Source organism: Nesoenas mayeri (assembly GCF_963082525.1).
Source record: "Nesoenas mayeri genome assembly, chromosome: 5".
NCBI lineage: Eukaryota > Metazoa > Chordata > Aves > Columbiformes > Columbidae > Nesoenas > Nesoenas mayeri.
In genome coordinates, this window is record NC_137548.1 from 3608089 (window position 1) to 3670831 (window position 62743).

The following is a 62743-nucleotide window of genomic DNA, read 5'->3' on the forward strand; positions in this document are numbered from 1 at the left end:
AGGATCCTCTGGGAAAAGATATTGTGTGATTGGGTAATTAAAAATAATCATAAGCCATAGGCAGTAGGAAGGCAAATTAAGCCTGCAAAGGGAGCATACGTTCTGAGAGCTCCTCAGCTACCGAGTGCTTAATATTGCACCATTAACACTCATTTTATTTGTAAGCTAGATTTGTAATCAGCCGGATTTTATCCAAGATACTGGTTTTCTGTGTATTACCAAGAAAAAGAAATTTTGGAGGGAAAACGGAAGAGCAGTTCACATAGAACAAAGTATTTGGGCCCTTTGGTGGCTCACTCACTGGCTAACCTTACATGTGCTTAATCAATGTGAAGTGGTTAATTAGTAATAGTCCCTCTCCCATTCGGGCCAGTGCAGGCCGTGCCTTCAGAGAAATGAAGCAGCCAAATTCCTACAAACCTCTAAAGAACATTCACACTGCTGTCACTTGGCCAAACACGGGTGGATTTCAAGAAGGGCGTGAAAAGCACTTTGTTCACGGGCAGCATTCAGCCAATTTCCTCTCTGCTCCCGAGTGTGATGATAAAAGCCGAGCAAATGGCTCTGAGAGGGTTTTTTAATTCCAAGAAATAGTCATTGTTTTCTGTGAAATGTCCATTGTTGGCAGCAGGAGCAAAACGAGTGTGAGGAAAACATCCAACCCACACAACTCCAAACCGCTGGGAGAAAAACAACATGAGTCTTCTAGCAGGACACGTTAAAAATGCCCTGCTATAGACTGAACTGACAGGTCTACCTACACTCAGAGTCATTCTGATTTAAAACATTTTTGTTTGCTAGGATTTATGGCCTTAACTATTTAATAACAACCATTCTGGGTCAGACAACTGACAGTCAGACCAACAACTTTGGATGCTATTCAGAACAAGAAGAGAATAAATATATGATTGTCCTTCCTGAGAATAACCCTCTGGCAACCTGTGACTATGGGGTTCATGGGCATTCTGGCCATGAATAAGTAGGATCTAAGGGGACTGACTCCTTTTGAGGAACAAATATGTTTAAAGCCTCCCTGGGAGATGCTGCACAGAACCTCTAATGAAAGGGGAATCCATGAGCCTTTGGGGCTGGCTCAGGGTTTCAAGACCTCCACGAGCAGCATTTCCTAATATCATCTCTAAGAAACTGCTGTTTAGGTGGGTGCAGATTGGCCACAAAATTCCCTTTTCGGTTTTGCCCTCAGTTTCCCAGGTGTCCCTGTCCTGGCTGGTCACCGGACCCCGATGCTGCAGGTGGGTGGTGCAGGTCTCCTCTCCATGGTGTGTGAGCCACGCTCCCCACCACCAGCCCGAAACTCCCCCCTCATTAAGGCTGGCCGGGAGGAACACAAAGCCCTCTGTTTTGCTTGACCCTCTCTTGTGAATAGGCGGAACGAATGATAAGCACAGAAAGCAAGAAAAAAAGTTATCCAAACGGGGCAGCGGTTTCCCTGAGGGAAAAGGTTTCCAAGCCCTCCCGTTCACCTCTGCCCTGCTCGGATGGGACTGAGCCTTCTGCTGAACAACTGGACATCAGCTTCCTCCATCCCTCCACTCATGTCAACTGTCTTTCTCCCTTCCATTACATTCCATCCCCTCTAACTCTGTAACACACTCAGGCTATGTCTGGCCATGAGTGAAGACAAGTGATTAGGATGAGAGGAAACGGCCTCGAGTTGCACCAGGGGAGATTCAGATTGGATATTGGGAAGAATTTCTTCCCAGAAAGGGCTGTTGGGCATTGGAACAGGCTGCCCAGGACAGTGGTGGAGTCACCACCCCTGGAAGTGTTTAAAAGTTGAGTAGAGGAGGTTCTTAGGGACATGATTTAGTGCCAGAGTTAGGTTATAGTTGGACTTGATGATCTTGAGGGTCTCTTCCAAACAAAATGATTCTATGACAAGGTGGCTGGTCTGGCTTCCGAAATTCCTCTCTTAGCAGAGCAGTGGCAAAAACATCCCTCGTAAGAAAAGGTTGTGGAGTCTCCTTCTCTGGAGACATTCAAAATCAACTTGGATGCCTTCCTGTGTAACCTCATCTGGGTGTTCCTGCTCTGGCAGGGGGATTGGACTGGATGAGCTTTCACGATCTCTTCCAATCTCTGACATTCTGTGAAAAGCACCAGCAGGACATCCTCAGGTTGTTTTCTGAGAGGTGCTTGTGAGGTGTGATGTCTTTTCTGTGCTACAAGCCACCCTTTCAAAAGAGCAGAGCAGGGAAGAAAAGGAGGGTTTGGGCAGTATCTGCCCCAGAGCTGCTGGCTGTGCTGGAGAAGTTCCAGTTGCAGGCTGGAGAGAGGAAAAGAATTCCGTTGCTGGAAATGAGGCAGCAAAATGGATCCCCTGAAGTGAAATGGCTTTGCTGTCCGTCCCTGGGGAACTGAATCACCTGGTGGTGCTGCTGGTTTTCAGTGACAGTTGGCTGCATTTGCTGTCAGTAACACATGCAAGATCAGTCCTAAGGATATGGAAGGCTTTGGGGTGCTAAGGGGTCCCTGCCATAGAGCAGAGCCAATGCGAGATGCAAAGCAGGGCAGAGGCAGCCTGATCCTGCAGTGGCTGTGAACAGTGTGTCCCTCAAACTGTGCGCTTGGGGTATGGAGCATCCTTTTTGTTCCCAAGAACGTACTTATTTGTTAATATGCAGGGGAAAAACATCTTTGTACGGGTTCTTGGAGGGGCTTTTACCATTTCAGAGATGCATTCAACACTGAGTTTTAATTGCAGACAAACAGCAGTGCCATTTCAAAGGTCAAATCTACTTTGTTCAAGTCTTCACTGTGCTGCAACTGCATCTACTTGAGCATCTGCTGGATTTACAGCTGTGTTGAGGACTGCTCAAACCCAACCCATGGGTACAGCTGAGTTCCCCCTGAGTCCTCCTCTTCAACAAACCAATTAAGAACCAAGCAGCATTTGGAAACTGAACACTTACACAATGCTCACTGGTCCGGAAGGTCTGCTCAAGTAGTAGTACTATCATATATGACTGAAGTGTCCAGCATTGATTGATGCATTATTTCTTCTACTGATGGCTGTGTGAACAACACCCTGATTATACACATATCTAAAGAACAGGGAAGCCAGCTCAGAAAGACATTTTTCAGGCTCAGGGCATATATGTGTCCATATATAGTACACTATAGGATATAAGCCTTTGGGAAAATCTGGAGCCTTTTGGAAGCAAAAGATCTGCAAGATACTACAAGAGTGTAGCTTAGGAGGAGCTGAGAAGCTAACAGGTATAGGAAGAAGGAATGAGTATTTTCCAACAAGCCTGCAGCAGAAAATGAGCATCAGGCAGGGGGGTATCTTTTGAGATATCAAATCCAAACTCCTGTGTGCAGTTACATCATATGGTCCTTTAATCAAACCAAGTGCTAAAATGACAGTTTGTATTACAGAAAGAATAGGCAGCCACTGGACTGGCTACTTCAAATTCAAAATCTGAGATGTTGGAAGTGCTAAAAAATGTCTTTTAGAAAGCATGTGTTGTTACATTAGAGACCGTAGTTCAAGGAAGGAGCTCAAACAAATGGTTGTCAGTTTTGTGTCTGTCAAGGGTAGGAAAGCAGCGCAGACCACTAAGAGGTCAAGACAGAACATTTGACTATACCAAAGTCATAGCTTTTCATCTCACTGTGTGACAACACATCCAGGACACACACTTCAGCCAGGGCACAGACACACTTCACACGTGTTTGCTAGAATACGCCAGAAGCCTGAAAAGTGGTGCAAATTGCAATGGTTGTCAAAACATGACAGCAGCTCTGGGACTTTCTGGGAAGGACTTCCAGCACCAAACAGGAAACTAAAACATCCTAAAACCCATTTGAGGACAAGAAGTGCCCCCTTTAATCACCAAGTCCTTCCCGTCACATTCTCCGGCAACCAAGTCATACAATCTCATTTCACAGGCTGAACAATCATCAACTTCAAATGAGCTGGAGCGTTTGCCCCAAGGCCATTCCCAAATCTCTGTTGTCTGAGAGTCTCAAACTCTCTTCTGACATCCAGCCTGAATATATTCTTCATCAGTCATGTCTCTCTGTATTTGCAGCATCACGGTCCATTAAGGCTGGGCAGCTTCACCCCTCTCACAATCAGTCTACACACAACCAGCAGCCACATCTCCTTCAGCTTGCTTCAAGCCAGAATAAATCATCCTTGGTGTGCCCATCTCCTCTCTTCATTCCTGCCCCAAGTTCAAAAGAGTCCCCTGCTTCTGTTCCCATCTGATGTCCCCAAACTCAAACCCAGACAGGGCACCAAAGGAACTCATGCAAGGATCTACCTCAAAAAGCAGAGTGCTGAAAAAGAACATTTTGTCTTTCACTGTAGAGATCATAGAATGATAGAATAGTGTGGGTTGGAAGGGACCTTCGCAGCTCCCCCAGTTCCCCCCCCGACATGAGCAGGGACATCTTCACCAGCTCAGGTTGCTCAGAGCCCTGTCCAGCCTGGCCTGGGATGTCTCCAGGGATGGTTCAGCCACCACTTCTCTGGCCAGCCTGGGCCAGGCTCTCACCACCCTCAGGGCAACAATTTCTTCCTCATGTCCAGCCTGAATCTCCCCTCTTTCAGTTTCAAACCATCATTCTTTGTCCTGTTGCACTGGGCCCTGCTAAAAAGTGGTGGGCAGATGTCTGCAAAGCCTCCAAACATAGGGACAGTTATACCAGCTGAATACAACTTCGAAAATGTTCATCCTTTGCAGAATGTTGCTGCTTCACACAGTGTAGGTAATTTTGGGAAACACTCTTAAGCTGGGCCAGGTGATTGGTGCTCTCACTGCAAGTGTTTTGGAAATGAGTTTCACAAGCAGTCTGCATCTGGGTTGCTCGCCTGGCAATTGGGGCACAGGGTTTTTTTCCACTTGATACAAAGCCCCAAATAAGCCAGCTGTGAGGGTCAGCAGGAACTAGCGTTTCTTCTTTTCTTCTCTCCTCCACTTTTGTTGTAGTATTGGAGGCACTGGTTAAAAATAACTACGTAAACCTACTGTAGGAAGTGAACGTGTCTCATTCAGCACTTCCAGGCAGGCCTCTAGCAGGTTCTATCCAAAAGTGTTCACTAAGGCTACACACACTTTGGGGTCAGCCTGCTGTCCTGGGTGCAGTTTAGTCTCCTTAGGTGGTTGCTAACCCAGGTGAACACCCTGAGCCCCCCAGATGAGTTCCCAAGGTTGGAGAGTATAGAAACCAAGGTGGGCTTTCCAGGACCTAGAAGGTCACCCAAAGTACCTTTTCCCTTCTGTGACAGATGTACCAATGGTCAATCAGCCAAACTACCCAGTGGGAGGAAGCTGGTCCTCAGGGCTTCACCCTTGGGACAACTCACGGAGGAGAAGAACAGGACCCCTAGAAATACAGGTCTTCAAATTAAGACGATGAGAAAGAATGACCAAATTCCTTCCTAGACATTGGCTTTATTTCACTGCTGCTTGAAGTAACTTTGGGTGGAATTTCAAACCCATTTCAGCATTAGTGTCTTTTTGATCACACTCAATACAATCAGTATTTGAATGGAGGTTGTTGTGAATGGTGATTAGGAAAGATCACATCTACAGGTTGTCATCTTGCTCATAGAAAAGTAAGTTTAAAAAATCTACTATCAGCATCAAGTGGATTGCTTTGGAAATTATTTTCATTCCAAAATCTAATCATCTATATTGGATACAACATTTATTTGTTAAAAAGAAAATAAAAATGGAGTTTTGGAGCTCTTCATGTCTATAAAAAGACTACTTTTCCTGGCATTTATAAATATTAATATGGAACACTAGTGAAGAACAATACATAACAATAATGAGAATCACCAAATCCCATCATTTTTGACATTGTCGTATGAACAGCTTAAGGATTAGCAGGTGAACTTTAAACATATTGCTTCCAAATAATAATAATAACAGTAATGATAATAACATCAGAATGAAAAAAAACCCTTTACTGCATTATATATTCTCGATGGCTTTCTTCTTCTAATAACGTTTACAGGATCATTGCTTTGAACATTTGGATGACATGCTTAAAAAATTAACCTGAAGAAGGGGGAGGTCTTCTTATCTCTTTCCATTCTTGCAAAGCTTCGTTTAGCCTCGTCTTTGTTTCCCACTCACCCCTGACATTGACAGAGTCAAAGGCCTATCAACTAATACCCTAATTTCAGAAGGATTTTATATATACATATATCTATGCGCGTCTGCAAATGTTTTTGTGCACGTGTGTACGTATATGCATAAAATGAAGCAGTGTTTTAAAAGATAAAGTTGCACCAGGTGTCAATTTTCACACCTCTTACTAAATACGCATGGTAAAAAACGATGCCACTATTTCATTGAAAATCCGAGCTACTGAGATCTAATCGCTGCTTAAGCTGTGGCTTTATTCAAATCTGGATCACCAATAGGGCTCGGGATGTAAATGAAGTGCAAAGAGAAATAAAGAAAAGGCATAAAAAATATCTATGATAGCCCTTTCCTTCAGCCATTTGATTCCCAAGTCCTTATCAGTCAATTAATGCATACTAAAACTTTAGTGGCAGCCTCAGTTTAACAGACCTAAGAGCTACAGCGAGTCCCAAGCATTAGCCAAACAAAACACACTTTCAGCAGCCTTAATATGAGACTGAAAAAAGGTCAAAATAGACAGGCTTTACAGAATAAATCCTGAAGATCCATTCTAATTTCCACTCAAGGATCTTTTAAGCAGTTCTTGGATGCTCTTTATGGTACTTTGATCCAAGCATAGTTTCATTAAAACTTTGTGGCTTGGTATTTTTAAACCTGATAGCTTCACTAAACTAGTTCTCAAAATGTTAGCTAAGCCGCTATGCATAAAACTACTTTACTGTCATGGTGTCTTCTAATATCACCTAAGTACAGGCTGTTGCAATTCTGAAAATGAACCTTTTCTACATTCACTAGATCTCAGCTTGGGAATTTTTGCTTTCGCACTTGAAGGCTGTCTCGCAGTATAAAGGGAAGGTGCTGCCTTACCCCCTTCCTCTCCCCCTCCTTGAAACCTAAAACTAAAATTAGCTGCTGTACCTTATTTGTTCTGGAAGCAAGTTACACAGTACTTTTATCCACTGTGGTTTCCAATTGCAGGATTAACACTGGATGCTAAAAAAAAAAAAACATCCTGGAAAAAATAACAAAACATTAAATGGTGGTTTAAAATCCAGTTTAATGACGGCAGGATAAATTCCCTAAAGACCCAGGAAAACAAATGTTACTTCCCACCTTCATAACGTGGCATGTTAATAAATCTGATTTAACTGCCACAGATAAAAACCCTCTGTCTCCAGAGATTGTCCTTTGCTCCCCTGAAAATGAGGATGGTTGAAAGGTTAGGCGACAATTTCCTTCCTTTCGCCTGGCGTTCACAAAAGCCTTGATTTCTTGAGGAGCTTTTGTGGCGAGTTTGCATTACAGTAGTTAAGAGAATTACAGAAAGGTGGCTTCAGAAGAGGCTGGGCAGAGTTTTGAAGAGAAAATAGAAGTGAAGGATTATTTTTAAAAAATAACAATAAAACCAAGGAGATCGGGTTTGCATAGGTACCCCCTCCGATCTGAGCCAGGGGCCAAACTCCCACCAACTTCCATGGGAGCAATTTGGCCAGTGTTGGCAAAATCAACAAGAAACGCCAGCAAAACTTGCAAGATAGACCAGAAAACTTATCTGGGCTGTCAAGTGAAAGACTACTTGCATGCATGGTGGGCTTTTAAGGCCAAGGTGGACATTTAAGGCCAAAACAGGAGCTTAATTGCATAAACAAACATGGAAGTGTAACTTCTGTTATCTGTCTGTCCCTTCGTGTCCCGCATGGGTACAAAACATCACACTGAAATGAATCTGATTCTGGTTTTAACCACAACCCGGTGGCTCTCTAGGGCTGCCCCATCCCTGGTTTGAGCCCAGAATCCCATCCTCCAACCTCACCTCTGGTCCCAACGCCACCAACAAAGGAGGCAGAAGTGAGCATGAAACCCTTTGGCTTCTGAAAACTCATGAGATATTCATGAATTTGGGAAAAAAAAATGCCCCATCAACCACTTCTTGCACAAGGGTTGCTTCGGACCATCTTATGGAATAGGCCACCAAATCTTTGCTCTTTAATCCCTCAGATGCTCTCTCAAAACCCCATGAATTTAGGAGCAGCTGCTCTTGGTGCGTTGGGATGAGAGTGTCCCACTCCTGTCTGGATCCCCATCACCTGGCAGAAACAGTTTGGTTGTTTTCACCGCTTCACACACCTTCGACAGGTCAGCAGAAAATGCTGTCAACTCAATGTCTGACAAAAGCATCCTGATGTCAGGTATAAAGAATGCCACCTACAGCTTAATGTCTGCAAAAAAACCCACCGACTTCGGGCAAACAATGAACGCTTTTGTCTTCTTAATGCCCGGTATGCAATCGAGTGGAAATGCTACTTCCATCCTTAATCTACAAATGAAATTAAAGTTGTTGAAAGACGCATGATAAACCAGGATCCTTTGTTTCTTGCAGAAGAAGGGAAAAAATTGAAACCACTAAATATTTTAGCAGATTTACTAAATTTCCAATTAAATCTGGAATTACGGCAGAGCCTGTATCTCCCTCTCACTCCACCACACACATTTTCTATTTGAATAAAGTAGGTTAGATGCAGCGCTCCCTCCCACCCACCCACCCGAGCAGGAATATTAATTAATGAAGCAGATCCATCGCCCGAGTGCTGGGCCAGCGGGGATGCTCGGGCATCCCTGGGCCTGAGCATGAGGGAAAAGCTGGTTTATAGGGGAACGGCCTCGGCTATCTGGAGGGAGAGGGATATGCTAGGCAAGAGCACCCTCTGCCCGCTGGCAGGAGGGTCTGGCTCTATTAACATGCCCCCCCATCCCTCCCCCTTCTTCCCTTTGCCGAGGAAAGGTCACAGGAAGCAGCTTACACAAGCCAGATGAGGTGGAAACCAAATCAGAACCAAGATTATATGCCAGGGACTTAAAGGCAGGAGTAGAAGAGCAGCGTGCAGCGCTAGGGTGTGTTTTCTGCCCATTTCCAGCCTTCACGCTCATCCTGCAGAGTGCTGGTCAAGTCAAAGTAAGGATAATGGGCATCTCCTTGTTCCAGGGTTTCCAGTGCATGTGGTCAAGTTGTGTCGGACTTGGCCAAAAAGGTTTGAAAGACATGGATGTGTATACAGCTCTTTCAATCTGGTCCAGTCCTATTTGAAATTGAAGGGGAAAGGGATGTGGTGGTTGGCCCTTGTGGGAGACACAACTTCACTGTCTCCTCATCTGCCTGGGGAAAGGTGAGGATTTCTCCCTGTGCCACGAATCAAACAAGGGACAGGTAAGACCCACAGTGAATTGCTGACCCTGAAGCCTAGACTAAAAAAAGGTAACACCAGCTGTAAGAACAGGGCCAGGTCTGTACTGGCTCAAGTGTTGAGTCCAGGAAGTGTGTTGTCCCACCTCCAACACCAGCCACACTTGGGAAATGAGGTGAAGCACTGAGCAGTCTTCCCCAGCTGTGTCCCTCAGCTTCCAGCAACTAGTGCTTTAGAGATGCATTGAGCTGGGCTTTTGTGTTTCAGACCATTCCCTCTATGTTTTGGATCCATGTAATTTCTGACATCTGTGGGGTGTCAACTCAGAGATGTACAAACACCAAAGAGGCCAAGGAGACTCTTACTATGAGCGCTGCCTGCAGCAAGTAAGACCAGCCACAGGAACGTGCTGTATGAGAAGCTGCATGAACAACGCGTGCGCCAGGATGTCCACCTGCATAAAGACAGACCTCCCAGTGTGGCTCTTGATGTGGTTTATCCTTGCAACCATTTTGTCACCCATGGGTGACACCATCTGCATGGGTACCATTCACATGCACAAAGCTCTGCTCCACCGCTGCATTCTTGGACGTCCCTTCTCAGCTGCAGGGGTAGCTGAGAAATTTCCTCCAGGCTAATGCTACAGAAACACATCTTAATGGAACACAACGTGTGATTTTGGAAAATGTTTCCTGCTACCTGGTGAAACCTCAGCTCCAGAGGAGACCAGAGGAGCACTTACACACCCACTCCTGAGTAGTGTCTACTCCCAAGTAACAAGCAATAGCATGAGAGAAAATGACCTCAAGTTGCGCCAGAGGAGGTTTAGATTGGATACTGGGAAAAATTTCTTCCCAGAAAGGGTTGTGGGGCATTGGAACAAGGTGTACATGGAAGTGGTGGAGTCACCATCCCTGGAGGGGTTTGAAAACACGTAGAAGAGGCTCCTAGGGACATGGTTTAGTGGTGGACTTGGCAGTGCTGGGTTAATGGTTGGACTTAATGATCTTGAGGGTCTCTTATGATTCAATGAGTTCCTCCTCTGTTTCTTGGCCACCAGGACGAACCAGGACACACCACTCACTTCTCCCAGATATTCACACCTGGTTTGCGTGGCTGCCTGCTCAACACACACCTTCACCATAACCCTGGGCAGCTCTCAGCACATCGAGCCTTCCTCAGAGGGACCGGGAGGCAGTTGTGTGGGAGACAAGGGACTCACAGAAATTGCTTTTGACTCACTGTTGACCAAATATCCCTTAGTGTTCTTATGCATTAGCCAATGCTTTCCCTCATCAGATCCTTTGTGCATCACTCCCTGCCACTCTGTCTCCACTCTGTATGCTTGTCACAGTGCTCAGGGCAGTCACGCTCTTCTTTTTCTACTCTTGGGCACCATCTTGTAGAGGACAAGGTAGTTTCTTGGTGCCACTAACACAAAAAAACCCAGGAGGATTTTGGTTTTGCCTTATGTAGCAGCCAAACCTATGCAAAGTTAGTACAAGGCTTTGCCATGGCACAGAGCAGCTGAGAATAAAGCAAAAGAAATCAGTAATTGTACTTATTTTCTCCTCTTAAAAACAGCTCAATTTGTCCATTGCAACTTATTCCTGCTGTCTCTATTCATATCTTTTCTTCTAGGCAGCTGCCAATTGATGCTGCACATTTGCTTTGAGTGGAATATAGCAGCAGGCCTGAGCTCCAAAATGTTGTTTCAGTCATATTTCAATATTTAGCTTATACACGTGTTGGTATAAGGCCTGATTTTTTACAACCTTGTATACCAAGAGAGCTAAACAGTGTTATTTGACTGTGGTTAGAAAATGCAAATTGCAGCTCTAGAAGGGTTTGCCACCTTGTGTGGGATTTCCTACACTGCAGATGCCCACGCCTGAGTTCTCCACCTGAACATGAGCAGAAACTTGTTTGCTGGGAGGTGCCAGAGCCTGGCCCAGGCTGCCCAGAGAGGTTGTGGAGTCTCCTTCTCTGAGACATTCAAACCCCCTGGACCCACCTGTGTGATCTGCTCTGTGACCCTGCGTGAGCAGGGGGGTTGGACTGGATGATCTCCTGAGGTCCCTTCAACCCAACCAGTCTGTCATTCTGTGATTCTGTGACTTGGCAACTGGGCTCCCTCCAGCGCTGACCAAGAGAAGGGGACCCCCGACCACGCGATATCCCCCTGATCTCCTGGGATCGTTGTGTTGGGATGGTATAAATCATCCCATGTTGTACCAGGCTGGGTTGCATCCTGGTTCCCTTCCAGGAGAGGCTTCCCTGGGCTGCAAGGAATAAAGGAAGCTGAGCTGCAAAGGGGCAAATTTGGGGAGGATTTGGAGAGGAGCAGGACAGTGATTTGGGAGAGTATTGGCCAGCAACGACAGCTCGGAGACAAGCTGTGTTAGCAAAATCCTCATGCTCTTCATCATCTCCCAGCATGATGCTCGTGACCCTGGAGAAGACCATGAGGCAAAAATGTCCAAAAAAATCGCAATGAAACATTAAATTATTGTGATTTTATATTTTCAGAATTTAGGTCTGAAAATTCAGGGGTTTTTTTGTTTGTTTGTTTTGGTTTTATTTTAAAGGTATGACTTCTTATTCTGAACACAGAAAGTTTCCATTTTCAAATGGACCTACAAGGAGGAAGGCTGTGAAACCAAAAGACTCAAACAATCCTCCCAATGAGGCAAATCATTCCACTGCTGACTGAACAGAGCATCACAAGGAAATGTCTCAACAACAGAAAAGAAAACCTATTCTAAGCTAAACTAACTGTCCCCCAAACCAAATAAGTTCCAGAATTCCCAGTGAGAATTCCTCCTTGTCATTCACATGTGAATGGCAGAAATATTATCAGCCTGACCTGGGTACCTCAGTGGGAGATGGACACCCCAGACACCAGGACATTGACCTTGGCTAATGCTGGAGGAAGAGCTACAGAGGGAAGGTCTCTGATGAACGATAATAGAATCATAGAACAGTTTGGGTTGAAGGGACCTTCCCAGCTCCCCCAGTGCCACCCCTGCCATGAGCAGGGACATCTTCACCAGCTCAGGTTGCTCAGAGCCCCGTCCAGCCTGGCCTGGGATGTATCCAGGGATGGGGCATCCACCACCTCTCTGGGCAACCTGGGTCAGTGTTTCACCACCCAATAATGGGTGGACGGGCTAATGAGAAATCTTTACTGGAGCAAGGGCCCTGGTGCTGCAGGCTGGTGGAGGGCAAACAGCATCTTCTCACCAAAGGAAGTGGGCACAAAATGTCCTTGGTATGGGTTCAGTCAATCCCCATGGCTTTTACTCCTTCTAAGGGGAAAAGGATCTACCTGTCAGCAGGTTTACAGGGGAGGGAGGCACTGTTGCAAATTTCCAACATATTGGGTGAAATCCCACCAAAGAGAAGGGCAAGAGCAGCCTTCCCTCCTTCTTGGACCTTGCACCTCCAGTTTTGGGGTTCTTAGGTCAGTCACAACAGAATAGCAGCACCCCATTGCTTTGCTGCCTCTCAAGCTTGGTAGAAGGCGTGGGACGCATTTCAGGTCCAAGGGACAACCTTGCCAACCCAACAACAGTTGCACTAGGGCTTGGGATTGCAAGAGTTCTTGGTTGCTTTCTCCTTGCAGAGATCTACAAGTAGATTTGGGACCCCCCCAGCCTGGATTGGGGGAGAGGCAACAGAGGTCTGGGACAACTTGCTCCTGCAGGTCTTGTATGCGCTACTGTGGGTTATGTGATTACACAGCAGCACTGACTTTGTAAAGCTGTCAATCCCATACCTTTCACCACCACAAAAAAAAAGTGCCATACCAGCCCTTAAAAGCTTTGGAGCTGCATTTCTCATGGCTGCAATAATACTTACAATATGGACTCTAGCTGCTTTTTATGTTATTGCTGCTCTTAATCAGCTCAGTATTAGCAGCTCTAACCTGCTCTTGCTTGATTTATTTTATTTTACTTCTAAAACAAACACAGATTTACAATCTCTCTGATTTCCCAGTTTTTATGCCGCTCCACTGAGGTGCTCTAAACATCTCATTTATCTCCCATACGTTGGGAAATTACCACCCCTTCCTCTCTAAAACGAACAAGCAAGTAAAAAACCTCCAGCTAAAATATACATGGTTGGAAAGTGTTGATTTGAACAATAAGTCTGAAACAAGATAGGGAGAGACTAGAACATGAAAACAGACCTTGCACAGATTGAGCTCTGAGGTTCTTTGTATCAAATGTTGACTCGTTCCAAGGCAGCATCTATTTATTTGGGGTGAAACTGGAAGGAAGCAGCATGAAATATATTTTTCAGTTGTTTGAGGAAGAATGCACTGTTGTGTTTGTTCTAGTACACGTTTTCATTCCCTCCCTGCCCACTTCATCTGTACTTCTGCAAGGAGGGTGGACATAGAGGGAATAATTTGAAGTATTGGGCTGTCTGAACAAGGTTGGGGTAGAAAGCACATGTTAACATTTTTTTTCTGATCTGTATCATTTCTGAAAATAATTGTTCCATAATAAGACCGATGATTTAAGGGTTATGCCTGTTCCTGGTTGATGTATTTGACAAATACAAAGGACTGTACTGAAGAAAAATATCTATCCATTTTGCACCAGCAAAAAGCAATGCTTTGAACCAATATCCTCTTCTGCTTTGCTAATTTCATAATTTATTCAATGAGAATAATGGTGGATTTTTAAAAAAAGCTTGTTGTTTCTTTTCCCCATCTTTCTCCTGCCTAATGCAATGCAATCATAGATTCTTTATGCTATAGCACTTCAAACTAAGGAGAAACTTTCTCGTCCCCGTTACTATTTTGTTATATGTAAATAACTCACATTTTTCCGTAAATAGAGACAATATTCCCATTCTTAGCATTATTTTCAATAGTCTCTTTTTTTCCCACTCTGTGATGACATTTGTATTTACCCACAGAAAGCTGCGTAAAGATACTGCTGGAAGAACACGATACTACAAGAAGCATCGCCTCCGTATTAGCAGTCAAGCTTTGAATTCTTAATTCAAGATATCATAGAAACACTGAACTAGTTGACTGTACTTTAACGAGCAAACCCAGCAATTTAACAAAACATAAAGCAGGAAAAACACTAAAGTCTCCTATGTATTGATGGGGGGGGGGGGAAGTTGGGGAGCAATAGTTATAAATCTAAACCCTCCATTCCAGACCACATCCCCAAATGTAAATAAGCACACAAGCATGTTGCTACATATTTTGACAGAAATAATTACAAACAGCCTTATCAGCGGCAGCGAATTCGGCAACGGGCGCATCATTCATCCGTTGTGCCCTCTGCTGGGTAGAGCACTCAAGGCAAGCAATATTATTTCCAATTAATCTTTGGCATCATCGCTTGGCATCTGCTTTAGGAATGCAAAGCGTGAAATTTGTAGTAGCAGGTTTAATATTTGATCCAGCCAAAAATATTTTTGCTACAAGGACTTACCTTTGGTAGCGTTCTCCTCCCCGCTCCCCCCTCCTCCGTTCCGTGTTGTTTCGTTGCCACCGAGCCTTGTTTATGGTCCAAACGAAAAGATCTGCCACCGAACGCCATACGTGGCAGGAATAATTTCATGCTGTGCAAAATTTGTTTCATTTCACATCCTGTAAGAATAATTACTTAGCATAATGCCACTTAAGCTGTATTTCTAGCTGCAAACATTAAGGAAATGGTAAAAAAAAAGCTAGATCCTGGTTGGGAGAAAAAAGGGTATTTAGGGGTCACTGGGGTTTCTTAAAACTAGTCGCTTTTAACACCAGGGACAATAAGTAGAATCAAATGTTATAAATGATGTTGCTGAATTTAAAAACACAATAAAACCCAATATTTTCAATGATACTTGAGGTGACCCATGTGCTGCAGCACCTTGATAGGACGCTGCCTTCAGAAATACAGGACAAAATCCCCGGCCCATGTTGCCCACAATTCTCCTGTTTCTGCTGTGCTCTGTAATCAAGTTTATTTGAAGGTGACAATTACCCAAACAGCCCTAAATAAAATAGCAACTGAAGAAGCTGCATCTTCTTTATGTCACGTCATAGACTCTGATTTTTACATGATGGATAATAGCACTCAGTAGGTTTGGAGAAGAGCTGAAGTGATGGATGAGCAGGGTGTATAGAACAAATCTTAGCACAAGTTGTGTAAAAAATAACTTAGCACATTGGGGCAGTGTGATACCCCAAGCCAGAGGGGTCCCCGACCTCCCTCCTGAGCCCCCACAAGAGAGAAAAATCCTCTTTCATATCTAGTCAGAATTATTCATGGGTCACTCTTACCTTCTAGCAAAACCAAACTGCAGTCTTTGATCAAATGCAAGACTGGCATCATCTAATTTAATTAGTTCAATCAAGTTTAAGGATCAAAATTATGATTGGGGATTTAAAAAAAAAATCCAGTTTTCTCTGTGCCAAATCACAGCTTTCAACCAAGTTGCAAATTCTTACTTTTTCTGTCCCAAATGTTGGCAGGAAATAATCGCTTATGGAGAACTTCTCTTGAGAAGCTGCTTATCCCCCTCATTTTTAACGAGCAATGCTCATGTACACCAAGGCTGACCTTCATCTTCCTCAAGGCCATTGTGTCTCTTCCTCACTCAGCAGAAAAACCCACTTTTCCCCTAGTTTGACCAATGAGCATCTACAAATGCGAATTCACTGATAACCAGTATGTTTGTGTTGGGTTTGTTCAACTCGACAAAAAGTAAAACCTCGGATTTGTTAGAAGCAGGCTGAGAAAGATCACTGGATGGATGGATGGATGGATGGATGGATGGATGGATGGATGGAGGCTGTCAATCACAGCGTAACATCTCCAAACAGCGCTCCGCCAGCACAAATTCCCCCAGCTCCACTCATCTGAATAAAGCTATTCCAATTTATACTCATTCTTTGTTTTCATTCCATTCGGAACAAGCCTTTATTGAAATGTCAAGTTTGAATGTAACAAGAGTGTCGAGAGGCGGCAAAGGAGAAATAATAAATTTTAGTTAAAAAATGGCAACAAATTGTGCTTGCAAGTACTTCTGGCCTGAAACAGATCTTCCCTCTGGAGGCTCTATGAGTAGCAGCATTCTTCACTTGCCATTATTTTAAGTGGCTTTGCTGCTAAATCAAAGGCCATGACATAAATGTCCCCCAAACCATCCAAAACCTTGCTCATCTTATGACTTTTTTCCTCAAAGTTCAGCAAGCTGCTGCTGTACCTGACCAGTTAGAACTCTTAAATACCCAAGAGGACCCAAATGGTCCCATGGAAAGGCCAACGCATGGAGGACACGGTGCCACCAGCTCCCTCCATCCTCACTGTGGGAGATGCCGACCTTAACGTGGGTAAGTTGTTTCATGAGTCAACCAAATACAGAGGCAGGGAACACATTAACGGGTTCTTGTGCTCTAAAGTCCCTGGAGAGATGTCTTCCAGGCTGAGGTGGCCCATGTCATCACTCATCATGTATTAGATGATTTCATAACCTAGCGAAAGCTTTATTCTTTATTGCAATAGGAGACATGGGAAAAGAGGGCAATAAGTACATTCAAATTAATGCAGCATTTACTAAAGTCAACATTAATAAACAATTCACGTGAGAACATCCAAGTGCCTCCAAGCTGAAATATTTCCCGCCCATAAATCCCATCACCAAATCCAGGGATGTCTCCAGGGCAGCCAGAATTTTCCCCAGGCATACGGAAATCTCAGCATCGCTCTGCTCGACCCTTAGGCAGTTGCAAACTGTCAAGAACGATGGTGCCACCTTAGAGATCATCTCCCACGCTGCTCTTGGGAAGCCTGGTTTTGCTAACGCATGTGCACACATGTGGATTTCAACCACGTTTCAGGATGGATCACCCCGTGCCACATCTGGCTCCATACCTCTCTTTTACAAACCAAACACAAGTTGCCAACATCCTCAGGAAGGACAAGCCCAACAATTCAGCCGTCACCTCTATTTTTTCTTTTTTTCCCCTAATTTTTTTTTAAACACTGCACTGAATCCCAACGGGATTTTGGGGTTTTGTTTTAATGGCGAGGCAAGAATTTGCTGATCCTCCCCGTGGCGAAGTTACTTTCAAGTCAGTGAAAGTTCTTGGCCCGCGATGAAAAGTCTTTGCCAATTAGCGCTCAACAACTCCAATTCATTCCTCCTGGTTCAAGATGAGTAGGAACCTAATAAGGCTGCGATAAAAGGGCAAAAGGCACTGAGTACCCCAAAGGGGATTAATGGGCTCTTCCATTTATTTGTCTTCCTAACAGCTGAACTGTTACAAGTATTGACGGTCTTCAAACGGCCGGGCGCCGGGGTCTCCAATGACCATCTCCAGCGAGGGCTTCCCCCTGGGCGATGCCAAAACCAACAAAGCCCCGGGGATCAGGTAATGAAACTTCAGCTTTTCGCCCCCCCCCTCTGCTCCCCACCTCCCTTCTCTTTGAGATTTATTTACTGGCAGCTGACAAGGGGCAAATTCAGCTGGAATTGTGTAGTCAAGGCCCTGTCAAGCCTTCAGAGGCACCCTTATGTCGAACCACCTTCCTGACTGGCATGTCGCTGAAAAGCCCTCGGCGCTGGTCCTTAACAGCTCCCGACAGCACAAAGGACACTCCAGACAGATGCCTACATGGCATCCTGCAGCATTTTAAAAGAGAATTAGTGGTTTTAATTATGGTCGTCGTATGAAAGGAAACCATGCAAGCTCGGCAGGAGACCTTTGATCAAACCCTTTTGCTAGCACAATGCCGCGGAACTGTGACTATTCCTAGCAAGGGGCCTTTTCTCGCTGAATGACTCACCAGTGATCTTTGAATGCAGACAAGTTCCTCGCCCTCCCTCTTCATTAGCGAGCATTTCTATACAGGCCCCTATATAGTGCGTGGAGTCTCGGAGCTATACAATGGGGGGGAAAAAAGAATCCCTACAGATTCTGGCCCCTACTTAGGAAGTGCTGAAGGACTCTGAGTGACTTTATTCATTAAAACAGGTTGCTATTAATTAACTGTCATAATAAAATAAAGAACTATTATTTGCATTTCTTAGTGCACTGCCTTTAGTAATATGTATAAAAGATGCTTGTAACAAAAATGAATTTATAAGGGAGAAAAAACCCTCAGAAGTCTTTTTTTCCTCTCCCCCCCACCCCCCTTTTTTTTTAAGGTCTAGGCAGCAGGAGTCTGACTAATTATTAGGACCAGTTTTGCAAGAGAACAAATAGAGGTAAAACACAAATATGAAAGTAATTAGGAAAATGCAAAATCCTGTTTACTTGGCAACCGATTCATGCAACTGAGACTAACGAAGAGCAAATCAGCTTTGCTTGTTTGATAAACTTAAGGGTGCCACCTAAGAGGAGCTGATAAAAATTAAACTTCTGCCAGCATCCCTCAGCGCTGCCTTTTAGCAAACAGGCTCAGGAACATCCACACAACCGCTTCATCTACAAGCACCGGCAAATCTCATTTAAACGGATTCAGGGGGAGGAATTTTGTATCTCCCATCGTTGTTTGATATTTTCCCCTTTGCGATGTGCCATCGGGGATATCTTGGGGCTGAACACCCAGCACAGACACCCGTATCCCAGACACACCACATGTGAATGACACAGTTGCAACCAATTCTGCTTTGCTCACTAAAAAAGCATCACGTTTCCAGTGCTCTTCACACCTGGGAAAGCTTTGAAAACGGGAAAGTTTTCCTGGTAGTTTGCATCGCTGCTTATTACAATATATGACGATATGTTACTCGACGCAGGCTGCAGGCTGGGACACCTTTGTCCAGCTCCTCTTTTCTCCCAAGTAGATAGTGGGATCCACTAAAGCTTCCAATTATTTCAAGACTAGGCAGCTAAGGAGGGGCATCTAATCAAGATAAAGAAAACCCTCAGCTCACTATATTTGCTTGAATGGATTTTCAATAATGCAGGTAACAAAAGCATTCAAAAACTGGATTCTTAATGCTTTTCTGGTAAGCTGAAGGACTGATTTTGAGACGGCAGAAGAAAGCCAGCCCTGAGAAAGCTGCAAGGAGGAATGTATGATATTCCCCTGCTCTGTACAAACACTTCTGTGGGGACTGAGGAAAGAAAAAGAGAGATTTAAGTGAGACACGGTTGACCTGAAATGTAGTCAATTACAACACAAAGAGTTAAAATGACACCTCTGAACTGCTCCTCTTCCTTCTCTCCCCTCTGCTTCCTGGCTTTGCAACTCAGAAGCCTTAGTTTTCTTTCTTTATACTGCTCATTTCTCATCTGCTGTTTATCCAGGAATCATTTATAGAAGCAACAGGGAGAATTGCTATGGAAATCACACTATGAAAATAAATCAGAATAAGAGGGAGAAAAATAAAGGATGTTACTTTGCAACTGGAGTAAAACATTCCTAGACGGCAGAAGTAGTCTAGTTTTAAAAGGTCTATTAGGATTAATAGCCACACAAGCATAGATCTGCACCTACATGTGCCTCAGCTTACAGACAAGCAGCATCCATGTGCAACAGCCCTCACTCCTGCACACATCCTGATCTGCTCCTACAAGCCCCTGAGAAGCTTCCAGAGGTGCCACTTGATAACATTATCCTTATAGAATTACTTCTTTCCTCTCGCAAAATTTTACTGGTTGCAGATGAAATCCCAGCAGCAATTTGTCTCCTCTAAAACACTGGGTTGGGACCCCACAGAACCAAGTATGAAAATTCAGGTGAACACAACTTTCCAGTAATGGTACCATAGTTTTGGTTCTGTTTTAAGCACTTGAAGTACATGTTGATTGACAATATTTTGAAAAACATGCTATTTTAAGTATTTTTTTTTTTCTTGAAAACAAGTAGCTGAGCTTTTGTTAACCAGGTTCCTTGGCTTTTGGGGTAGATTGAAAACCAGGATGGATTCACATCCTATTCTTTTGGCTGAAGATCTTGACATCCCTAAAATCACAGTTCTGGCACCCCCAGTACCTGCAAGGACGTGACAGAGTGGACAAGCGTTACGGGCTCGCACAGAAAAAGGCCACGGATGGCAGAAGCCATGGGGAGGACAGGGTCCCGGGGGAGCTGCTCTTGTGTCCTCATGCAAGGTCTCAGCACCACAGTCCCTCCAGTCCAGACAGAGTGGGAGGTGCCACACTGCTGCTTCCACTCATAGAATCACAAAATCATAAAATCCTTTTGGTTGGAACAGACATTTAAGATCATCGAGTTCCACACTGACCTAACACTGTCAACTCCACCAATAACCCATGTCCCTAAGAATCTCATCTCCACATCTGTCCAACCCCTCCAGGGATGGTGACTCCAGCACTGCCCTGGGCAGCCTGTTCCAATGCCCGACAGCACTTTGGGGAAGAAATTGTTCCCCAGATCCAACCTCAACCTTCCCTGGTGCAACTTGGGGCCATTTCCTCTCATCCTATGGCTTGTTACTTGGGAGAAGAGATCAAGACCCTCTTCTCTACAATGTCCTTTCAGGGAGTTCAGAGATCAGAAGGTCTCCCCTCAGCTCCTGTTCTCCAGCTGAACCCCCCAGGTCCCTCAGCCGCTCCATCACACTTGTGCTCCAGCCCCTCACCAGCTCTGTTCCCTCCTCTCAACTCACTCCAGCACCTCAAGGCCTTTCCTGCTGTGAGGGACCCAGACATAGAATAGAACCATAGAATCATGGTTGGTTGGAAGAGACGCTCACAATCACAAAGTTCAACTCTGGAGGGGAAAATACACAGGTTCCTTGCTCACTCTTGAAGAACTAGAGCAATAAACTCTATCCCAGCATAAAATCACAGTGTAATGAAAGTAACTATCCTTGCAAAGCAAGGGAGGCAAAAAGAGCTGGGTTGGTCCCATCATCCCACACCAGGAGAACATCATGTCTGCAGCACCCCAGGGCAGGGGCACAGCCAAGCAGCAGCAAACAACCAGGCTCCTGCAAAGGGCACCATCCCACATGTTTGTCCTGATGGAAACCCACCCAACCCCGCTGCCTCCTGACCATAAAAATCACACAGACACACCACAGCTAAAGAAAAATGGCTGTAGAAAAGCTCTTGGCTCAGTAACAGAAAAAATATTTAAAGGCTAAACACATTTTTTGCATCTATAGAAGATGCTGCATTCATTAAAAAAAATTTCTATGATCTTCACAGTGCAACAAAAACACAGGGTTCTTTTAAAGGAAAACTCTCCTTTTCGAAACCCAGTATTTTATTTAGTGATGAGTTTCTTTTTTCCCCACACAAACCAGCACAAACAGTTCATTTGGCAACAGCCAGGACCCAACAACAGTAGATTCCTGCAGAGACAATCTCACTGGATTTCCTCTCCGCTGCCACTTCTGTTGCCTTTTTGAACTATGCTCACATTGTCAAGGACTAATTCAGATTTTAAGTCCCGACTTCAACATTTCAGCACTTCAGCAAGCAAGTGGACAACCAAGTGCTACCCAGCTCCCTGTCTTGGACCTTCTTTCATTCTCCTCAGCCCCTGCAGCTCTTTCTTCAGGTGCTTCACAGCCTGCAGAATATCCTTACGTTGGGGATCGTCCTCTGCTTTCTGGGCGTACAGAAGGAAATGTTTCACCGTTTCGGAGAGCAACACTTCGGGATCCACATCCACCCGCTGGAGACGCAACATCCTCTCGCAGGCGATGGCGTAGTTTTTGTGCCAGTTCACCGGGTGATTTGGATACGAGTTGACAATTTCTTTGTACGACTGTTGAAGGGACAAGACAAAAAAAAAGAGACAAGTTAATTGAACGAAGGGACAAACAGCCCTTAACAGTGCTTCAAAACCACCCGTAAAGGAACAGACGCTATTTAGATGTCCAAGCCCAGACTTGGAGCATTTCTGTAACTCATTGCGTGTTTGCCGTGTGATGCGCAATAGGGGGATCAGAAATCCAAGGAGGGGGGTGAAAAGTTTCCCTTCCTACAGCAGCTGTTTGCTTAGAAACGTTACAGATGCTGGTGATAACCCCACTGCACATTATGTGCTTCCCCAGGAACGGTGTTACACCACACTGGGGAAAAATATATATATATACATATATATATTTAACTGCTGCACCTGGGAAGACTTTTACTCAATATTTCACAGAACCACAGAATCCCAGAATGTCAGGAGTTGGAAGGGCCCTGGAAAGCTCATCCAGTGCAATCCCCCCATGGAGCAGGAACACCCAGATGAGGTTACACAGGAAGGTGTCCAGGCAGGTTGGAATGTCTGCACAGAAGGAGACTCCACAACCTCCCTGGGCAGCCTGGGCCAGGCTCTGACACCCTCACTTGGAACAAGTTTCCTCTCATATTTAAGTGGAACCTCTTGTGTTCCAGTTTGAACCCATTACCTCTTGTCCTACCATTGGTTGTCACCGAGAAGAGCCTGGCTCCATCCTCCTGACACTCACCCTTTCCATATTGATCACCATTAACAACGTCACCCCTCAGTGTCCTCCAGCTCCAGAGCCCCAGCTCCCTCAGCCTTTCCTCATACGGGAGATGCTCCACTCCCTGCAGCATCTTGGTGGCTGCGCTGGACTCTCTGCAGCAGTTCCCTGTCCTGCTGGAACTGAGGGGCCACAACTGGACACAATATTCCAGGTGTGGTCTCCCCAGGGCAGAGCAGAGGGGCAGGAGAACCTCTCTGACCTACTGACCACCCCCTTCTAACCCACCCCAGGTACCATTGGCTTCCTGGCCACAAGGGCCCAGTGCTGGCTCATGGTCACCCTGCTGTCCCCAGGACCCCCAGGTCTCTTTCCCCTACACTGCTCTCAGGAGATCAGGATGTATTCCATAGGACCTAAACAGTCTGTTGACTTGAGTGGGAATATTTATAAGCTCAATAGCAGGCAGGCACCTGAGAACTCTGTAGAACAGCAAAAATCACAGCAAAATGGGCAAGAGTTGCAAGGAAACTATTTGTTTACTCTTTGTTGCAATATAAAACTCTCTGCTGACACACACTGATTGTTCTGTATGTCTCTCGGCATCTCGGGCCATCCAGTATTTCCAGAGATACCCACAGCAGCTTACGGGTGTTATTCTTCACAGTGAAATGCTGCAGAATTAATTTGCAGTGAGAAGACTGTCGGATTTTAGACTTGCTGGCTCAGATGCACGATTGTGCCATGAAAGAGGGGACAAGGGCATAGAGGGGACTTCAGGACAAGCAATCTCTTGGCATGGGTTTGGAGCCCAGTACAGACAACATAATTATAGAAAAGCAGGGAGTCGACTGGTTGGCTTTTTGCATCCTCTGTGACTGCGAGGGCAAGTAGGAATGGATAAAATCCCTGAATTAATCTCTTTGAATCTGCTATGCTCCCAATTTGGATGAACGAAGGAGAATGCAGATTACAGGATTGCCAACCTATATGGGAACAACATATTTCTACTGAATCAAGAAATTTAGAAAAAAAAAAAAAAGATAAAAAGGATGGACACTGCAGGGAGGAATCATTCATAACCAAAATATACGACTTACGGTATATGCAAAGGTGTAAAGTTGTGATTTAATTTCTGCAGTCACACTGGCAGTTTCTGCAAGTTCAAATATAAAGAAAGCTGTTTTCATCCTAGAAAACAAGGAAAACTTCCATATAATAACTGCTTAACGTAACCAGCTCACATCACGTGGTTATACACATCTTCAACATGCCCATACAGCTTTTTAACTGTATAAGACAGTACACCAGTGATAAAAATGTCTCTCCTAGATCTGTTTTCTCACCCTATGTCCAAACTACCCTCTGCTCCTTGAGGATACTTTGAGCTGAACTTTTTGTTGAACAAAGCCACCACTTTCCTGAAGGATTTGCAGGAGGCCGTGCACCCTTCATCTCATTCTGCCAAGCTTTTCCTTCCAAAGCGTGGCACATTTAGATCCAGTAAGGCCGTGCACCATCAAGCTGCCCGCTTTGGTGTGTATTTCCAGGCCAGTGAGTTGGCTTTGCCCACCAGCTGTTGGAAGGGAGCAAAGGAGCATCACCTGGCTTGCCACATCTCCTCATTGGCAACGGCTTCCCACGACGAGGGCTTGAAACTAAATGGGAATGAGAGTAAAATTCAGCCATCAGATTCATGTCACTGTGTTTCACCCATCATGCAATCAACCCTTCTAACCCCAGCAGGTACAGACCTCCCAGGCAGGAGAAAACCCATCATGAAGCCTATAGCTCTGACAGCAGGAATTCAGCTGATCCTCAGTCATTCCTAAAACTCCTCTCTCTCCATAGAAGGAGCCTCTGGTGTTTCAGGTGTTTCACAGTACTCTGGCTATCCTCAGAGCTGCTTCTTACCATTCATCACAGTTCAATCTACGGCATTTAAAGCTTTGGATGCCCCAAGTCCTCAGTGTTTTTTGGCTCCTGACCAAGTTTTAAGATCAGAATTGGACCTGATATTTGACTAGAAACATTCTCTCTATTTTTAACACTAATAAAAATACCACATTTGGATTTATTATACAGGGTGTTTCAAAAAGATGGACCCAATTGGCCAAGATACTGCTTTGAAGTTGGGTCCACCTTTTTGAAACACCCTGTATGTTCCAGAACACATAACATCATGATTACGGCTCACATTTAATTTCTCTAACACCACAATGGATGTAGTTACGCTGCTGGCAGAGGAATGATGAGCAGGATGGAGCCGAGTTGCCTCTGTCTCGTACCTGCCATAATCTTCAGTCCAGTTATAGAGATTTCTTGTCAGACGAATCCACTCTCCTGGGTCAAATACAATGTCGGAGGAAACCAACTTTTCACATGTACCCCACGGCCAGAGCGAATAGCTCCTTCTCCAGGTCGAGTCCCCTTCGTGAAGACCTATGCAGACAAACACTTCCTTACTGCCAAAAAGCAAACACAAAGAGCAATGGTGAAGCCACGGCAGAGACCCTGGGTCACCTAGCGAGCCTGAGTAAACCACCCACACCACACCAGTGCAGCGGACAGGTCTTCAACAGCACATTTTCTGTGGCACAGACACCTGTTTGGAGCATTTCACATCGGAAAGGGCCTGTCCCCACGTCAGTTTGCAAAGTGTCTCTCCCGTTGCAAGCAAATACCCCACCTGGCATTGCACATCTGGCGCAGCCTGCACAGGAGAGACGTCCTCTCCACACCTGGAAAATTGAGTCCAGCTCTGGGTCCTCAGCACAGGACACACAAGGACCTGCTGGAGAGGAGCCAGAGGAGCCACAGAAATGATCCGAGGCTGGAACAGCTCTGCTGGGAGGACAGGCTGAGAGAGATGGGGTGTTCAGCTGGAGAACAGAAGCTCCAGGGAGACCTTATTATGGCATCTCCATACTTAAAAGGGGCCAATAAGAAAGATGGGGACAGACTTTTTAGCAAGGCCTGTTGTGATAGGACAAGGGGTGATGGTTTAAACTAAAGGAGGGAGATTCAGGAAGAAATTGTTGCCCTGAGGGTGGTGAGAGCCTGGCCCAGGCTGGGCAGAGAGGTGGTGGCTGAACCATCCCTGGAGACATCCCAGGCCAGGCTGGACGGGGCTCTGAGCAACCTGAGCAGGTCAAGATGTCCCTACTCATGGCAGGAGGGGCACTGGGGGAGCTGGGAAGGTCCCTTCAACCCAAACTGTTCTGTGATTCTATGTTGGACCTTGCAAAGGTCCCAGAAGCTACAGGAGAAGCACATTTCCTCCTGACAGCGCCTGGCCATGCTCTTCTGCCTCCCCATGCTCACAAGCCTCACCCTGGCTGATCTAGAAGCAGACGCTATTCTTATTCATATATCTAATCCTTTCTCCACTCTTACTAAGCTATTTTTATATGATGATTATTCCTGGAATACATTCATTCTATGCTAATCAGTTAGCCACAATGTTCACGAAGGAGATACAGCAGCAATTTGCTCTCCTACCATCGTCATTCTGAGTACATGAGAATGTTCCTTTTTTTTGTGATGAATTGTATCAACAACAACAAAAATAATCAGTTAATACCCTCTGCTGATCACCTTCTTATTTTTCCTTCCTAAAAACCAAACCAAACCTCAAAACAACAAGCAACATTATATCCAGATGGAATTACTTCTGCACAGATATTTGCTTTAATTGCAAAAATAATCTCACCACCAGGGAGGAAGTCAGTGGAGGAAATTGGTCTTTTGGATGCAGTACCAAGCTGTTCCATAAACAATTTCAAGAGAAAAAGGTCGAAGATTTTAGGAAAGCTGTTACATATGAAAGAAATGCTTACTGTTTATTTACTTGGAGGAAACGATGGAGATTAAAAGCAAGTGTCCCATCGGGTAATACTCCTTCCACGGGATTCCACCGGTTCCCAGGAAAATAAACACCAGGTAAATGCTTTGCCAGCTTGGGTAAATACCATTCATAAGTCATCATCTATCAACAAAAATATTAGCATAATTAAAACAAGAACGAAAGACTTCATCCATTTTACATACAGAAGAAATGGTTTCTGCAGGAGGAATGACTCCATCTGCTCGGTGAAGTCAAAACTCTGAGAAAACACAGTATCACAGTATCACAGTATGTTTGGGATTGGAAGGGACCTCAACAGATCATCCAGTCCAATCCCCCTGCTGGAGCAGGAACGCCCAGGTGAGGTCGCACAGGAACATGTCCAGGTGGGTTTTGAATGTCTCCAGAGAAGGAGATTCCACAACCCCCCTGGGCAGCCTGGGCCAGGCTCCATCACCCTCACTGAGAAGTTTCTTCTCAAAAAACACAAAATAGCTACAGCTAGTAAGAAACACAAGAGGGCTTTGTTCTGGTTAAATATGAGGCATTGGGTTTTGGGTTTCCCAACAAGTCACAAAAGCCTGTTGCAAAGCCAAGTGCAAGGACTGATGTGGCAGCAGAAGTGCAGGTGGCCCATTCTGTAAACAATTTTTCTTCTGTTTCTCAGGAAAGAAATGAAGGAGTGTAACCACCACTCGCGGACACACAGCACCTCTGTTTTATTGTAAAAAATAGAGGCAGAAGTCTGCAAAGCCACCTTTGGAGGACCAAGGTAAGAGAAGGGATGCAAGGAATGAGCCTCAGCAAGGTAAAACCCTTGGGAGAAACCCCAAAGCTGCATCACCCCTGGGGCAGCTGCTGACCTGCTGCCCTCCAGGAGGCTCCTAGGAGCCTTCTGCTGCCCCAACATCTGTATTTTGAGGCAACTGCAGAGAACAGCAGGGACAAAGCTTCATTAGCAAGGCAAACATCAGCCCTGAGCCACATCTGGATATTTGCCATGATGAAGGACTTGGGCTTCCCCTTCTCTCCACCAACCACTCCAGGAGAGAAAGGAACAACTGAACTTTTGCTTCCTATTTCTAAATCTGCCTATTGCTTCTTCTAACACTACTTTTTGAGCTTACCTCCTGGTCCACTAAGGTGATATCTGGCCTCATCCCTTCGCAATAATGGAGGTAACGAAGAGCATTCCCAGGTAAGTCTCCTCTTAGCAAGATCACTGCACCCATGGGCACAGAGGACAGCAGGTTCCTTGCAAACTTATCAACAACATAGTTGTTGCTCTGGTCACAAGTACTTAAGAGAACAGATAAAAAACAGTGTCTTAAAATGGATATTTGCATGGCTTTGCGTATCTTCGGAAGAGGTTTATGCATTAGGCATCCACAAGTGAAGTGCATCCTGGTCAGATCTTGCATCATGTCCATTTGCAGATAAACTGAGATACAGAAATGAAGCATTTAGACTACAGCCTCCCAGAAACCAGCACCAGAGACATGAGCCACTGCAGCATTCCCAAAACACACACTCATTGCAAGCCTTCACTTAAATTCTGATGTTTGCTTGGGCTAAAGCTAAAGAGTTACTAGTTGGAGCTCAAGTACCTGTATGATGTTTCCGTAAAGTATGTGAAACCCTTCCCATCTTTTTAGTGCTTTTAATTAAGTATTAAAAAGCCAAGTTTTTGTAGCATCAGGCAGAAGTAGATTTACATTTCCTGAGACTAGATCCTTTTTGTTACAGAGTTGTGTGAGCACACACTCCAGGTATGGACACTCCATGACACGGCTCAGGACGTGAGCTATGACTGGCTTCACCTATGGACCAGCCTTTGGGAAAAGATGTGTGTGAAGAAAGGATTCCTGGGTATGAAATGACTCTTCATTGGTCAACCTCCACCAGAGCATCCCTACTATTACACTGATTCCTGCTCAAGCCACTGCGGACTCTTTGCTGTGGTTTTGGGATAAGGAAGCCCTACACTACAGATCTAACTCTTCAAAACTCGTGTCCAGGTCTGGGGTCCCCAGTCTAAGAAGGACAAGGAATTACTGGAGAGAGTCCATGGGAGGGACACAAAGATGCTGAGGGGTCTGGAGCATCTTTGTGATGAGGAGACACTGAGAGAGCTGGGGCTGTTGAGCTGGAGAAGAGAAGCTGAGAGGGATCTGATCAATGGGATCAATATCTCAGGGTGGGTGTCAGAGGATGGACCAGACTCTGTTCAGTGGTGCCCAAGGACAGGGTGAGGGGCAACGGGCACAGACTGAAACACAGGAGGGTCCATCTGAACATGAGGAGAAACTTGTTTGCTGGGAGGTGCCAGAGCCTGGCCCAGGCTGCCCAGAGCGGGTGTGGAGCCTCCTTCTCTGAGACATCCAAACCCGCCTGGACATGACCCTGTGCAATCATTAGAAGTTTACACATGTACAGAGTTTTCTTCCTCCAACCTACATAACACCCCATTTACAGCCTGGAGTTGGTGTTTGATTTTTAGGGAGATGAAACAAGGCAGTCCCGCAGGCAGCAGCCACACAAGCTTAAGTGGGATGTGAAAAGTGCCCTTCCCACTTCAGCACAAGGACAAGAAACCCCAGGAGCAGCGTGGGGGGTTTACAGCAGCACCCCAACCTCACAGCACCCCGCAGCCCTGCGACATTGCACCAACACACATTCTCCGGTGTTTGTTTTTACCTGTAATTTGCCCAAACTTGAGAAACGACGAGAGCGAGAGCAGGAATCCATTCCAACCACGGCAGTGCCCGGCTGCCCTCCAGCACGGCGCTTCCCAATGAGACCAGTGCGGCCAGTCCCAGCCCCGCCAGCACGGCCACCACGGCGCTGCTCTGCAGCCAGAACCGCTCCACCTGCGAAAAACACCCCAGAGACCTTGTTTCTATTTCCCCAGCTATAAGGGAATACAATAAGTAGCTGTACTTTTGAATCTTACGCAGCTTCAAGGCAACCACCTGCTCCTGATGAGGTGGTTTTAAGGTTTGTCCCAAAAATTAATGCCTCAGAACAATTTTTGGAGTGCAACTTACCACGCCCAGAAACAGAGGCTTTGTGATATCCAAATTTGCTCTCCAAGCAAAGAAAAGGGAATAAAGACAGAGCATTCCAGTGAAGAGCCAGATCACAGGTGATTTCTGCTGCTTTGTCCTATTAATGAAAAAAAAAGTATGACTGTAGTGGCATAATGAAAAAGGAGATAAGTTATACGTGCTTGACAACCACTGCCTCTCTGAATACCTGAATGCATTTAATACAAGGAGCCGATGAGCCTTTCTTTACCTTTGCCATTTATGCAACTTCTGTTTTCAGAGCACAAAACCATCAGGATTTCTAGATTTTTAAGCTTGCCATCTACAAAGCCACAGCGTTACCAGAAGCAGGGATATTTTGCTCTTAATTAATAAATGAGCACAGCCAATTGCTGAACTTCTTTGCAGCAGCAAGCAGAAGGCAAAGCAAGTTGCCCATGCAGCCAGTAGGAGAAGTGCATGTTGGAGCAAATATTAGAGAGTCCCAGAATGTCAGGGGTTGGAAGGGACCTGGAAAGCTCATCCAGTGCAATCCCCCCATGGAGCAGGAACACCCAGATGAGGTTACACAGGAAGGTGTCCAGGCGGGTTGGAATGTCTGCACAGAAGGAGACTCCACAACGTCCCTGGGCAGCCTGGGCCAGGCTCTGACACCCTCACTTGGAACAAGTTTCTTCTCATATTTCAGTGGAACCTCTTGTGTCCCAGTTTGAACCCATTGCCCCTTGTCCTACCATTGGCTGTCACCGAGAAGAGCCTGGCTCCATCCTCCTGACACTCCCTCTTTCCATATTGATCCCCAGGAATGAGTCCCCCCTCAGTCTCCTCTTGTCCAGCTCCAGAGCCCCAGCTCCCTCAGCCTTTCCTCACACGGGAGATGCTCCACTCCCTCCAGCATCTTGGTGGCTGCGCTGGACTCTCTCCAGCAGTTCCCTGTCCTGCTGGAACTGAGGGGCCACAACTGGACACAAGATTCCAGGTGTAGTCTCAACTTGAGACCTTTTTGAACTTACGGCAGCGCTGTGCTCACACAGGCCACGAGTGCCAGGACGAGGACGGGAAGGGAGAGCTCCGACTTCATCTGCGCCAGCTGAAAACTGTGGAGAAATTAGTGTGTCATCCCCAAATCACCGCCTGCACTCAATTAAAGTGTCAAGAGAAGCAGGGAATAAGCACAACATAACATATTCCCATTTTGCTGGGAGGAAGGCTACTGGAAATGGGAACAAGCTCGGTTTACATGTCAGAATTTTGAATGAAAAATCACTGGGGAGGGGAATCCAGCATTTTTCTTTCAATGGGGGAGACAGACAGACAAACATCCACGCTGTCCCTGTGCTGGGCACACATGACCCCAGTTCTGGGCCAAGGCAGGACACGAGCCACTTTGGCCAAAATGAGAACAGCAGAAACATGTCTCTCTCCACTAAAAAGCACAGTCAGGATCTTACTCACACCAGCATCTCTCGCATACTGGATCCTGTCTCAGACTTGGCCTAGATTAAAAAGAAAGAAAAGCCATGTGAAACCCACACGCTGGTCACGGTATCACTGGGGCAAGGAAAAGTATTTTGTTTTCTGTTCACAGTATCACAGTATGTTTGAGATTGGAAGGGACCTCAAAAGCTCATCCAGTCCAATCCCCCTGCTGGAGCAGGAACACCCAGGTGAGGTCGCACAGGAACATGTCCAGGTGGGTTTTGAATGTCTCCAGAGTAGGAGACTCCACAACCTCCCTGGGCAGCCTGTTCCAGGCTCTGTCAACCTCACTGAGAAGTTTTTTCTCAAATTTAAGTGGAACCTCTTGTGTTCCAGCTTGATCCCATTACCTCTTGTCCTATCATTGTTTGCCACTGAGAAGAGCCTGGCTCTGTCCTCATGGCACTCACCTTTATATATTTATAAACATTAATAAGGTCACCCCTCAGTCTCTTCTCCAAACTAAAGAGCCCCAGCTCCCTCAGCCTTTCTTCATAAGGGAGATGCTCCACTCCCTTCATCATCTTTGTTGCCCTATGCTGGACCCTCTCCAGCAGTTCCCTGTCCTTCTTAAACCAAGGGGCCCAGAACAGGACACAATATTCCAGATGTGGTCTCACCAGGGCGGAGTAGAGGGGAAGGAGGACCTCTCTCGATCTACTAACCATCCCCCTTGTAATACACCTGAGGATGCCATTGGCCTTCCTGGCCACAAGGGCCCAGTGCTGGCTCATGGTCATCCTGTTGTCCACCAGGACCCCCAGGTCCCTTTCCCCTACACTGCTCTCTAATATGTAATTTCCCAACCTATACTGGAACATGGGGCTGTTTGCAGGGCCCTGAGCACATGAGGCTCCTCAAAACCCCAAAAGTCCCGTGGCCGCAGGGAACAGGAATTGCTTAAACAACAAAAAGACAGCAAACTCTACTCAAACCTTCATTGCAAGATTTTTTCCATATTATTCCTTTACATTATGCCAGTCTTTACCACCTGGATAAGTATTTTTTCAAGGTGATACCAACCTATCACCCCACGACTTGAGCACATCGTATGATTTAGCTATGATCTCTGCTATATTCGCTTGGTGCAATTATTTTCTGGGACATTTTCCCCCCCAGTCCTACTGATTCCCATTCTGTCTACCCTGATGGGGCAGAGCTGTATAGATATATGAAATGTTTTATTGCAGAGACTTGCAAACCAAGTCTGGGAAACAAGACATGGTCAGTGGAGGTGCAGAATTACCTTCATGGGTCAAAAGGTGGCGGCTACCAGATAAAAGATAAAGGGATCCAGGAATATTTAATCTCCATAAAAATGGAATAGTTAATTGCATTCAAGATTTAATCAAAAAATGAAAGTGTTAGAGGATGGAGAGTATGTCCAACCAGGCAAGGCTCTGGCATTAACTCAACTGGCATAGGCACAAAACGCTTACATTTTTGCTGCATTTATTGCTCCTGCTTCAGACAAGTTCATCGTAAATGTGATTTGTGGTTCAGGATTACACACAGTCCATCCTTAAGCCTCCTGAACATCTACTTGAATTCATCACATTTGATGGAGAAAGGAGTTAAGGGATTTGCATGCCTTGGTATTGCTCTGCCCAACCGAGTCTCATTCTCAGGAGACAGCTGGGAACAGGACAACAGGGGATATCTCAGAAGTCCTTCAGAGGGTGGATCTTGTCTCTGTAGAAGTTTTGGAAAGATTAAGCAGCAGCAGCAGGAATTATCAAGTCTTCTGCCTCACATCCCACAGCGAGCCAGCTCTAATGGAATGACAATGGTGCTTGCTGCATCATGTTGGCTGGATGTGGGGGCTTAATTTCATAGAATCGTTTAGGCTGGAAAGGACCTTTAAGATCATTGAGTTCAACCATTAACCTAACACTGCCAAATCCACCACTACCCCATGTCCCTGAGAACCTCATGTCCGTCTGTCCAACCCTCCAGGGATGGTGACTCCAGCACTGCCCTGGGCAGCCTGTTCCAATGCCCCACAGCCCTTTGGGGAAGAAATTGTTCCCAAGATCCAACCTCAACCTCCCCTGGTGCAACTTGAGGCCATTTCCTCTCATCCTATCACTTGCTACTTGGGAGAAGAGACCAAGGCCCCCTTCTCTACAATGTCCTTTCAGGCAGTTCAGAGATCAGAAGGTCTCCCCTCAGCTCCTGTTCTCCAGCTGAACCCCCCAGGTCCCTCAGCCGCTCCCATCACACTTGTGCTCCAGCCCCTCACCAGCTCCGTTCCCTTCTCTCCACTCGCTCCAGCACCTCAAGAGCTTTCTTGGTGTGAGGGGCCCAAAACTGACCCCAGGATTGGAGGTTTGACCTCCCCAGTGCCCAGCACATGGGGATAATCACTGCCCTCAGCTTCAAGACCCCAAGGAGTGACCCAATACATAAACCACACTTTTTTCTCTTCCCCCCCGCACAGTGGTGTGATTTCTCTGCACTGAAATCTCCGGAGCAGGAGGACAGAGGGGTGCTGGACACTTGCTTTCCTTGGGTGGCCAGAGCCAAACGCCAAAGTCAGGGCTGGAAGAAGCAGATGCAAACTGTGCTCTCTGAAAGCATCCGTGCGACACCCCTGTCCCTTGGCAAGGGCACAGACCTGGCAACAGCTCAAACCAGAGGGTTCTGGGACCCCTCAAACTCACCGTTCATTTAAATTCAATATTAGTAATTCTTAGGGGAATCTTTTTTAAAGGTACAGCAATGAAAACTGCTTGCGAGCTCTTTAAACAGCTGAGTTTACAATTAAAAAATTAAGACAATTATTTGCCTTAAGACAAGAAAACCACAAAATTGACGTGATAATCTCCCTCTAGCACAGTTTGCTCTTTGGGCTCTTACATACATGGGACACCTGTACAGCTTCCAGTGAATAATATGGCTCACCACATAAAGGCAAAGCAAATTATTTCTTTGCTTTCCCAGCCTTGTGATCCATTCTCAGAAAACCTGACAGATCAGAATGTCAAAATCAGAAATACATTTTTAAGAAAGAAAACATTTTCAATTTCTTCCCCTGCAAGACATTAATCATCACAAATAGAGAGGTTCTGCTATTGCGTAAGTTAAAAGTAAGTCATTTAGAAAAGGACCCTTATTTACCAGATTGAATGTCCCATATTCTTCCCTGAGAAAGTGGGTCAAAAATCCTTGAAAAGTCGTCTGGTCTCCCCATGTCCAACGGGCTCGATTGAGGTAGGATGAAGCCGGGAGATAGAGATAAGGCAGCAAACCAGCCAAGAAGCATAAACCCAACTTCAGCAAATGGCCTAGGGACAATTCCTGCACCAAAATATGTCATATTGCATAACAATGTTTATTTTAGTTTAATCACGCTGGAACTTCAAGAACAGATAAAGAAAAAACATCAAATATATTTACACAGAGCTGATCTCTCAATTTATAGTAAGTCCCTACAAAATGTTATGTTAAACCTTACGATTTTGTGGATTACTAGGAAACTGCATCAAACTGATCTCCTTTGCATGGCAGGGTGAAATTTAAGTGAAGCAAATAATATTAGCTAGGACTCACGAGTATCATACTCATTGCATCTTTCACATTTAAATCATGGCATGACATGCATAGATGGCTGAAGCACTGCAAGGCTGAGATAACCCACTTTGCAGCGATTAAGAGTTGGCTGGTATTCCATCTGGCAAAAAAGAAATAAATAAAAATTAGGCTGCTCTAGTACAACTATGCACATCATCACCATCATCAGGAGTCAGTTTTGCCATTTACTTTATCGTGATTCCACTGGCTAAATTGGATAGGCCAACTTTTTGGGGTGGGATTTTCAAGAACTGCCTAAGGGGTCAGGAAGACAAGACTTTCAAAGGGACTTGTGTGCCTAACTCCTTTAAGTGCTTTGGAAAATCCCACCCTAGAATATTGCACGCTTGCTTTATCATGAGCCACTGTCAATCAAAGCACTTCTTCAGCAGTTGGGGTTATGGGGAAGGGGCACCATTCGGAGCCATGATCTATGGGAGCAGAAAAAGTAGCTTGGTGACAGTGGTGGCCACACTTCCTTCAGGAGACAGCTTTTTGACTTAAAAATGTGTCTTTTTCCCATCAAATATCCCTCTTATGAGTTGGTTTTCTGCAGCAGACACTACAGGAATACTAGTCAGAAATATTATAGTGGAACTGGATTGTCCTCACTGGAAATCAGAGATTGAAAGAAAAAAAAAACTCTGTTTGAAGAACACAAATACGTTGCAGAAGTGCGTCTTCATTGTGTTAATGGCAATATAATATATTGCAGAAGTGTGTCTTCATTGTGTTAATGGAAATATATTGCAGAAGTGCATCTTCATTGTGTTAATGGCAATATAATATATTGCAGAAGTGCGTCTTCATTGTGTTAACAGAAATATATTGCAGAAGTGCATCTTCATTGTGTTAATGGCAATAGAATATATTGCAGAAGTGTGTCTTCATTGTGTTAATGGAAATATATTGCAGAAGAGCATCTTCATTGTGTTAATGGAAATATATTGCAGAAGTGCATCTTCATTGTGTTAATGGAAATATATAGTCAGAAAGGGGTTTGCTGGAGATGCTGAAGAGATTTTGGATCAAGCTTGTCCGAGCTGCATCTTATCTCTTGCAGCTCATGCTTTTGCTCTCAGCTTAGTTATACCCTGTGCCATTACTTGGAACCACATTGATTTATCAAGTTGAGGGTGGAAAAATACAGGCAGGACAGGCCCAGCAGAAACCTGCCCAACTGTCACCTGCATGGGGGCAAGAGAGAGTTGGGGAGTAGACGAAGGTTTCTCAGGGCCACTTGCAAAGTTATCAGAGCACCTGCATCATTGAGATGTGCAGCTGTTTTCAGGGCAAAGCAGACTTTCTACAACACGTCTACATCCAGACCGATGCATTGACTCCCAGATCACCTACAGAAGACAGGAGCATTGCAGAGAGCCTGAACATCACTCAGGAGCCTCATCCACATGGATGTGTGTCACCTTCACAAGCCAGGCATGCAGCAAGGTGTTTTCACCTTCTTACACAATGAGCAAGTTTAATAAAGAGGTGTAGAAGACGAGACATCTTGAGAATGAGATCTCTTGTAAGAGATGAAAGGGATATATTTGACCAGAACTGGGGCTTGCAGTTTCACCAGAAGACAGCCTTAGAATCAAAGAATCACAGAATAGTTTGGGTTGAAGGGACCTTCCCAGATCCCCCAGTGCCCCCCCTGCCATGAGCAGGGACATCTTCACCAGCTCAGGTTGCTCAGAGCCCCGTCCAGCCTGGCCTGGGATGTCTCCAGGGATGGTTCAGCCACCACCTCTCTGGCCAACCTGGGCCAGGCTCTCACCAGCCTCAGGGACAACAATTTCTTCCTCACGTCCAGCCTGAATCTCCCTCCTTTAGTTTAAAACCATCACTCCTTGTCCTATCACAACAGGCCCTGCTCAAAAGTCTGTCCTCATCTTTCTTATTGGCCCCTTTTAAGTCTGGAAAGGCCACAATAAGGTCTCCCTGGAGCCTCTCTTCTCCAACTGAACTCTCTCAGCCTGTCCCCAGCAGAGCTGTTCCAGCCTCAGATCATTTCTGTGGCTCCTCTGGCCTCTCTCCAGCAGGTCCATGTGTGTCCTGTGCTGAGAGCTCCAAAGCTGGATGCAGTTCTCCTTCCTTTAGTCTTCTCCAGCTGGCATGAGCCAGGTGGTCTTCACCTCAGAGCTGATCTCTTGTAGGATTCACAAGTCCTGGCTGCACCAGAGCTGGAGGCCGCCGAGCCTGGCACATCCCAAGGAGATGCTGAAGAGGACTTCCTTCTAGAGAGAAGCCTCTGCATCCTTCTACTTATCCCAGCTGCACCTTCAACTATCAACAGCAGTCACAAGATGCTCTGCAATGAGCAGACACAGCTTTTGTTCACTACCACCAGGGAATCAATATACAAGAATCCATCTCCAGATGAGCGGATGGCATGAGAAAGTCAGTGCCACCAGCCAGGAGAAGCAGTGCCCAGACTGTACGTGCCGGTGACTTCTCATCAACAGAGATTTAGCTGCTTTCCTGGTTGGTAGGTCATTGAACATGCTCTTATTTCCTACACGCTGAGCAGTTTTTAGCTCTGAGCATTGGTCTCATGGTTGTGTACAGAGTATTTGCTGGGGCAGGTCACAGATTCCTGGTGTGAAAGCCTCTACATCATCATCAGTGGCTCTGGTGTCACACTGATGGGCCATAACTTCAACAGGTTATGACCGACTAGTTTAGACAAACCACCAACTGTCTCTGTCTGCACATCAACATAAAAATGGCCCAATAACTTGGGAAGAAGAATGACTCACAAAAGCAGAGGTCAGCAAAATACGTACCGTCTTTCTGAAAAGCCGGCAGAGAACCCAAGGCACGATACAAGCGATATAAAGCACTATGGTGTGTTGATTGCACAGACTGAGCCCGCAGCAAAAGGCACCAAGTTTAGAGATCTGTAAGAGGAAATATAAAACAAAACAAAAAAAGCACATTAGCAATTAACTCTTTACAATTTGCAAAAACATCCAGAGACTAAAAGAGCTTCAGTGTGGCCCACGGCATGCAGGAGAAAGGCAATTACATTGGTGAGCACCACTCAAATGTAACACAGGTAACAGGCTATTTTTGATTATTTACAGCCAGATTTCACTTGTTTAACAGAAAATGTTATTTAAGAAGCATCCAGTGCAACAGCTATGTCTCCATGCATACAAAGACCATCTGCAGCACCATCATGTCATCACGATGCGACAGGGTCCAAATCCTGACCCCCTGCAGCACAGGAGAGACTGTTGAGCAGTTAAACCCAAATGACGTGAAGTTTTCTGAAGCCATACCCTAAAATAATGCCATTGTGTACAGAGACCTCATTTTATATAACAAGAATGATTTTTTTTCCTCTTCGCCGGGCACAGAGGGCTAAAGTCAGGGCTACACAAACTTCCTAAGCAAGGGAATTAAATGCAATATCCCTCGTTAGTCTAAAAGCTCATTTTCAAGCATCTTTGAAAGAGTTTTCTGATAAAGGTAATGTATGTAGACTATGCAGCCCAGTGCAGGGTATTTCTGGTACTCACTGAGGATTATTCACAGGTTTGTTATTGGTACCGTGGCCATCCCTGGCTGATGCTAAGGAAAACCTCTCGTTATCTCACCCTCCTCTGTCCCAACACCACCAGACCAGTGACGAGTCCTTTTCGTTCACTGGGGCAGGACGAGGCTAAAAGAGCAACTACATATTTCAACTTCTCAATTTGCCTCCTCTTCCTCCATCACTGGCCACTTACTCTAAGTTAGACCCTGAAGTCAAGCCCCGTGGCAGCTCCTCAGTGGGCAAAAAGCCACCTGAGTCCCACAGACATTGTTGGGACAGGAGACGACAACCCATTGTCACCTTCATGGTCAGCTCCAAGGAGGAGAGCACATCCAGAGATCATCAGAGCATAGTCCCCTGCTTATTTCAGTCCTCGGTGAGGATGGCATGTGAGATGCAAACACTTGCCTTGGCATGGTGATGGGATCACCTGGTAATTTTTGACTGTCCAGGATTCCAAGTTCATAGAATCATAGAATGGTTTGGGTTGGAAGTGACCTTCAAAGGCCATCTAGTTCAACCCCAACCCCTTGTCACGGAAACACCTGCCACAACATCAGAAAAACATCTGTGGGCTTCAGAGCAGGACTCAGAACAACCTCTGAGTCTGCAGGACTCAGAACAACCTCAGTAATTTTTCGAGTGTATTGATGAACTCCAAACACAGCCCTGAAGATGTTTGCATGACCATCTGATTTATGAAAAGAGCTGTGAGCCTGCTGTTGGCAGCCTCGTTGCTTCAAGGCATGGGATGCCAGACACCCAAAAACCACCGAAACAAGCTCCTTAACTGCTGCTGAAAATCTCATCTGAAAATCCCATAGGACACTGGGTATGTGGAACATGGGAGCAGGTTGGAAAATGCCCAGCTCCACCTTCATGCAGTTCAGGTTGTAGGGATCTTGGGACAGGACTCATCGGAGAAGCAAAAAAAAGTCCAATGGTGAAACAAGGTCTCTGTAACCACTGATAAAACATATTATTTGAGAACTTATGAAGCTGAGTAAACTACCACTGCAGACTCCTGAAATTCTAGCCTAGCCTGACAAAAATCCTTTTATTCACACAATTTACAGGAGTCACAGCAGGCAAGTCTGTGACAGGAGAAGAGATCAGATGTTCAGGCAAATAGAAGTACAAAGGACAAGACTGCCAAGTAAAAATATCATTTGGCTGCCTAGTCTGTTTATAAAGTAGACAATATAGCATGAAATTTAAAGTCTCTGTATTTAAAAATGCCATTATTTTAGGGGCACGTTTAATTTCAAAAGAAGAATTGATTGCAAATTTGGTTGTTTCTGTTTTTCAGCAGAAATCTGGGTTTCTGACTCCATGTTTTCTGTAAAATTTATCTATTTACCCCAAGGAAAAATATCAGTTCCAAAACCAAAAGCTTGAACACCCACAGCCTAGTTTGAGTCTTTGATGCAAGAAACCGAACTTTGCACTGGAACATTTAAATAGAAATGCTTTTGCTTTTCCTGTTTCCACCCTGCGCGTATGAAACAACCAAACCTCAAACCCATCCAACAGGTCCCAACTCAATCCTCCAGCAAAGCGGACAAGTTTGCCAATGTTTGGCACTTCAGAACATCCAGGCAGGTCAGGGATGGACACCACCCAGCACAGGTGCTGAAACAAGTCCCAAAATTTGGTCTTCTGCATTTAAACAAAACTAAAGCAGCACTAAATGAATAGGAAATTAAACAGAAGTGATAACTAATTTAAAAAAAACCCAACAAACTAATGAACTATTCACTTTGCTTGAGATGTTTTACCTTTGATCTCTCTTTTGCAGTGGATGCCTCCTCAAAATGCGCGGTGAGAGCCATCAGCAGCCCCACAAACAGATTGTTTAAGCTGAAAACCTCCGCCGCGATGGACCACTGCCATGTTAGACGAGAAAATGAAAACACCCCCGCAGCAAGGATTCCTCCAGCATATGAGCCAGAAAGCCTGCAAACACAGATAACATGAAATCTTCTTTTCCAACAAAAAAAGCCTACTTTATTGTCCTTCTTATTTTTTTTTTAAACATACTGTAGCAGCAGAAATGATGACTGCCACCCAGCACCCTGCCAAAACATTATATGGTTAATATCTTCCTAATAATTTCTTGGCGCTGAATTGCAATTAGGAAGAGCAGGCATTAGCCAGCCCGTCTATTTGCCAGCCACCCAACACCAAAGCGTCGGCTTCTTCTTGTGAGCGCCATGAAAGCTTCCAGGATTGAATTTCGGTCCAGAAACCCTCGGCGAGTGATGGCCCAGTGGGTCGCGGTACCCAAGCCAGGGAGTCACGGCTCTAATAGGATGCTCTCCCTCGGAGGAGATGCCAGCAAGGGTGCAGCCTTGAATTCATTGAGGTGCTGAATAAAAAGTGGATTAGAGCTATTCGTGATGGACAGCATTAGCAGAGCTTTCCCAGAGGGGAGGTTGGAGAGTCTCAGGGGTGGGTGAGGGTTGTGGTGCCCATCGTCCCAGCAGGGAGAGGCAAATGAGTGTCAGCTCCGGTGCGAGGAGAGATTTAGCCCAAGAAACCTCTTTTTCTGCAATAGCAGCTCTTCCCACCCAGTTATAGAATCATAGAAAGTCCTGAGTTGGAAGGGACCCACAAGGAACATTGAGTCCAACTCCTGTTGCATCGGGGGAAGCTCTGGCTCTGCCTGTTTGGAAGGTCTCCCCTTTGGGAAGTCACCCTGAAAAGATGCCGTGTAGGGCACCAAAACTTGCTCGATCACACCTTATCCAAAGAGAGAAATAGCTGCGACTATGGTCAAAACTCCTCTCCAGAAATTTACCATCTACCTGTGAAAATAAGCCAGGCTCTAAGACAAATGAGGTATTTTTCTTGTCCCATAGCAGGTACATGCACTTCCAGTTTCTTAGCTTAACGTTTCCAACTTCTAAAGAAACAACTTCGTAAATCCCTTTAAAATTCTAGCAGGTAAATAAGGTAAAAAAAAGATAATAAACTAGCCAACTTCTTCATCAAGCTACTCATGTAATTTGCTCCTAAATATCGGCCATATCCTCTAGCACAGCCAAAGTCCCCAGGTGGATTGTTCTGCCCATCAGGGAACAGAGAGTGGACAACCACATAGGACTTGCTTATTGGATTCCTCATGTAATTCTGAGATAAATAGAGACCAAAGAAACAAAACCTACAGCCCCTAGGAACAGAGATGAGGGAGCTGCTGGCACAGCGCTCTCTGACAAGGGCTCCTCTCTTTGGTTGGACTTTCTTTCTACCTTCCCAAAATGACTTCAAGTACACTGAAAGGCCAGCCTGTTCCTGTAGATGTCAAAGGAGGAATTGTGCAGTCAGAACGGGGCTTTTTAATCCATTAAAAATCGGAAGCAGGGCTCATGGGGAGGAAAGGAGTGGGATGAGCACTGGAATCAGAGCCTGGCCCAGGCTGCCCAGAGCGGGTGTGGAGTCTCCTTCTCTGACTCATTCAAACCCGCCTGGACACAACCCTGTGTGATCTGCTCTGTGACCCTGCATGAGCAGGTGGGTTGGACTGGGTGATCTCCAGAGGTCCCTTCAACCCAACCATTCTGTAGTTCTTTGAGGGCTTGGGAAGATCAGGTCTCTACTCCTGCTCCTACCACTGACATCGTGGGTGGACTGGGGCAAGCCAGTTCTCTGCTGCTGCCCCAGGTATCTGCAAAACAGGATTAATGATTTTTATCTCCTCTGTAAAGCATTTTGAGATCTGCAGCAGGTAGCTGGAGGACAAGAAGTAAGGCAGTTTAGTTAACATTAGGGAAAAAGAAACTGACTCTCAGATGTCCGAGGCCAAAGCGAGACAAGCTCAGGGTAACAGAGCTTCAGCATCGAGATCGTAGGAAGGAGTCTTGAAAAATCAACAAAAGGGGGGAAAAAACTTCTGAAAATTCCCAACTGATAGAAGGCTGGACTGTTTCAGGCTAAACCTGTGTCTGTAAAGCGCTCTATAAGCTTTTGAAGAAAGGTGGAACTGCAGGAAATCAGGCAAAGTACCAGTATCTCCTTCCCCATGAGGGTGTTGAGGCACTGGGACAGCACAAACTTTTAAAGAAACAACTTTGTGAATCCCTTCAAAAGTCTAGCAGGTAAATAAGGTAAAACAAGTTAAAACAACCTGCCAAAACCTTCATATGAAAAGCAGCATTTTAGGCAAATGTCCCAATCATTTACCAATTTTCCTTGTCTTTCCCAGAAAAGACTCAAGTGTATCATTACAGTTCAAATGAGATGAAAGAAATGCCGTCTTCTTGATAAACACTCTCAAACCTGCAATTCAGGTTTTATGAAATAAGGCTTAAGCAAAAGCTACTCAACCCAAAGCTTAAAGACTTACGCCAGCTGTGTGGGGTACGGGACACCTCCGCAAACCATCCAGCACAAGGTCAAGATCCAGCGCTGAGCATGGTCCACATGTTGGTTTGTCACAGAGCCAGAGTCATCTTTAGTTTCCCATGAAACTCATGAGAAAGCCAGGCTGCTACACTGACTTTGTGAAAGCAGGTTGCACGCATGGAGCACTAAGCTCCTACAAGTGGTTGGATGGAGCTCTAAGCAACCTGAGCTGGTGAAGATGTCCCTGCTCATGGTAGGGGTTGGACTGGATGAGCTTGGAAGGTCCCTTCAACCCAAACTGTTCTGCGATTTTAAATATCCTAGATGCTAAAAAGAAGTCTCACATTCTTGAAGAACATCAAGACAATCACCTTGGGTAATACAAGCTGGAGACTGCAAGTTTTTCCAGATTCTGTTACCAGCAATGGAAAAATGGTGGATTTATGAGCTTGCTGATTCAGAAGGGAACACTCTGGGAAGTGCAAGGAATGAGGCCAGGTATCTCCAGATGAGGATGAAGACCACCCAGCAGAATAAAAAACACGTCCAGCAAGTCTACTCAATGCAACAGTTCATGGTGCAAAGTAGCATCAACCAGCAGGACATGCAGAAATGAATCCCATGCAACTATGTCAGCGTGATGCTGGGATCAAATTAAATCAACCCTGCCTCATGCCTGGGCTAAAACAGTTATTCTGCTCATTTTGAAGGATGTCCATGCACCACTGCACACTGCCATCTGGCAGCCTCTTGGACTTCTCCAGCATGGTGTGACACTGTGTTGAGTCTCTCTTGCCTTAGAACCAAGATGGCCCCCAAGCCCACATACTGTCCAAGGAGGTGACAAAGCAGCTCAGGCACAGACACCACAGGTCAGCCAGCTACAGCACTTTGGACCAAAGAATAATTTCAAGGTGGGAAAGACACTGGTGGGTGTTTAGTCAGGTAGGGCAGAAAGAGATTGAAGAATGGAACAGGCACAAAAATTTGACTAAAATAGACTGAATAAAATAAAACTGAAAGAGTAAAGGGATGGGACAGAGCTCTGGACTCAAGGTCAAGAAGCTTGAAGACAAGAAAGAGGATGAAGATTTCCAAAGGAGGACAGTGCAATCTACAGCTGAAGATGCTGTTGGTGACAATACATTGCAGGTGGAAGCAGGACATTAGGAAGTCAGAAGATAACGGCTGCTTTTACTACAGGCACAGACAGCATTTTTGTGGTTAAGATAGAGTATGTTGTAGAAGGTTAATGCAAGGGCTAAAGGAGACTTCCCATAACCGCAGCAAAAGCTCAACGACTCAAGTATCAATATCAAGATGGAGAGGGAACAAAGCCAAGAAGCCATTTTTTTGTGTGGAAGGTAAGAAGGGGTTTTCTCAGGGTACACAGACACATGTCTCCCCAAAATCAAACACCAGGTCTGCAAATGATTCCTGCAGTGAAGTCTTGCTGGACAAGAAGCAAGTACACAGCTTCCAGTCCCTGCCACCCAGGATGGAGATGTACACTCTTCCATCTACATTGGTTGGAGGCTTGCAGGTGCACTATGGTCAGGAGAAGGAAACAGCTGGGGTTTTTTTCTGAAAACATCTTTTAGTTTCTTAACATGGTCTCTCCTTTTGACAACACATCAGGGCTCCAGAGCAGAGAGCGGCAGAGATTTACCCTCACTTGACTTAGACTCACGCTTCTGTCTTCAAACACATTTTTCAAATACAGTTGAGGTGCTACAAAAAACATGGCAATGACCCATGACAGCTGAATCCTTTACTGGCCTCACGTAAAAGCAACACCTAGGAGGGCTTTCTCCCGTTGCTTCCAAATCCAGCACGTTTCCCCCAGTCTTTGGAACCAGTATGAAAAAGAACAGATGACTGGAACAAGAGGATCAATGGGTTGCCAACAATGAAGCTACAGCAATGGTAATAACCATCCAGTGTCCATCTGTGAAAATGGTGCAGGTATCAAGCTACCTTGCAGTGACTCCCTCAAGAAGAGAAGCTTTACGAAGAGCAAAAGGTGCACAAAACCCCGCTATAATGTTCTGTACCATGGAGGGGTGATCCTGGGCTTGGGCTATGTAGGGACCATCTCTTGGAGAAGAAGGCTGGGTCACCTAGAAGGAAGCATTCATAGTAGGAACACCCCGTCCTCAGAGCAGCCTTGGCACACAGAAATCAGCTCATGAAAGAAGATTTCCAGTCAATGCAACAGTGGGAAAGTCTTCATAGATTTTCCCAGTAGTATCACAGCTCTACCACCATCCAGCCCACTTCAAGAAGGACTGAAGAAGAGATTCTAATAAAAGCTACTTTCTAGCTTACATGGAGGAACAGTTTGTATTTTTGATTTTGCAAAATAACCCATTTGGGGCAAGACCTGCCCAAAGCACATGGAGCACTTTATAAAAACCAAACAAGTGGGAAGAAGGCCCCTTCCTATCGCTCAACCAACTGCAACCTTCTGAACACGGGCAGAAATTCCCGTCATCGGAAAATGCACTTGGAAGGGACGGAAACAGTCAGCAAAGGAGAGGTCACACAGTCCTTTGTGAGAAATATTTTCCCATGGCATCCCTAAACATAAAAGACTTAAAAATAAATAGTTATTACTTTGTTATCCTTTTCAGGCATCCGAGTGAAAGAATGTGTGGTCGGCCCTCAGCTCCAGAGATGCAGGCAATAGAAACTTGCTTTAATAAGGAATATTTTAGCTGTAGGTTTTTACCAAGAGTTTGCAGGAACAATGAGGAAAACTGGACTTAGGTATTTTAGTCTGTTTTTGCAATTATAGTTTTTAGCTTCCCATTTGCTGACAATCACTAAAATGTCAGCTTGCTATTTAAAATTTAGCCTCTCCTCTAATTTTGGCAAAACTGTTGGCCAAGAGCACAGGTTACATCTACACGCATTTAACAAAGGACTGGATTGGCATTTTACTTTTTATTTAGAAAATAATGGCAGGCATTTTATATTTAATAATCCGCAAAAACTTTGAAATGACTGTTTTAAAGCTATATGTGGAGGGGAATTGGAATTTATTAAATTGTTTCAATCTTCAGCGCACTGGATTCATAAAGAAGAAAAGTAAGATAATCAGAGCGTTTTATATTTGAAGCTGATGTATTAAACACTGGAAATACCTATCTGCACCTACTGAAATAAGCTGATTATTTTTGCCTCCTGTTCCCTCCAAAACTTTATAGGTAACAGATCTCAGCCTCACATCTTCTTCTTATTTTTTTGGCTCAGTGGAATAAGATAAAACTCTCACACTTTTTAAACTCTCCACTAATAAACTGGTTGTTATTATTATTATTATTATTGTTATTATTATTATTTTAATGCCAGTCTCTCCCTGCACCTGCAGATGATGACCCTGATGTCAGCAGCACATCACCAGCATCTTCTGGCTCTGCACTTCTGCGACTTTGCAGTAGCAAAGATACATCCCTTCAATGTATTTTTATTTTGCAGTATAACAGACCAGTACATGAAATATTAAACATCTCACATTTAAATTAAGAGGTTGCACTTGTTTAAGTTCTAAAAAACCACACTTTATTTTGATGTAGGCTTAAAAAGAAGGAAGACTGAACAACCAGGCTTTCCACAGATATATTCTAAGCATGCAGGTGGAGTGGTGCAGAAATAGAAGAACTATTTAAAAAGAAAACAAAAATAAAAATCCAAACATGAGTTTAGGACCTAAGTAACAATAATTATCCCCAAACCCCCCAGTCCCTGTGGGTTTGCCTGCCTCTTACTCACAAACACTCCATGGACAAAAGGCGGTTTCTCTTGCTCTCAGCGCTGAAGAGCCGGCGCAGGTACTACAGGGAATAGCAAACCAGATTTTATTCTTCCTCAAGGACCTGGAGCTGAATAAGCCACTTAAGCCCTGCCTAAAGCTTCTGCTCCCGGTGCTGGAGGAGGAGGTAGGAAAGCACGGCTTGGCTTCCCCATCCAGGCTGAGTGTCTTCATGGCCGCAAGGAGAGGATAGAAATTATGCAAACAGGCAGGACCACCATAAAAAGATCTCTCCAAAAAACAAAGAGGGCACTTTGGTTATAAGTGACTGCCATTATTTGCATCAAATGGGGCTTCAGAATCAGGCAACTTCGTGTTCCCGTGATGTCTTGGGGTTGGGGTGAGCAGGCAGCATCTTCGCCACCCACCACGTGCACGGACTGCCACTTCTTCTCGATAAGATCCTCACACCCAGCTAGGGGCTGCCACTACTTATTTACCCTTTTAAAAAATTCTTGTATTGAAACACCGTAAGCTGAAGAGGGGATGCTCCAGCCTGGGTAAGGAGTATTGAGCTAGTGAGGATTTTTGGTTAAGGGGAGCTGGTCACAGAATGTCAGGGGTTGGAAGGGCCCTGAAAAGCTCATCCAGTGAAATCCCCCCATGGAGCAGGAACACCCAGATGAGGTTACACAGGAAGGTGTCCAGGCGGGTTGGAATGTCTGCACAGAAGGAGACTCCACAACCCCCTGGGCAGCCTGGGCCAGGCTCTGCCACCCTCACCAGGAACAAGTTTCCTCTCATATTTAAGTGGAACCTCTTGTGTTCCAGTTTGAACCCATTACCCCTTGTCCTACCATTGGTTGTCACCGAGAAGAGCCTGGCTCCATCCTCCTGACACTCACCCATCCATATTGATCACCATTAACAACGTCACCCCTCAGTCTCCTCCAGCTCCAGAGCCCCAGCTCCCTCAGCCTTTCCTCACACGGGAGATGCTCCACTCCCTTCAGCATCTTGGTGGCTGCGCTGGACTCTCTCCAGCAGTTCCCTGTCCTGCTGGAACTGAGGGTCCACAACTGGACACAATATTCCAGGTGGTCTTTGCACCCCCTTGCAAATGTCCTTCTGGACTAGACATGTTCAGTAAGAACACCACCTCTCTAGGATAATACTGAGTCTCTGCCTGTCCCCTTGGTAAATACGGGCCCGTGAATATCACCAGCAAGTGCAAGAGGCACCTTGCATGTCACCCCTTGTGTCTTGGAGCCACAAGGCCCACCTTGGAACCACCTTGGGTCCTCCAGCTGGGAGGATCAAGCCACCTCTGCAGTGAGGTGCCCCAGGATTGCAGCAGGAATCTTGGTGGGTCTGGACATTAGCCATGGGATGAGTCCATGTGCAAGGATTGCGGAACAGGGAGCGTTTCCTTGAAGTGTTCAAGACCAGGTTGGACAGGGCTCTGAGCAACCTGACCTGGGTGAAGATGTCCCTGTCCATGGCAGGCGGTTGGACTAGATGATCCTTAAGGTCCCTTCCAATCCAAATAATTCCTATCATCATTCTCCCATCATCATCATCATTCTCCCATCCCTGGAGACATCCCAGGCCAGGCTGGACGGGGCTCTGAGCAACCTGAGCTGGTGAAGATGTCCCTGCTCATGGCAGGGGTGGCACTGGATGATCCATAAGATCCCTTCCAACCCAAACCATTCCACGATTGTTCGACTTCCAGACCCCAAACCTCACACACTCCCAGACGTCCAGCAGATCCCACCTGCAGCAACCATTTCCCAAGAAAGTTTGGTAATTAAATTCAACACCTCCATGCCAAACTATTCCAGAGCAGCTCGGTGAGCAGCTCAACTCATGACACATCGATAAAATCCACCTACAGCTGCACTGCTTTAATAAATATCGCCCCCTCCTCACACTTCTCTAATAGTGAGTTGTAAAAATGGTGCTTCCAGCCACTAAAAGTGAGAACTTCTCTCCCAGTGCCTTTGTAAGCGGAAAGGGTATATTAGTTAGACCCATTCTTTGATTCACAATCCTTAGAAAATAGGTACGACTTTATCCCGGGCGCCCATAATAACCGGTGTCTACTTCCAGCAGCCAAAAAAAAAACCCCCAACCCTCCATAGGAACCAACATTAGCTATTTAAATAAGGGTTTGTGGGTTTTTTTGTAATTGCAGAAACTTTTCCTAATCTGACATTTGTTAAAACCCCTTATTAGAAATTATGCAGAAAAGAGGAAAAAAAAAAAAAAAGAAAAAGGAGGAAAAAATATGAAATAAAATTAAAAAATGAGCTGGCTTCACAATTACCGAGTCAGACCATGCAGCCCTTCGCTATTGTAGGGAATGGCATAAAACCCCTCGGCGGCCTATCAGCTCCCTGGCAGGCAGGGGACTGCGCTATTCAAAGCGAGAGATACAAGCTGCAGGGCAAAAACCTGGCAGGTCCCATCTGACCCCCCAATCCCCGGCTGGTGACAGCTCCAAGCTCCATGGCAAATTAGCCCTTCTCACATTACAATTGCAGGAGACAGATTCCATTAGCGGTATCTGAAATTGAGTGGAGAGCTGCTCCGTTATCAGACTTGACTCATAAGCGCCGCTATTAATCAGAGCTATGATAGCATTTATATATTTCAAGCTATCTTGCCGCCGCTGTGATATTCCGCTACAAAGGGTTGATGGGACTTAGGGAAGGGAACAATGGAGCTTTCTGGGAAAAGCAGAGTAAATCAAGAAAGTCTGTGACTTCCGCACATTCTGAAGGGATTGCGGTTTACATAAATTTTCTCCCAATTGGAGATTGAGCTCTTCCTCATCTTACACATGGGATTTAGTTGTCACTCAATGGTAACAGCTGTGAAAAGGTGAAGCGGCCCACCGCTCAGAATATTGCCTCCGCTTTTAAAGCAATTAACCCATGAACAGGAGGATACCTGGTGATATCAAAGGGATTAAGCCAGGCAGTGCATTATTAACATTTCCTTGAACTAATTCTAACTCTGACTAGCTGTCAGAAAAGGCTCTTCAGTCTTTAAAAAAAGGAAAAAAGTGAGGGTTTTTGCCCTGCTTTCCCCCCCTCCCCGCCCCGCTTTCAAAATGAAGCAGAGTTATTGCAGCCTAATGTGACTACTTTAGAGCAAAATGCAAATGAACAGATTCGGTAATGTCTTCAAACAGACTGAACTCAGTGTTGGTTTATTATAGGGAAAAGAGGGGGGGGAAATATATATATATATATATATGATCAATTAGCCAGAGTTGACGGAAGATACTCTTCTAAAAGCAAAATAATACTCAAGTATCTTCCTTTCTTCTCTTCTCCCCTAAAACTTTGTGACTAGTTACTAAGCATAAAACCTTTTGAAACAGTCGAGACCTTTGCACCGTGCTACAACAGCGATAATCTGCGATAATCTGCAATCTGGAAAAATCCAAACACATCCTGTAAGGAGATTCCTCCTTCCCTAAATATTGCAATATTTTGTTTTGCCATGATGGTCAAGGGGGCATCAGCACATCAGGCTGAAGGGTTAATCTCCCATCCCTCCATCGTCCCCAAACTGTGCCCCAAAAAAACGAGTCAGACTACCTGGGGACAACTCCTGGTCCAGCAAACACACGTAGACAACTTTTCCCATCACCGGTTAATTTTTGGGGGGCATCAGCCACGAGGTCCCTTTGGAGATGGCCATGAAGGTGACCGACCCTTCTGATGCTCCAACACATCTGGTCTTTATCAGAGAACCTTCCCATGAGAGCTCCAGGACACATAACATAGGAGCAAGAAACCTCAGCGCCATTTCCAAAACACCTTGATGCTTTCTAAACGATCACATCATTTTGATGATTTAATTATTCAACATGCCTACCGCTCCTTTTTGTTGGCGACAGGAGTTGGCTCCAGTTTTCACGTACAGCTCAGAAGGTTTGTGGGGCAGAGAATATACATATATATATATATATATATATATATATATATATCTTTATATACATAAGTCCAAAACTTAACATGATACCCAGAACAGCAAACCGAAGAGACATGAACAGCTTAATTTAATGCAACATCTTCCCTTTTTTCAAAAACCTGAGTGCAACTCAGCCGGAATAAAGCTGGTAAAAACTTACTAGAAGCACTTGGGCAATGACACTTTCTACGCTGCTACTGCCCCTGCAATAAATTAGCTTTGTATATTTAGATACAGCAAAACAGCCAAGCTATGAAAGGTATATACCAAAAAATAATGCACTTAAAAGCAGGGGAAAGCATCTTATTGCTCTTTGCAACAGCGAATGCAAAAAATGCACCATCTGTGCAAAAAAATGACACTCTGGCCATCATATTATAAGAAGATAATTGGTTTACTTTGTAAACTTGCTATGCTTTGCCTCCCACAGTAAAACAAATAAAACAGTTGTTTAAAGCAACAATCCTATAGCCGCACTTGCTGCATCCTAAAAACACAAAGCTGCTCCCCGCCCTGTTTCAAAGCAAAGATGAATTATTTGAGTTACAAGCAGTCTGAGAAAACTCTTTGTAAATGCCATTTTACGACAATTACAAGCAATTTATTAAGACTGTGTGGAGGTGGGGGGGGGGAAACTATATTTGAGAATGAATTCGAAGGGGTAAACGGCTCATTCGGCGATAGTCTGGATTATTGACAAAAGGGTTTTTTGCATCGCTGTGGTTCAACTTTGTTTTAAAGAGCACAATCCAGGCTTAAAAACATATAATAGAATGAGTAACGTAATAAAATGAATAAAGAAACAAGATGCTGGGGTTGCTGCCCATGGGCTGCGTGGAGTCATCACCTGGCAGAGGAGAAATCTGTTCGAGGAATAAATTCGATCCTAATCCCGCACACGCTGTAATATCCCAAACAGCACCCGGCTGCAGGGGGAACCGCCGGTAAAAGAAATTGTCCTTATCTGCCAAGGAATAAACTTGGGAAATGCTTCTTAAACAAACAAAAAGAAAGAAGAGTCAATGGGAGGGGGGGGGAATAAAAAAAGGGAGATATTTACTGTATTGGGAGGCACAGAAAATAACCCGGCGAGGGTAAACAGCAAAGCCGGTGGGGAGAAAAGAAAAGGTTTTTAGAGGTTAAGTTCAGGTCAGACGACAAATGAAATTGTAACAACCCAACTGACATTGTATAATGTCTTCTTCCCCGCGATCAATAGGGCAGCGTCAGCCCCATTTCCATAGAGATGGGTTCCTCCCGCCGCTGCTCGAGGAGCGAGATTTGCTCCCCACGGATGCCGAACTTCAGCAATTATTTGTCCGCCTAACATCTACATATTCTCATATTAACGGCCACGTTTCGGGCGGCACGAGGAGCGGGGGCTTTATTGTTTTGCCCCGGTCACCCCACCAGCTAAATTTGAATTAAATCATAAATACCGGGGGGATTTGATAGACCGGTTTAGGTCCTTTGTGAGTAGGGACAAGTCCGGTTAAAACCAAAATACATCGCCTTCAGATAGTTACAGCTTTCACATATACAGTGCCAATAAACACTTGCCCAATTTTTTAATTTTAAATTAGATGGTAATAGAAAGAAAAAGCTTTTTTTTGTTAAATAAATGTCATAAAAAATAAATCAATTTTAAGGTGCTTAAAAGGAAAAACATAACACTGTAATTTGGCAATAAAACTGATCCACGCTACCTAACAATTCATTTCCAAAAATCAATCGCTGCTATGCTGAATAATTGATCCTGTCAGCGCCTCGTATCTACCAAATAATTTTCTATAAGTCCTAATAGCTTCTATCATCTCTCCGTTCCAGGTTTTCCGTTCTTTCACACAAGTTTTAAATCTGACAGAAGTAACAGTTTCCAAATCCAATTAAACAAAAACAATTTAAAAATATCGAACTTCTAGAAGTGTAATAATAATTCCCAAATTTAGCCTGTGATTCCTCTCCAGCATCCCTCGTTTTCTAAAGCGATGATCGCATCGTTTCATAGGCACAAAACAGGCACATAAGGAAAGGTCAGGTTGGTGTTTAAAAAGCAGGATGGATCTTCATAGTGATTGTAATAACAGGAACAATCATAATTAAAAAATATAATCAGAACCCAATATATATAATATTTAGCAACTCCTCGCAGCAGTTTTTAATAGAATGAAAAGAAGTTTTGCTCTAAGGCTGCGCCTGGCACTGTGAGGGCAGCGCCGCTTCCAGCTCCCCAAATACAGTATAAAATACAGGATATTAAATTAAATAATGCCGGCTTAATTACAGGTATTACCCAACAGTAAAAGCAATCATTTTAAACGCCTATAGGAATATTCAGGAATTACTTAAGCTATTCCAGTGGGTGTGATTTGGAGCTGATGCACTGAAAGGGGATGTAGAAAAAGCGACTCTGCGGCAGAGGGAGATGCAGCCGGACAGACGGACTCCACAGACTGAAGTTTAAATGATCTCAGGGATCTGGGGCTGTGGTCTGTCCCCCCCCCCCATTTATTCCTATTTATTTCTCAGAGAACAAGTGAAACTTAGAAGGTTTTCCCAAGTGGCAACGCAGCTCTGGCAACGGGTGGGTGAAAGGGGCTATTGTCACAATAATCTCAGTAAGGAAGAGCCCCGTCTCATCCCAAAGCGCTCCGATATCATTTCGGATTTTCACTCTTTACAGCCCAGAACCGTGCCCTATTTTCCCCGCAAAAAAAGAACATCAGAAATTGTTTGTCCGTGTTGCGATAATCCTCTCAAATATGGGTCAGGTTGAGGTTAAGAGCAGCCAGAACTCGCACATCAAAGAGGAGCGGGGTTAAAAAACACCCCCATAATAAAACCACGCGTGCAAATCCTGATTGTTCCCTTTTCTCCCAAGGTTAGAGGTCTGGAAAAAGCGGATGGGCTTGGGCCGGTGTCCCCCCATGCCGGGGGACGGCACCAACGAGGATGCTCGCCCTGGTCCGTGGGTACCACGGGCAGGCAACTGCCCATCCGCCCCCGCCGGGAGCCGCGATTAAACCGAGTTCACGCTTTCCCGATAAGGTGAAGCTCATCCTGTTAATTTAAACAGACCATCTGCATCTTTCGAGAACGACAAACTTCATTAGTTCTGGTTAGTTAAGCCGAGCGGTGATTTGTGATAATGAGCCCGAACAACCTGTCACGTCTGCACGAGCGAAAGGGCGCACTTTTTATTATGACTATTATTATTATTTAACAGAAAGAAAAAAATTAAAAGGAGCGAGCTTTTGTGCAGGAAAGAAGGTCAAATTCAGAATAAACTGCTGTTAGGTTAATCAGAGGAACTAATTACAGCTGGAAAGGGAGAAAGGCTAGAGGGGAACAGAGGGAACCGTCGGAAACGTCCCGAGCCGGCGGGGAAAAGCCCGGCCAAGGAGATAACACCCCCCAATGACTTTACCTGAAAACCGTGTAAAAAAGCAAAGAGGCAGCAGCTGCTCCCAAGAAGCCGCAGAGGAGATGGACTCGGCGGGCGGGGGAGCCCAGGGGCAGCACCCCCAGCGCCAGTTTGGCCAGCAGCGTGAACAGGGGGTAACCGGGAGGGTGCGCGACCTACGGACAGAGCGATAACGGGGCTGAAAAGGGGCGAAATTCTATTAAATCAGGAGAAAAAATATATAAGCCAGGGGTGGGGGGAGGTCTCTGAGGGTCACCTCTCATCCTTTTGTACCAATTTTAACTCTGCAAATATATATATATATATATATATTTATTTTCCTTAGTGGATTTGGCTCCACGTCTCGCCCATAATAATGAGGCGGCGAGAAAAGGAGGTGCCACGTTTCATTAGCGCGCCTTAAAGGGCTCCTTGTTTGGGTTCACAGTATATTAGGGTCATTCAAAAGGCTGTTTTTTCCAGCTTCTCGACTATTTTATTGGTTAGCAAGTTGAAAGACCACACTGCTATCGGATTACCACCGCACTGACAGTCCTAAGGTCTTGCCTAAAGGGATCATGCACCATAATAAAGTTTATTAAATAATAAAACTTATTAAAATTGTTAACCCGATTTATTTTATTCTCCCCAGCTTATACAAAATTTGGGTTGATAATAAGCCAGCTACTGTATATACAGTAAAGCCTTTGCTTTATAATTTAGTTTAATTGGATTTAAAACTTGAAGTAAATTGTCGCGTGCTGTACTTATAAGTTAGTAAAAACTGTGGTTTGAAAATAAATTAATCTACTTTACTCCATGCTTAATTAAACTTCCTTAATTCCTAAAACTGTTAATGAGAGCATTGATTAAACAATAAAACTAATACTTACTCCAAGCTCATATGCGGCTGTGATCAGCTCCCCTGTGAAAAAATAATGTAAAACCAATAATTACTATTAGGAAATGACACTCCTCCAAAGTTTTCAAAATCCAAATGCTTGCATTGGGGTTTTGCATTAATTTGACTGGATAAAACTGTAAATCTGTAGAGATTTAGCAGCATGAAATTTTCTAAGAATATTTTCTCCCTCTGATGTCATTGCACAAAATATCTTTTGTGTGTTTTCGCGAGACTTTTATGAACAGATAAGTAAAAATATAGGTAGGCTCGGGTAAAGAATGGCCCGAGATGTTCACAACGCAGGCATTTGTGCATGTGTGTTTTTCATTTAAACCCAATTGACTCAATAACTTTCAAGCACTACAGTTTGCAGCGCTTAAGCTGCATTGTCTCTAAAACAACACGGTTGTTTCTCATTAAAAACCCCGCAGCTTTATAGTTTTAATAGAGGGGGAAAATATAATCACCGATCGTGCAAATCTGCATCTACATATCTGGGAACGCCGCTCTCCAATAACATTCAATTAATTCTTGCAGCTTTTGCTTCGCAAGTAACTTTTGTACCTGTCAGCCGCTCCCATTAGAAACACCATTTACATTTTGCATTTCATTTGCCTTTTATGCCAGGACAAATTACCGCCACAAAAAGATCCACGTTAGCCTAATAGTTAATAATACTTGGCATTTTTAGAGCGCTTGACACTGAAGCATTTTGCAATGCTCCTGAGCGGTGTATATTAAACATATTCAATAGGCACAACACATTCGAGGACGAAGGACACAACCAAGAGGGGGGACGGAATTAAAAATTATGGCTGATTTTCGTTCTTTCCCTCAAATTTCATGATGCAGTTTTGCAGAGTCTGGTCTTACTAGTCCAGCTCATTTTACAATGGTCGTGGTAGCTTTGTCCCATGGTAAAGACACAAAGCAAAGGGTAGTGTTGGCTTTAAACGCTAAATTAATGATATTTTAAACTTCCGCATGTTATTATATGCTTACCATCCAACGCAAAGGAGAAGGATTGTACAAATGGCACCTTTAAATCTCAACGCTCAGTAAATAAGATATTTAAAAAGTGAAATACAAGTTTCAACCTATTGCGAGACGGCCCCAAAAAAGCGAATGCAATGGGAAAACCACCCAAACTGAGCCCTTTAGTGTTCAGCAGCTCCAGGGCTGGGAAGCAACTGATCTCCCCACATGCAGCAAAAAATGATGCTCATAAAGAAAATCCTAATTTGGGGGTTCCCCAGGGGTTAAGGGTGGATGCCCATCGCATCATGGGAATGCTCCCAAGCCATGCATGGCTCCATCTTCATTAAAGTCCCTTTGGGATACAGCAAAAATTGGAACTAAAATGGCTAAAGATTAAGTTCACACACGTTGCTACAATATCGGTTCACATCACAGGTGAGAATAACCGCAAAGCCATACAGACACAAACCAACCAGAAGAAATAATAAAGTACCGGTGGATGCCATTGGGAAGCTTTGAAAGCCAACGGCACAACTATGACATGTAAAGATTAAGGACGAAAAAGTAAGAAAACTTGTAAAAATCAGTTCACAAAACACCCACCACTTCAGGTCAGGTTAATTCTCCATCGCCACCCATATAACCCAAGCATCACTTACAGCCTCTGTGGGCAATATATAAGTGACAATATGGGCTAAATAAGTGCTGAGCACTATTATTAAGTGACAAAACACAGGGAGGAAGACTACAGCACCCACAGACTTGATTTCAATATATTTCTCATGAGAGAAAACGACCTTCAGAGTCTTCAGACACCGGCTCAAATTGAGGAGTTTATTCCTGCATCATCTTGGTCTAAATAAGTTTCTGACTGTCCAGTTTGATTCCTCACTAAAGGTGTTCGGGCAACAGGCCTCAAAATGGATTTATCCCCAGCAAAGTTGGGAGCTGATATCTGGAACATCAGTAGGAAGGTTTAGGGTTTCTTTTTAACTTGAGTTTATTTGATCTTTTTTTAAGTTCCTTTAACATCCGTGGACGTTTCCAAATTAGCTCTAAAATTCATTCTCTCCTTTCTTTATTATAACACTTAGTAACACGGGAAAGCTGCCGATGAAAGCACCTATTGCCTTTGACATTTTCAAACTACTGCAAACTTCAGGAACAATTAAAAACATACATGGATTGCTAAAAAAAAAATAAAAAATATATATATAGGCTCCCTGCCTGAAAACAGATCCAGCAAAGCACCTTTTTACTCACACAAGGAGCTTCAGCGCTTTTGATGGCACAAGTTGGAGCCCCGTTAACCAGGGACATGCAGGGACCATCATGGGGACTTTGGGCAGCACTGGAGCATCCCATGGGAATTGGGGAAATAACCCAAAAATAAACCAAACGGGGAGATGTGGAGCAAGGTCATGGGCTAACCAAGGGACACTGTGTTGAGAGGTTTCCTCTAATGTAATTCCCTGTTAAAGCATCCAGCCCCCAATCCGCCCACTCCTGGGACACCTCTGCTGCACCCCCGTTTGCAGTATGTTCCCCATTAGTGTCCTTGGTATTATTATATATATGCTTGCATTTCTATATATGCAGCTGCCAGGCTGGGAAGAATCAGATGCCTCCAGAAATTAGGGAAAGAGTAATTCCCCCTCCCGCCCCCAAAATGGGATAAAATGAGCACAATAACCCATGGAAAGAGGGGTGAACCCATTCCCGCGCTGCCAGGACCTACGGGGGTAATTCACATCAAGCAAGGAATGAATCCCAGTGCCGATTCATCACCTCATTGGGAGAACGCACATCCACTTTGTCAAGGGTGCTAATGGTTATTTGCATCCTGGAGGCAAAACCCAGGCTCAAATACAATACAAAAACAGGTTGCCGAGGCTTCATGCAGCACAAAAAGCACAGAGTGCAGGCACCCTGCATGTTCATAGAGATGCGTTTCCCATCGGGGAGGACTTTAAAAGACAAAATGGCAATAATGGTAAATATATCAATGATCATGTATTAACTAATATGACCAGAAGGAGTAAATCCAGCCCGTTTACACACTTGGGAGACGAAGTAAAGGCCATTGGGGTGCTAGTCCAGCTGGGACACGCACACCTCGTGTGGAGTGGGGGCTGCAAGCTCTATGGAGAAGGGATTTATAAAGTAATTCTTTTAATATAGCTCTGACAACAGGGTCCCTCTGATCCAAACACAGGAACAGGGAAAGCGGACAAGTTTGCACCAGTGTCCGCCTACGTACCAAAATCCCTGCTCTGAGAGCCAGATAATCAGGATGAGGTTTATGTCATGAAACCAGCTCTGTCCTGTTATCTTTAAATCAAATAACCCTCATTAGAATCACTGCTCAATGTCACATTTGTGTGTGAAGAGTTGCACTGAATAAAGGCTAGACAAAACCATCCTGCTCTTACCAAGCAGCACTGTCTTTCATGCAACTTTAAACAAAATCTAACAGAACATTTTAAAGAGTTGGAGTTAAAACATGTATCCCCCTCTCCATGCATACCGAAGCTATAAAATAAATGCATGTATTAAAAGTCCATTTATTTACAGGGAATTTAAGGCACAGCTTGGATCCCAAACCAGCCATGGCCAAGAGTTGGACAGACCCACTCAGTGCTCATCTGGGATACAAAAGAAGGAAAGCATAATGGGTACCTTCTCCACCAAAAAAACCTAAAATAAATCAAAGCAACCCTTACAAAATCCAAGCCCTCCTATCCCCAAATCACAGCTGTACACATGCTGCAAAAGCAAAGTACTTTTTAAGCAAGGCCAGAATAAACCAACAAAACTGCAGAAGGACCAAACAGGAGAATTTTGTCCTGTTTGGGATAGTTCGTCACTTTTGTCAAGTTGCAGTTTCAGAGACACAGATCCAGAGATTTCAATGTGGCCACACAGACCAGAGAAAGCAACGGCCCGAAACCCAATCATACAATCACTTAGGCTGGAAAAGACCTTTCAAATCATCCCACATCTGGCAGGACAGCACATCTGCTGCAGGGCCCTGAGGGGGACAAGCGCCCCCGAGGTGTGACTGTGTATGGGGTGGGCACCCTATGGGGGTGGCAGTGCCCCAGCTCTGGGGGTGTGCGCTCCGAAATAGGGTGTTGTGGGGAAAATGCTCTATGGGGGGGTTGCATTGTGCCAGCCCCTATGGGGGTGAGCACCCCATAGGGTGACTGCTGCACAGCAGTGCCTGTGGGGCAAGGAACCCTATGGGAGGACAGTAACACACCGGCACCTATGGAATGAGGAACCCTATGGGGCAACAGCAACCCTATGGTGTGAGCAACCCTGTGGGGTGACAGCAATCACACAGGGTGATTGTAAATACACCAGCCACTATGGAATAAGCAATCCTATAGGGTGACAACAACCATATGGGGTGACAGCAGCACATGAGCCCATATGGAGTCAGCAACTCTACAGGGTGACAGCAATCCTATGGGGTCACAGGAACCCTATGGGGTGACAGCAATGCATCATGAGCAATGCTATAGGGTGACAGCAACCCCATGGAACAAGCAACCCTGTGGGGTGACAGGAATACCATGGAGTGAAGCAACCCTATGGGGTGATGGCAATGCAAGAGCCCCTATGGGGTGACAATAACCATATGGGGTGACAGTAATGCAAGAACTCCTATGGGGTGACAGTAATGCAAGAGCCCCTATGGGGTGACAATAACCATATGGGGTGACAGCAATGCACCAGTCGCTACAGAGTGAGCAACCTATAGCACTACAGGCACTACAGAATGAGAATCGCTATATGATGAGTGCGATGCACCAGCCCCGAACGGCTCAATCCTCCACCACCCCCCGCGAAGGGTAACCGCGATGCACCAGCCACTACGGAGCGCGGGTGTCCCCACGCCCCCGCCCCAGGGGGTGCCCCACCGCCCCTCCCCGTCTCTCGGGCGGGCTGGCGGCGCTGGTACGTTACCCGCATCCCCGCCGGGCAGGGCGGGCGGCAGCGTGACCGTGTACAGAGCGGCCACGGCAGCGCCCAGCGCCCCGGCAGCGCCGCCCGCCCCGGCCCCGCTCCCGGCCCCCGCGCCCATGTGCGCCTCCGCGTCCGCCACTTCCGGGTTCGGCAGCGCAGCGGGCGGGCCGTGCCACTTCTCAGTCCCACGGGGGGACGACGCTCCGCTTCGCCCGCCTTCTCGCTCCTCCCGAGCAGGCTCTCTGGAGCGCCCGTTATTAACAGCGCTCAGATAGGGAATAGGCAGCTGCCGCCGTCTTGCTGGGGCGATTAAGCTCCGCCTCCCGCCCTCTTTCTTCCCCCTGCCGAGAGGACTTGGTACAGCCAGAGTGGGAGGGGCGGAGGGGCGCCCCTCGGTGAGTGCGGCCGAGCGGCCGGGCGGCACCACCGCGGGGCGGGGGAGGACACGGGGCGGAACCACCGCGCAGCGGCGGGGGGGGTCGCGGGAGCGGGACGGGACCGCGGCGGCGTTTGCAGCGCAGGGATGTGACTGTGCCTCGGTGCCCGTGGGCCGCGCTGGGCCCGGGGCCTCCTGGAGAATCAACTTTTAAATGTGTTTTAAATACCGCTGTGTGACATTCATGTACAAACATACAATCATGGAATCGCTTCAGTTGGAAGTGACCCCTCAAGATCATCGAGTCCAACCGTTAACCCACCCCATGTCCCTGAGACCCTCATCTATTCAACCCCCTCCAGGGATGGTGACTCCACCAGTGCCCTGGGCAGCCTGTTCCAATGCCCCACAGCCCTTTGGGGAAGAAATTGTTCCCCAGATCTATCTAAATGGTGCAACTTCACAGTATCACAGTATGTTTGGGATTGGAAGGGACCTCAAAAGATCATCCAGTCCAATCCCCCTGCTGGAGCAGGAACGCCCAGGTGAGGTCGCACAGGAACATGTCCAGGTGGGTCTTGAATGTCTCCAGAGAAGGAGACTCCACAACCCCCCTGGGCAGCCTGGGCCAGGCTCTGCCACCCTCACTGAGAAGAAGTTTTTTCTCAAATTTAAGTGGAACCTCTTGTGTTCCAGCTTGATCCCATTACCCCTTGTCCTATCATTGTTTGCCAACGAGAAGAGCCTGGCTCCATCCTCATGGCACTCACCTTTATATATTTATAAACATTAATAAGGTCACCCCTCAGTCTCCTCTTCTCCAAACTAAAGAGCCCCAGCTCCCTCAGCCTTTCCTCATAAGGGAGATGCTCCACTCCCTTCAGCATCTTTGTTGCCCTTGAGACCCCTTGAGACCATTTCCTCTGGTCCTATTGCTTGTTACTTGGGAAAAGAGATCAACCCCCTGGCTCCAAGCTCCTTTCAGGCAGTTCAGAGATCAGAAGGTCTCCCCTCAGCTCCTGTTCTCCAGCTGAACCCCCCAGGTCCCTCAGCCGCTCCATCACACTTGTGCTCCAGCCCCTCACCAGCTCCGTTCCCTTCTCTCCACTCGCTCCAGTACCTCAAGGGCTTTCTTGGTGTGAGGGGCCCAAAACTGACCCCAGGATTGGAGGTTTGGCCTCCCCAGTGCCCAGCACAGGGGGACAATCATTTCCCTGGTCCTACTGGCCACAAGCGCAGCAGTACACAGATAATAAAGATTTACGCCCCGAACAGGGTTACACGAGATGCTGGTGAAGAAAATGATTGAAGGTGTCAGCGTATAGAATATTAAAAGCGGCGATTCCCGCTGCGGGAGTAGTTAAAGAAGGCAAATAGCATCCTGAGACCTATCGATACAAGACTAAAACACATCCGTAGAAATCATTATGGGATTGTACGAAAGAGCGGCGAGGCCGTACCTGGAGAATTGAGACAGATTAAAGAGAGGCTTTTGAATACAAATGAAAAAGGTATAGAAGAGGGTAACTAGGATAATAAACAGCCGCGTGGATTAGATCTAAGTGGAGACGTTGGAAAATTAGGTTTGCATTTATTAAAAAAAAAAAAAAGAAAAAGAGCAGGATTAAGGGTCGACACGACTGAAAAACCACACATCGTGTTCTGGGGACTGGAGAAGCTGAAGGACCTTCTGAAACCGCCGGCACAAAAACCCCGAAAGGGCACGAGCCGAAACCGAGAAAGACATTAAGGGAATTTAGGAACGGTCTTTTCACACACTCTTCACGCTGGTACACACAGAGACGGCGAAAGGAGCCAAAGTTGCGACCCGCTCAGAAGTTAATGGGCTTGTTTGAAGTATCTGAGGGTATAAACACCAGCTGAGTGACAGCCATGCCCTCGTGGCTGCCTTCCATCCCAGCGCTGTGGTGACCGGGTGAGCCTCAATATACTCAACTCCTTGGCAGGTTTTTGCCGTTATTGGCTGAGGTTCATCGGGGAGAAGAAAAAGATATGTTGCAATCCTCCGCCAGCCATTGTCACTATGGTAATGAGAGGGGTCATTGTTCCCGCACCCGTTGGGGCTGCTAAAATGTAATTTTAGCAGCAAAGTGCGCAGCCTGTGTGTGAAAGCAGGCTGGTGGCGAGCTCTTTATCCAAAGCGTGGCTTTTTTCTTTGCCGTATTTTTCTTTCTTTTGTATTTAACTTGGAAAAGGCATCCAAAGACAAAGACAAATGTTAACCGTGACTAATTACAATTATATTGATGGGGGAGGTAGCAATTTAAAGGCGAATATCGAAATGTGGAAGAATGGCTGGTAATAATATGGTAAGGCCAAACTATTCTTTAATTGTCCTGGAAGTTGTTTTATATCTTTGTCATGCAGAAACTGGAACTTTTAGGGTGCCAGTGACAAAGTACTTTGGTGTAATATGGTAGGGCAGGCTCACAACAGCCTTTATCTTATTGAATAACTAGCACTGTTTCAAAGGCCAGGATTACAGACACACTTTATGTTGGCACAAACGCTTTGGAGAGTGCATTTACATTTTTCTTCTGTAAGCAGAGATCTATTAATTCGGGGTATTTGACTCCCCCTTCTTCACCAAGCGTAACCCAGGGGGCTGAGCAAGACAAGAGGGACATGCAGACCTTCTGTTTTTTGGTTTTGTCAAAGCCAGGGAGATATTTTTTAACTGTTTTCATTCATTCTCTGGAAGTTGAGAGTTGTCCAAACACATGTTAGATTCACCTCGCTGCAGAGCAACACACAGCGACCCTCCAGACTTGCACAAAGACTTGAGGATGGGCTCAACGGTGATAAAAACAAAGTATTGCTCAGAAAA

General features: G+C 45.4%; 1 protein-coding gene across 1 annotated transcript; it reads right to left on the bottom strand.

Moving 5' to 3' along the window:
* Positions 1-21741: 21741 nt before the first annotated feature.
* Positions 21742-59637, bottom strand: TMEM260 (transmembrane protein 260; the record flags this gene model as incomplete). The annotated part of the gene is made up of 16 exons (XM_080345877.1): positions 21742-22014; positions 23788-23878; positions 24292-24345; positions 24976-25152; positions 26527-26675; positions 27662-27833; positions 29232-29404; positions 29582-29699; positions 30595-30678; positions 31037-31077; positions 34181-34360; positions 37423-37536; positions 39956-40133; positions 53690-53841; positions 54559-54590; positions 59520-59637. 16 exons carry the CDS (start codon positions 59635-59637, stop codon positions 21742-21744), a joined length of 2106 nt encoding a protein of 701 aa, XP_080202003.1.
* Between the last annotated feature and the right edge of the window lie 3106 nt (positions 59638-62743).